General features: G+C 36.3%; 1 pseudogene; it reads right to left on the minus strand.

Annotated features, from left to right (window-relative positions):
• Positions 1-6927: 6927 nt before the first annotated feature.
• LOC116477409 (zinc finger protein 614-like) lies at positions 6928-42339 on the minus strand (annotated as a pseudogene).
• Between the last annotated feature and the right edge of the window lie 29750 nt (positions 42340-72089).

The following is a 72089-nucleotide window of genomic DNA, read 5'->3' on the forward strand; positions in this document are numbered from 1 at the left end:
TCACAGGGTACTCATGAGTTGTCTTGAGACTAACCAGGATTTTCTATAATACATTTTATTTCTCTTTTTAATAAATGTTACATTCCCCTGCAGAACAGAATGCAATTATATTTTAGTGTTTACTTTTTTTGTGTGTCGGTGCAACCATGGCTCTGGGACATTTTAGATTAGAAGTAGAAATGATAATTAACATTTTATAAATTATGGTTATCCTCAACATGGCATGATTGTCAAACACTGTGATAGAGGGTAGTGTGTAATGTGCAGATAGGTAGAAACTAGTCAAAAGTAATAGATCTCTGCAAGTTTAATGTAATACTCTGTAATAGCAAAGTTCAATACATACATAAAGGATAGTTAGGCATATACAAGAAGTATCAAGACATTTGATATAAGAAGTATCAAAAGTCTAGACATTTGTAGTTGTAAGGCAGGTGAACTGCAGAGATACACCAGCAGATTTTCCTTTTAAAATGCTAGCCAACATTTGTGCTTTTATTTTAAATCTAGATTTCATACAGGTTTAAACCAGATGTTAAGCATGATGAAAACTCACTACTCTCCTGCTTGTTATTATAAATGGAATAATGCACTAAGGTATTTTGTAGATATAATTGTTCTTATAAGGCTGTAATAATATCGGTCCAAATTATGTGCAGTACATAAAAATGACTGTTGTTTAACTTGCTTTAATTATTTGCATTCACTTCAATTTGTCACATATAAATTTATCACATGGAGATAAGTAAGAAATCAATACATAATGACCTAGAATAGATACTTTTCAATCTCACCTTTTCATAATAGGTTAGTTCATGTGGAATGTCTACCTAGAAAAACCAAGCACAGGCTTGGGATAGCTGTCTTCTTCTCTATTTCATCATGTTCTCTATTTCAATCTTTTGTCCCTTTAACCTTGGGTTGGCATGCCGCTGCTATTTTTCATTTTGTGTCAAACTCTTCTGTTCCTGGGAGGTGAATTGCTTTGGGTAACTGAACTCTTCAAGAACTGAACTGCTCCTGTCTTCATCAGTTTATCAGATACTGGGGCTGACAATTAGTAGTAACAAATACAATTATATGCTCATTTAACAAATTGTTAATCCTTCATATTTAAAATTAGATTTTCAAGCTTCTTTTTCTTTTTTGGCTTCTGTTTCTGTTCTTTTGAACAATCATCTGTGTGTAAGACTCAATGTATATGATTTGTGTGTGTGTATGTTTGCATGAGTGTGTGCATCTGTGTAAATCAGAGCACAAGGTGGAACTGCATTATTCACTTAGATTTATTCCTTGGAATGATCCCAGCAGGTCTCTTAAATGTGTAGGAAAAGTCACTACAGGTAAACTTTAATGTGATAAACCATGGGCACTCATCAGTAATGTATTCTTTCCTTTTTAAGGACTCAGCTATTTCGTTCCCGCTGTATGAGCTCAAAATTTGTTTGTTGAGTTGAAAACATACCCTGGAAACAATAGCACAATTTTTAGAAGCGTCTAAATACATTTTATTTTATCTAATTTTATTAACAGATGTTTTGATAGGTTAATTAACTAGTTGCTTTCTGAAAACTAGCAGCGTAAAAATTGAGAAATCAGATTGTTTATTTGGGCTGATAACTAACAGATTTTCTGGAAACTACTCTCAGGCAGTTTCTGAGAGCCTTTCTTCAAAGCCTTGAGAGAAGGCAACTGGCCTTTGAAAATGCACTATCTGAAGTATGCTGAAAACTCACAGGCACCTGTAGGCACAGATGATCCTCCTGTAATGTGAATTACTGGGGACAGACATTCTTGCATTTTTTAGTTCTGAGATTTACAAAAAAGGAAGGTCCCTTTGACCAGGAGCACACAAGGTCAGTATCTCCTTCAAGTCCCATATTTTAGGGACTATGCCACTGGTGCGAAAGTATTTAGGTGGGGAAAGTGCTTCTAAAAAGAGGAAGAGGTTTTGATAGCCTAACAGCCTTAGCTTTTGCTCTATATTTGTTTTTGTGTGATAGATTCTCACTAAAAAAATTACCATATTACTTAAAATTGCTGTATTTTATTCAGAGTTCACATATCTGTGATTTTTTATGTAACAGAACTCAGAGCTAGATGCTTGGGGAAATGTCTTCAGCAAATTCATATGAATAAGAAAAACTGGGTTTTGACAGATGACTGACAGAATATAAAAAGGGACCTGAAGGAGGCAACAATTTTGACAGATTTTGATGGGGGGTTGAGGGGGTCAAAATTTTGAAAGTTTTGTGAAAGTCAAATTTTCACCTCCTCATCATCACCGTAGCCACTGAGCTAGTATTAAATAACAGTGGGGTGTAATCCATGATACTGGTATATTTCAGGGCAATAGTAGAATGTATTTAAAAAACAAGGTTCCCATGCTGAGAGTATATAAAAAGCACAGACAAAGTTTCAAACATGCATCATAATATAAAACTGTTTTCATGAATATTTGATGTATTTATTTTTAAAGAAAATAATGGTACTTGATTGTTCAAAATATTAAAGCAATAAAATTTCAAGACATATACTTCCCACCTCCCAGTCAGCTAAATAAATAAATGTTCATTTGTACATGTAATAGTCCAGATTTTGATCTTAACCATATTAATATATTTCAGACAATATGATAGATTGGATCTTGTATTGCATTTTCACTGGATAAAATATTATTTGCTACAATGTTGTCACCTTTTTTGGTTTGCTACATTTTATCTTTTTCACTCCCAATCTCAGCCTTTTAAATTGATAGGTATTGAGTCAAGTATAATGTCACCCTCTACAACTTATATCATAAATATACAATTCTAGGCAGGGCGCGGTGGCTCACGCTTGTAATCCCAGCACTTTGGGAGGCCGAGGCGGGCGAATCACGAGGTCAGGAGATCGAGACCACGGTGAAACCCCGTCTCTACTAAAAATACAAAAAATTAGCCGGGCATGGTGGCGGGCGCCTGTAGTCCCAGCTACTCCGAGAGGCTGAGGCAGGAGAATGGCGTGAACCAGGGAGGCGGAGCTTGCAGTGAGCCGAGATTGCGCCATTGCACTCCAGCCTGGGCGACAGAGCGAGACTCCGTCTCAAAACAACAACAAAAAAAATAAAAATAATAAATAAATAAATAAACAATTCTAATCATGTGCATGCACAGATATATTTGTATCAGGTTACTTATAAAGTCTATTCTACTATTTAGGTTCCCAGCAACTCCCTTTTCATGTTTCACTATAAACTATTGACAGAGACAGGAGACAACCAAATGCTGCCCAGGTGATTGTGCACAGGAGGCTTGTCTAAACATGCCCATGGTGAAAAATTCTGCAGTTTAACACATGAGAGTAAGGGAAATAAATCAATGTGGAGTGGCTCAAACTAAGGACCTGCCTGCTCACTAGGATAATGGGGTGGAACCACCGGAAATTTGTGCCTTTTGCGGCAGGGAGGAGCCTGGCCTCTTCAGCTCCTGTGTGGCAGCCTGGTATTCAATCTTGAAGTGGGAGCCTGTTGGCAGGGCCCCCTCTTTTTTTGCCGAGAGCTTTCTTTTAATAAATTCCGCTTTCCTCACCTTTCAACGTGAAAGGTTGACTACGTGAAAAAATGACTAATTTTTCCTGTTCATGAGACAAGAACCCAGATTTTAGCTGAGCTAGGGAGCAAAACATCCTGCATCATAATGAATATCCTTCTGGAGCAAAAGAGAAAAGGAAAGTCTCTTTATTAGATGTATCCTATTCCACAGTATATGTGTAATGAAATTTATTGAGATGGTTATTAAAGTCAATTATTATTATTCTTTCATTGCCACTGCAAACCTAATACATACTGCCTTACATACTGATGCTTTTAATTCTATAGGATAGATTTTTTGAAGGGTAGGATTGCTATGATATAATTATATAATAATACATTTTCATACCACATTCCCCAAACTATATACAGTCATTAATCTCCTAGAAGAATATATTAATTCTGACTCACTCACATTCTTGCCAGACCTTGATGTGGTTATGTATAAATTTCACTCTCAAATGTGAAAATACATCTTATTCATCCTTATTCAGTGTCAATATATGTCCATTTAAGAAAAATCATTAGTAAGCATAAAAATATTGTTTGGTATTGGTTACATTAAACTATATAAGCTTGATTTAAAAATTAATTTGCTTCCTGTAGAAAACTTTATAGTATCTTTTGAAAAAGAAATGTACAAAGGTAAAGCTAAGGATAAACAGTTTTACTATGAAATACTGAGGCTGATTCATAAAATATATCATTTATGCTTATTGCAATAATGCCCATTTCTTCCTTGAAAATTGTTCTAAGAAATTATTAGTACCAGAAATATTTTCAGATTAATACTTCTGTTAATTTGATCATTTCAGGCTTTTCATTAGTCCTCATATAAACATCTTCACATCACTTTAATTATTCTAAAAATTACTTATAAATGCTTTTACTAAATGATTCTTATAGCAAGAGACTCCTAAATGGAGTGATTAAACTCTATGTGAAGGATCATACCAAAAAGAGTTTCTCTAGTGTTTAGGCTGCATTTTCCATTCCTCACCATGCTAGTCTCATTCTAAATGCACGTAATTCATCAACTTTATTAATAGCAACATTTAGACTTAATACGGTTTGGTGCAGACAATGCTTGGTGTTCACACCGCATCTTTTGGGGTTTAGAGAATACATTCCCAATCCTCTCTTGCAATAATACCTGGAGCAAGCGAAGTAATAGTGTGTTGACGACTGGAAGGTGGACAGAAGCTGTGAAACTAAGGCAAGCAACTTCTAGGCTTGGCTACTTAAACACTTCACAACAATCCAGCTTCCTTTCTCTTCAGTGGCTACCTTGAAGCCCTGTATTCCAGATGGAATAGGTATAAGAAGGAAGGGCATTCTGAGGTATGTGGGAGTCAGGTGTATGTGAGAGATACATTTTTAGTATGTTAATCTTTTAAGAATTGGGGTTTTATATGTTATTTTAGTACAGTCTATCTATCTATTTTGACTAAGACATATGGTTTGGAATACCTTTGACGGTCTGACTTATTTTTGTCTCAAAACTCATGTCTTTAACTCCTCAGGCTACATCACCAGGACTTGAAGGACAGCAGCACATCTTTGGTAAGTACCTACTGTGAGGTAATCACTACCTCACACTTTGCTTCATGATAAGTTGCTGTCATGTGTTACTACTTATAATGTTTTAAATATCCATTTTTGTTTTTTTCTGTACTGGTCTCTATCTAGAACATTCATATTGTCTTTCACTTCTATACCTTTTATTCTTTTGCTGCTATTACTTTTATTTATCATATACTGGGATGGGGTTGGGATAAAATAATAACCAAACATAATAAAAATAAAATATAACAAAACTGTTTTCCTGAGAATCTTATTGTAACACTATCGAATAAGTTCAGTACCTGTTTGGGGGCATTATGAAAAGCTCCATAGCAGTACTCTTTACATCTCATTTAATTATCTGGGTTTCCATGAGGGCAGTGACCATGTCAATCTTATGTATGCCCGTGGAAAATACTTGGCAAAAAATAGACTTTCCGTAAAAATGAGTTGATTAATAAATTAATTTTTATTTGCAAAGATATGAAAGCTCAGCGTGTAGTTTTTTTGAGTAGTTTGCTTCTGTAAAATGATTCCATTGATAGACCACTTCACAGAGAACAGTAGTAAGAAATAAACTGATGAACTGGAAACAATTTCTTTCTTTATAAACTAGCAGAGTTATGCTTTTATATTTCTCTTTAATACCTAAAATTATGTTTACAATGATAGATTAATATGTTTACTAACTGTAATAATTTTTCAAGAAATATGTATTCAAAAATCTGAAAATTCATTTTATACTCATAAATTCTGTCTCCACAATCTAAAATAACTAATTGGAAAGTGCTGGGTGAATCATTAATTCAACTTTTCTATACAGTGTCAAAAATGTTCTGATTTTCTTCATAATGCATGCCCTACATAAACCATATGTGTATTAAAATTTGGTAAAAATTTGTTTTTCTGAAAAAAAATTTGTCAAGGATATCTATAAAATGTTGTTTGATTAAAGTGAAAACCTCTAAATTCTTATAATCAAGACCCCTGTAGAAAATAAGGACAAAAGAAAACACACGATACACTCAACACATGGCCACACACAGTCTCATCTACCACTTAATGGCTTACAATATCCTTTAGCAAGATTCCAGAGGCTAGAGGACTAGCTCAGATTAGGGCTTCAAAGTCCTTATCTAGGTTTTTCAGACCATTCAGAGTAGATGTCCTGTCAGATAATTCTGTCTATGACAAACTAGTCAGAGACTGGGAAAGGGCTGCCTTTAACAACAACAACAACGAAAAAGCCAACTATGTATAGTACAGCTAAATGGAAAAGCCAACAACACTTTTCAAAGTGTGTATCTGTCACAAAACGTCTTTTCTGAGACTTCTCCTACATGCTAAGAACACAGTTGCCCTTTAACCTGACTGCTGTGCCCTGCCTGACAATTTATTGGACTACTAGCTTCATAAGGATGTTAACTGGGCCCTTGCTCTGTTATTTGGATTCATTAAGAACAACTGACACTTGAGTCTACAATTGACTTACTTCTTAGACTTTAATAGTTTATTTTTTTCCACATGGATATATTATAGTTTATTCAACATGTTTTCACTGACAGAAAATGTGAGATAAAAGACCACTAAAGGCACTACTTTATTTACTGTATTCATCAAGTTTATCTCTAGGGCAAATTATTTTACCTCCTGAGGGCACACATCTGACAACAGGCAGCACCATGTTTATGTTCTGATTTGCTAGAAACACACTGGTGTTTAATGATGTCTGAGGTGCCACAAAAGGCATTTCCATAATCACTGCACTAGCAGGGGTTTCATTCTGCATGAGTTCACTTGTAAGGAAGGAGCTGTGACTCTCCATTACAGGAATTTTCAAGTTGACTGATTCTACCCATTTCTCTTGTGTGCATCTTCTTACGTTTGACAAGGTTTGATGAATGGAAGAAGCCTTTCTCACAATCACTGCAGCCATAGGGCCTCTCTCCTGTATGCGTTCTTTGACGTACACTGAGTACTGACTTTGTGGTGAAGGGTTTTCCACATTCGTTGCACTTATAAGGTTTCTCTCCTGTGTGAGTTCTCTGATGGGTAATAAGACTCTATTTGTGTGAATAGGATTTTCCACACTCAGTACATACGAAGGGATTCTTTCCTGTATGACATCTCTCACGTTGTATGAGCCATATTTTCTGGCTGAAGGCTTTACCACAGTCATTGTATTCATAAGGTATTTCTCCTGTGTGAGTTCGGTGATGTATAATAAGAGTGCACTTTGTGGTGAAACCTTTACCACATTAATTGCAAATGTAAGATTTCTCTCCTGTATGAGTTCACTGATGTATAATGCGAGTGCGTTTGACAGTGAAGGCTTTTCCACATTAGCTGCATATATAAGATTTTTCTCCTGTACGGGAGCGCTGATGTACAATGAGATTGCTCTTCACGGTAAAGCCTTTTCTACATTCACTGCATATATGGGGTCTCTCTCCAGTATGAGTTTGCTGATGTACGACAAGGTAGTGCTCTGGGTGAAGCCTTTTCTACATTCACTGCATATATAGGGTTTCTCCCCTGTATGAATTCGCTGATGTACAATGAGATTCATCTTCACAGTGAAACCTTTTCCACATTCATTGCGCACGTAAGGTTTCTCTCCACTCACTACATGTTCGCTGATGAGCAATTAGATAGCGCTTCATTGTAAAGCCCTTTCCACACTCACTGTACATACAGGATTTTTCTTCTATTAAGTTTGTTGATGTGCAATGAGAATACTCTTCACGGTAGAGCCTTTTCTATATTCACTGGGCATACAGATTTTGTCTCCTGTATTAGTTTTCAGATGCTTAGTGAACAGGACACCTCTGGACAATTTCTCACATTGACCACTTCCAGGATTCTCTTCTATATGAATGTTCTCATGGTAAATGAGCTGAGACTTCAGAGGAAGGTTTTCTCACATTCCATGAATGTATGGGGTTTCTCAATTTTCTGAGTCCTCTGATGCTTAAAGACTTGGAATTTAGTATGGATCCATTTTGCATTTTCAGAAAATCTAGTTTTAGTATTCATATGTTCATGCTTATCATGTAGAAGTGTTTTCTCACCTCCAATAAACTCCACAAGGTTATTTATTCCATGTCTTCTCTTCTGGTTGATTAACTTAAAATTGATTTCAATTTTTTTCTGTACAAGTCAAATGTATTATGATTTTGCACTAGAGGAAAATGTGTCTTGCTGAGATGTACAATATTTCTAAATGCATTCTGTCCACTGCATTGCTGCATGCTCGTCAGAAATCACTGGTTTGGAGAGTGCTCTTGCAGACGACTGTCAACTTCCCTGATTTCTGGACAATTTTTATTCTGGACTTTAGTGTCTGTTATCCATGGTTCTCGTCCATGTGCCAACTTGGAGAGTGCATGTGGTTTGCTAGTTTGATACCCCAGTGATAGCAGGTGGATATAGTTCTCCACCATCACATCCTGGTACAGGTCCTTCTGAGCAGTGTTCCAGGAGCTGCCACTCCTCCTGGCTGAATTCAACAGCCACATCCTCCAGGGTCAGTGATTCTGGGTCTTGATCATTTTCTTCTGTGCTCAGAAAATAGTGGATAACATGGACTATACATCTTTATCTCTTCTGCATTTGCCATGAAGTTTTCCTAGTCGGAAGTATTAGTGTCCACGTAAAGTTGTCACCAGAAATGATGATATCCAAGGCCAGCAACCTCCTTCTTCTTCCTTCATTGCTTCACTTGAGTTCTTGCTTCTGGGAGCCAGGACCTGAGGGCTGCGCCCAAATCTCTCCAGACACTACTGGCAGCGACAACAGTCTGCATCCACGTCCGAAACCGCTTCCTATTCAGACGCGCTCCTGCGCGGCCTACCGGATGGTGAGCGGTGACGACGATGGATGGAGTGAGGCGCGGACCACGGAGCTCGCCTGGGATCGCGAGTTCTGACTGCGGGCGCCGCTCTACGAGGTCACACGGCTGCGCCCATCGCAGCGTTTCCGACAGGAGTGGCTATAATGGCTGTGGAAATCACTCTTGGCCACCTCAGTACCTTTCTCTCTTCATTGCGAGGGACACTCAACAGCTCTGGGCTAACCACGTAAGCTTTAAGAGTCAGGTGCCTAGCTAAGGCGAACACAGCGCAGTGGCATTCTATTCAGCCGGTTGGGGGGAAAAAAGATGGCGGTGCCCTTTGTTCCAATAGTATTCAAGCACATAATTTAATTTGTATCTGGGTGACCCACAGCCACCTATACTGTCAGTGACTTATATGCAACTGAAACATATCTGCAGTTTTATATATTGGCATGCTTAAAAATATATGTTGTTTTGCTTGAAAACAAGATAGTTCTTGTTAGAGTTATTGCACTTGGGTTGTTATCAATACCCTATAAAATTTGTGATATAAAACATAGGCACTTAGAGCTGGGTGCGGTGGCTCACGCTTGTAATCCCAGCACTTTGGGAGGCCGAGACGGGCGGATCACGAGGTCAGGAGATCGAGACCACGGTGAAACCCCGTCTCTACTAAAAATACAAAAAAAATTAGCCGGGCGTGGTGGCGGGCGCCTGTAGTCCCAGCTACTCCGAGAGGCTGAGGCAGGAGAATGGCGTGAACCGGGGAGGCGGAGCTTGCAGTGAGCCGAGATCGCGCCACTGCACTCCAGCCTGGGTGACAGAGCGAGACTCCGTCTCAAAAAAAAAAAAAAAATAGGCACTTAGATATTGCTTTAGAAATAGAGTTTTATATCACTGAGAACACATTTTGGAAACTTTGCTATGAGACTTTTTCAAGTAAAGATCCATATATTGAAGATTCCTTAATTTGACTCAGTGTGACAAAAAGCAATGGCAATATAATATTCTAAAATGACATGACTTCAGAATCAAGAAAAATTGAACTTGAGATAGAGTAATACCTCACAAAATAATCAAAAGAGAAATAAAAATATAGGATAACAGATAGTATCTGGAAGAAGATGCCATCAAATAAATCATCTTTGCTGTAATATTACAAATGTACTAGATAATAACATATAAAAACATATTACTTTTTTTTTGCTAAGGAGTAGGATTTTAACTGAAGTGCAGGAAATGAAAAAAAAACTGATAAAAGTCATGAAAGATTGATTGCCATAGAAAAGTAAGTATGGTTTTCTTGAACGTTACCAAATAAGAAGGGCATTATCAGTATGCTGTTGTAACATGATGTCCAGACTGCCTGCAAGACTCAGCCCTGTGCAAGAGAGCAGATGATCAGAAATAGGAGACAGCTGTTGGCATATTGAACCAGAAAGTGATGCCAAGACTGAAGCATTAGTAATACACTGCTGAAATCTGAGACTTTGAAATAATCAAGTAAAGGTGATTAAAACAAAGGAGTGTTAGCACAGAAAGAGAAGAAATTGAAGAGTGAAATAAGGAGTTGGAGGAAATGTGAGAGAGTGGTTATCCGCAGGTATATCTGTTGAAATATTGGGGGGGTTGTTTGCAGGTGTGTTTCTTTCTTTCTTTCTTTCTTTTTTTTTTTTGAGATGGAGTTTTTGCTCTTGTTTCCCAGGCTGGAGTACAATGGTGCAATCTCAGCTCGCTGCAACCTCCACCTCCTGGGTTCAAGCGATTCTCCTGCTTCAGCCTCCTGAGTAGCTGGGACTACAGGCATCCACCACCATGCCCGGTTAATTTTTGTATTTTTTTTAGTAGAGATGGGGTTTCACCATGTTGGTCAGACTGGTCTCGAACTCCTGACCTCAGGTAATCTGCCCATCTCGGCCTCCCAAAGTGCTAGGATTACAGGTGTGAGCCACCATGCCCAGCCAGAGGTGTGTTTCTAAAGCACCAATGTTAATGAAAAAGAGGTTACTAACTCTGATATGGATTAAATCAACAAATCAGTAGGACTTATTTTTCTCATTGTAAGGCAGAGGTTGTATTACATACCTTGCTGAGTTTTGTGAAAATTAGAATTTATTTATAGCTCCTCAATATTGATAGCCATTGTTAAGTGTATGACTTCATTGATCAAAATATTCACCAAAAATATTCATAAATATCTACCATCCATCAGATACTCCGTTAGTGCTAGGGGTTTGAAGATAAATAAGATGAAGGCCTACCTCTCACAGGGTCCTAGTCCAGCAGGGAGAGACAGATAAAAAGGGTGAATTGAAGAAATAATAATATGCAACAAAATATTATTACATAGGGTCAATACTAGAAGTCCATATTTGGTGCTATAAAGGTACAAAACAAGAAGTAGTCAACTTTACATTGGGCAATAGAGCTTTGAAATTAACCTTCAATGCAGTCTTACAAAGTTAATTGTAATGGAGAGGGGCTCTTTATAGTAGACTGTGTGCAAAAAAACCTATAAGCTTAGAGGCATGCAATGGCCTCATAAATTTGGGAACTATAATCAGCATGATGAAGATGAAGAATGCATGTGACTGGGTAAAGCAAAACATAAGAAAATAATGTAGAGCTAGGGGTCATTTTATTCAGGTTTTTGTGTGATATATTAAATAGGGCTGCATTTCAAACTAACTACGGTTAGCAGTATGAACTAAGTGAGGATAGAGAAGTAGATATGAATATATAGCAACTCCACTTTCCTAAGACTGCAAGAGTTGCTTTATTCCCCTCATTAGGGCACTTCCATCCAAATCACACAGAATTTGTTGTGGCAGAAGTGACATTATGTGACATTTGCTGTCCCTCCAGATAGTTTTAACTAAATTCACACCTGTCCTCTGACTTTGTATCACATGCACCATGAGGGCTTCCTTAAAATGACTCAATTAACTATGAACCTACATTTCCTGGGCAAAGATAGCTTTCAAAGGGACACATCAATGTAATTAACCATTATAAACCTAACTTTAAACATTTAGGTAGTAAATATATAATGCTTGACTATAGCAATATGCTTTGGCCCTATTTGGACATTTTCTTAAGTGTTAAGGATGTAGATAAAACTCAAAAGATAAAACTTGAAAATAAAGTGAGATCTAAAACTGAGAGTGAAAATTTGCTGAAAAATTATAGGATATATAAACTATGGAAATAATTTAGATACATTTTTAAACTGGAAATATAAGACATTTCTATGAGTAGGTATTTTGTTAATCTTAGGATTCTAATTACTCATCTCTTCAAAACTTATTCATTATGCACCTATCACTAAGTGCCAGATGTTGAGTGATGCTGATTTGACAAAACATGAGCCTGCTCCTGCCTTAGACCCTCTACTTAAAATGCACTTGTTTCACGTAGCTACATTTGTAAATCTCTTCAGATCTCTCTCTTAGGTCACCTTCTCAGAGAGACTTTTCCTGACTGCTTATAGTAACAATGACCACTGTACATACTCAGCCCCATCACTCTTCATTCCTCTTACCCTGCTTTGTTTTCCTTCATAGTAATCATCTGGCATTCTATATATTTACTCGTTTGTTTTTATTATGTCTTTCCTCCCTGGAGTTCACAGTGTGGATGTTGTTTTCACGCTGTTCTTTCTTTCCTTTCATATAGTTAAAAGGAAGACATTGGCTCTCTCCTTTCTGAGACTAGTCATTTCCTCTGGATCTTGGATCCCATTTTCTTTCAGACTGAGGTCCCTCCCAAGAACAGGTGGTCAAGTGGCAAAAGGAGAGGCAAGGAATTAAAGTAACTAGAGAGTGATTAAATATGTTGAGTCTAAAAAAAGATTAGGATCCACACAGTTATAATGGAGGGAGAATCAGATCTAAATAATTGAAGTAAAATATTTTTGTGAGATCTCCATGAATTAAAGTATGAGCAGAAATGTGACACTTTCTTACATTCTCATTGTAATTTTCCTATTTTTTCTAAAAGATAAAATATTTTTGTTTTTATTTTGAATAATGCTTTTCTTTACCATGTTGCTATCATGGAAGTGTGAGATGAAACTCTCTACCTACTCCAGACTGAACTTTCAGAGCATGTTCTTTTTTTTTTTTTTTGAGATGCAGTCTCACTCTGTCACCCAGGCTGGAGTGCAGTGGCACGACCTTGGCCCACTGAAGCCTCTGCCCCACCGGGTTCAAGCAATTCTCCTGCCTCGGCCTCCATCTTTTTCTATTACAAATTAAATCAACACTCAATTCCTTTATTGTTTCTGAAGATTTCAAGAGAAGCTTGATATGGGGCACAAAAGTGCAAGACATTTGGTTAGTGACTCCTAGATGATTGTTGTATTAGTTAAAAATAAAACAACTTATATGGAGGGTGGGCATGCTGGTGTTAACTGAGTTATCTCATGAGTGTCCTCAGCCAACTTCAACTCATCTCAAGATATATTTGATCGTGAGATGTGTTGGGAAATCATCCTAAATGCTTTATGTATAATGTGTTGATGCCTTAAAGTCTAAGGAGAATGGGAGAAATGTCAGTTGGATTTGAAAAAAAAACCAGGTTCCTGGACACCATTACTGCCTTAAGAGTTTTGTACTTAGCAAGCCTATGTCCTCTGTTCTGTTTTGTCACATTGTGATTATCAGTATATCAAGGAGTTATGTTGAATTCCAATGGAGCAACTACTGGAGTTGGCTCACTGCTTTTGCAAGTAGACTATTAAATTATTATCAGTCTAACTAGCTGCCTGGCTGTGGAAGGTCCTACAAATATTCCCTGCATGAGAAGGGTTGGATATAGTTTTCACCTCTGAAGATGAACCTAGTCTTACCTCTCTGTCAGTGTAGTAGACAATTTTTTAATCTCTGTAGGAGCAATTGTCTTTCTTCCAATTTCATTTAAAGGTGGGTTATTTTCCTTTACAACTAAATGGAACAAAATATTTCTGGAATACTGAAATCCTCTGCCAGATCAGTTCTGCCTTTTCTGTTCCTTGTTGGAAAAAAATGCATCTTCTCTTCAGTAGACAGCTTTCCTCCTCTAATTTCTCTCATAGGTAAGCATAAACTTTAGGATATTTTGTATCATTACCTTTTACTTCCCTTTTTTACTTAATGGAAATTTATTTGACTTACCTCACATACTGTTTTATCCCAGTAAAAGGATTTTGAGCATTTAACACATAATGTTGGCATCACTGAGCTCCTTAGGGCTCTATATGGTAGATTTCAGTTATTTATTGCTGTACAACAACTGTCCCAAGCTTACTGCTATAAACAAGAATAATCATTAAATTGCTAAGAAATATGCAGTTCAGGCAGAGCTCAGTGAATGCATCATACCTCCTGCTCAAAATAGTGTCATAAGAGGTAGTTTGGAGATTGGAGGTTGGAGTTGATCTCAAGCCTTGCTCAGGTTCTGGAGGTCAAGACTGATTATCAGCTGGGACCTGACCTGGGGCCATCAGCCAGAACATGTATATACAACCTCTCCTAACAGCATGGTGGCTAGGCTCAAAGGACACACATCTGAAGATACGGTAAATGGAAGCTGCCAGTTTCTTAAAGCCTAGACCCAGAAAACGGCAGTTGTATCACTGTGCTTCCCACTGGTCCAATAATTGTAGAGCCCAGCTTCCAGGGGAGAGGGAGGAGGAATGACAGAAAATATTGAGTCCATGTGTCATAACTGGTGAAGTACTTATTCTAGTAACATATTATTTATATTCCTCTTACATACTAAATACACTAATCCAATGACAATACACTAGTCCTCTTTATTCAGCCATGGTTTCACTTTCTAAGGTATCATTTATCCATGGTCCACTGTGGTTAGAATATAGGTGAGTATAGTATTATAAGATATTTTCAGAGAGAGAGAGACAGAGGGAGAGAGAGAAACCACATTCACATGACTTTGATTATGATTTATTATTATAATTGTTCTTCTTTATCATTAGTTATTGTTAATCTCATACTGTGCCTAATTTATAAATTATATTTTATTATAGGTATGCATATCTAGAAATAAACATAATATGCACAGTGTTTGGTAACATCTGTGGTTTCAAGTATCCACTAGGGGCTTGGAATGTATCTCCCATGGGTAAGGGAAGACTACTGTATTCCCCCAAAAGTCTCATTATTTTAAAGTACTTGTCTCAGGGTTGAGTTTCAGAATTTTGTCATTTTTATCAAGCCCAGGTATAAATAAGACTACTTCAGCGTGTTCTCTGGTATAACTGCTCAAAAACACTTCCTCTTGACACTATGACCCCAGGATTAGAGAGAGAAGTTATCTGCTCCCTACATACCCATTATACACTGACATTCAAAAGAACAGAAACCAGAGGCATCAAGCATTCTCTGACCCATTGAAGTTCTGAAGTGAATAATGCACACACATATTTCCAATTTCTTGACTCAGGACCTGTGAATGATTCTTTCTTACTTACGCTTTTTACATTATTGGTTCTACTCTTTGAATCATCCTATTATTTAATAAAACTACGAAGAAGTTGCCTTTTCAATTTACTCATAAGAAATTTGGCATCCAAAAGTCTCTTTTCACTTTGTACTGTCCTGTCTCTTTTAATCCAAACTGATCATGCTTCTATCAGTACAGTTTTCTTTAAAAAGAAAGCTTGTGGGTCCTTTTTGAATCTTCACTGCATTAGGAAAAAAGATAACAACCATAGATCTCTGCAAGACAGGACTTCCTCAACACCACACTCGCTGTGAAGCTGTAGCTGAAAACGCTTAAGATTCTAAGAAGCCCTATTGTTTAAGGAGAATATCTGTGAGGCATGCTCCTAAGCTTTTTAGAGGACCTTTTATGTGTAAGGTCTATGAGGCACAGCCTTCGATCTTTGTGAAGCCTTAACAAAGAGTTTCACAGTCATGCCCTTGGCTTCATCTTTAGATCCTGTTTTCCTAAAAGTGCATAGGCTTGATCTCTGCTCTGAGATCTTTTCTTATTTTGAGAATTTCCTGCTGGCTGTAGAGGCTGGGAATAACAATGAGTTTTATTTTCAAACTCAGCAAGCTTTGGCTCCTTTATACTTAACCATTCTGTTTTTAGCTTATATCTATCCTATAGTATTTTATCATAGGCAACTGGAAGACTAGAAGCAGCAAGATGGCACTTTTAATATTCTAACTGGAAATCTCCACTAGATCATCAGGTTCATTAATTCTTGTTCCTACTTTCCACATTAGTGGAGGTGACACTATTACCAAACTTTCTGCCACTACATTAAAAGTGTCCCTTTTACTCTAGTTTGCAACAATATTCCCCTAGTTTCTTTGACCACTTAATCACAACCTGCTTGAGGTTCTTTAAACCTCTGAGAAACCTTTAAATTTTTATTAAAAGTCTCCCAAATGCCCTTTCAGTTTCCATGTGTAACTTGATGTCAAACTCAGTGTCTCATGTTTTAGGTTTTTGTTATGGCAATATCCCAGTTCCAATTTCCAAAATCTGTTTGAGTTACCTAATACTACATAAAACCACCCCAGAATTAATGCCTCTAAAACAGCCATTATACTCATAGATTCTATAGGTTAGGAGTTGGAAAGGGCACATTAGAGGCAACTTTTCTCATCCCATGATATCTGCGACTCAGCTGGGAGTATTGAAGGTGTGAAGGGACTCCATGGCTGGGACTAGAACCATCTGAAGCAGTGCTTTCCAGTAAAACTTTCTATGATGACAGAAACATTCTATATCTACATGGCCCAATTTAGTATCCCTAGCTACATATGGCTATTGAACATGTGACTAGCACCATATTACTTTATTTTCAATTAAATTTAAATTTAAATAGTCATATGTGCCTAGTGGCTGCTATCTTGGCATCACACAACTGATGGCTTGTGTGCTAGTGCATTTGGAAGTTGATTCTGGCTGTCCTCCAGTTTCTAACCTATAGGTGACCTCACTTTGTGTTCTCTCTCCTTCATAGCACCTTGATAAGGTTCAAGAGCACGCATCTCAAAAGGATCACAGAAGGTTATATCACCTTTATCACTCAACCTCAGAAATAAGACAACACCATGTCTTACTTAATCACAGACCCACTGAAATTCACAAGTAGGAAACATAGATCTCACGTTAACACCATGTTTTACATAGAGCATTTGGCATGGGAGATCTTGTTGAGATCATCTTGGAAATACATCTGCCATACCACACATCCTAGTAAAAGGGGAGGGTGTGTGTGGCTTATCCTTACCATTCTACTTTCCTAGATTCTAATTTTTATTCCTTAAACCATGTAGCTAATTCATATAGGCTGGATTATTTTGTCAATTTGGGGATTCCTAGTAGACTTGAAAGTTATTAATTCAGCAGAGGTAAAATAAACCTCTTTTCATTAAAGTGAGCAGGTGTGTGTTTATCTTGGGCAAAAGAAATATTTCAACAATTTAGAGCAAACGGAAAAAATAGATCATAGAGCATACAGGCTTCCCTAGAGGCCTACATTCCTCTCATAACTGTGCTCCTGATCAATGTTCATCATCATGTGGGATAGAAATCAGGAGCGCACCCATATCTCTTCACAGGATACTTTCTCTCTTACCAACCAAGAGATCATGTTGTTAATATGTTACATTTTTAAAAAAATCATTTTTTCGGCCGGGCGCAGTGGCTCAAGCCTGTAATCCCAGCACTTTGGGAGGCCGAGGCGGGCGGATCACGAAGTCAGGAGATCGAGACCATCCTGGCTAACACGGTGAAACCCTGTCTCTACTAAAAATACAAAAAATTAGCCGGGTGTATTGGCAGGCGCCTGTAGTCCCAGCTACTTGGGAGGCTGAGGCAGGAGAATGGCGTGAACCCGGGAGGCGGAGCTTGCAGTGAGCCGAGATTGCACCACTGCACTCCAGTCTGGGGGACAGAGAAAGACTCCGTCTCAAAAAAAAAAAAAAAAAAAAAAAAATCATTTTTTCTTCATATCACTGGAAAAATAAACCAGGTCCTGGATATTGAAATGTTCACAGTACCCAAGGGTCTAATAAATCACAACATAAGGGTTTAGAAGCAATAGGAAATCTTCTGAGAGGATGCTCAGGCCATGGCCTACCACCATATTACATAAAAAATGCATTATATTGTAACCTGATGATACTTACCTGGCAAATAAGAATCAAAATAACTCCTTTCCTATGAATCCTTTTTAACAATGTAAGGCATATTTTTTACTCTTTCTTCTATGCTGTACAGTAATTACAGAGCACTTGGTTCATACTCAATATTTGGTTGTAACATACATATTCTACTATATGGCACATTTATAAATTTTTATCTGACTTCCTATTTGACAGTGAAATCATAAGAAAAAGGGATGTCATCATATTTCATGTAAATCCCCAGAATCCCCAAGGTGCCACATATAGAGTAGAGTCACAATAAATCTGAAATGATCTGGTTGTATTAATGAATAAGCAAGTATATTGCAAACTTACGTCTATAGCAGAATGAAAGATACTGTTAATAGTTGCTCTCAAATTATTTGTTCCTAATATATAGTAATACACATTTACTTAATTATCAGGCAATCCCTTTAGAAAGCTCCTTTAAAAGTTATGAAAACATCTTAAAACAATGACCAGGGCATTAGATCAAAATATTTATACGAGAGGCTTTTACCTGGGGCTATAAAAATCCTGCAAATAAGGATTTTTTTCACAGATAAAATTATCAAGCAGACCATGGTTAAATTAATTAGGCTTTACCTATCAGGGAGGCTTATAACATAATGTTTTATAAACTTGAGGAAATAGGCATGTATTTATTATATATATAACTATATAAATACAATTATATAAAATGGTGGTGGTATTTTTAGTAAAAAACTACTTGGTAGAGATAAATATAGCAAAATAAATTATTGATGATACACATTTTTAGTTATTTTTAAATTTTCTCTTAACTGAAATTGCCTATGCTAAAGAATCAACAATATTGTATTAATTGCAATATTGCAAAAATTTTCAGCTTTCAGAATTTGAATTCTTCTTTTCCTATTTTTTTAAAGCTCAAAGTAATGTAACATCCTAAAATCTATTTAAACTTCACAATGATAATTAACTCCAGATTCCCCTAATACTGCGAGTTCTCTATAGTTTTAAGTTAAATATTTTACTATGATGCATATTGATTTTAAGCCATTTCAATAACTTCTAAAATATCATACAGAAAATAAGCTAGTAAATGTGAAAATAAACCACAATTATTTTAAAAATACACCTTTATAAGTCATAGCATTGTATATTCAAATGTCTCTAGGGACTAAATACCAGTGAGTGGGAGAGTGTAATTAACAGAATGAGTGAAGTGAATATCTCAATTCAAATTTATTTAAAATGTTTTGAGAAAACAAAACATATTTGGTAGTAGATTTTTGTCCTGTAGGTTACCAGTTTATGTTTCCTTACTTGGCTTTAAAATTTTACATTTTTAAAGAAATGGTGTACCTTGGCCGGGCGCAGTGGCTCACGCCTGTAATCCTAGCACTTTGGGAGGCTGAGGCCAGTGGATCACCTGAGGTTAGAAGTTCGAGACCAGCCTGGCCAACATGGAGAAACCCTGTCTCTACTAAAATACAAAAATTAGCTGGGCGTGGGGGCACACACCTGTAATCCCAGCTACTCGAGACGCTGAGGAAGGAGAATTGCTTGAACCTGGGAGGTGGAGGTTGCAGTGAGGCGAGATCGTGCTACTGCACTACAGTCTGCACTACAGGAGCGAGACTCCATCTCAATAACAACAACAAAAATTTTAAAAAAAGAAATGGTGTACCTATGTGTATGCATTTGCACAAGTTTTCATTTACACAAGTTTTCATTTACACATATTTTCCATTATCTTTAACTAATTATTGAATTATGTGATAATTTCTGATTCTTACCTGTAGTGTCACAAATTAAATCTACTTAAAGAGACTTTGTATTTAAAATTGTCTTTACAATTAATGCATGTACACATTTAAGAAAAACAAATGGCACTAAAATATTTAAAATTAAAAAAAAATCAACTAAAGCCACAATCCTCCGTATCTTTAATTCTTGTTTTCACTTTTTTCTTCTGAAAAATTATTAATATGTATTTCTAAATGATATATCTATGTTATTATTGATTTCCCAAGTTTATATATTATATATATATCATTTTCGAATCAGGAAGATTATAATAAACAACAACTTGTCATCCCACACAAACTTTTTCTGCTTTATACCTGAAATATAAATTCATCACATATTTTCTAAATGAATACTAAACATTTATATCATGAAGATCATTCAGATTAGAAAATATTATTTATAGCTTATATATATCCTCTTTTTTAAGTAATTATTACATTTTTGGTTAGTTTTCTGTGTAGCACAACTTTGTTTCAGCATTTTGAAGCAGTGAAATCAACATTTCTGTTTCTCGTTTTTCCTCTTTTATTGATTTATATTTTTAAAGACATACCACCTGTAGATCTCTCTTCTTCTCCTCCAATTTCAAATAGTTTTGTTTTGTGATTGCTGAATTGCTATTTTCCTGAAATGTCTTCTACCAATATCTTTTCCCTTTTTTGGATCCCAAGTTTTCTAGATCTCAGTAATCTCCTGTATCTCATTTTACCTGTTGGATTTACAAGTTACATCTTTATCTCCCTGAGTAAGACAAAATGGGAGGTAGATTTTTTTTTTTTCTGAGAACATGTTGTTCTAATTTTATATTTCATACTTACTTTTGATTGACGTAAAACTGGTGTATAATTCTACTTGAAAGCCATCAACTTCAGCATTTTCTCTTCTTGGGAAGTTTGTTGATTTTTGTTTGCTGATGGGCTTTCATTGCTGTTTCTTCGGTTTCTATTTGTTGATTGCTTTGTGTCATGTGTTGTTATTCTGATGGGTGATTGTTGATAAGTTTTGAAATTTATTTTTATTTATTCATTTTTAGTTTGGAGACAGGGCCTCACTGTGTTGCCCAGGCTGGAGTGTGGTGGCTAATCATAAATATGATCAAGTGCACTGCAACCTCCAACTCCTAAGCTGAAGCCATCCTCCCTCCTCAGCCTTTCAAGTAGCTGGTACTACAGACATGCGCCACCACAATTGGCTTTCTTTCTTTTTAAAATTATCTTATGTCTTAATCTATTTTCTTCTTTGGTCATTTTAGTTATCATATTATTTCTTCCATTGTCTCCATCATTGTTACCTCTATTTTACTTTATTTTTTAAAGGCTTTTGTTCTGTTTTGTTCTTTAATTTTCCTATTGGCAGCTCTTTGGCATGAATGGAGCTTGTCAATTCATACACCACTCAAAGTGAACTGGTAGAAACTTAGCATTTTTACTTGGAATCTGTTATTTTTTTCACTATGAACCTAGAAATAAGTTATATGTATATTATATAAAATATATAGAGATTATATATATAGAATATATATAATTGTACCTGGAGGCCATAATCCTGGTACCAGTGTTCTCACTGGTTGATAGAGGAAGAATCTTAAAGATAATTAGAAGTGTCTGAATAGTTAATATACAATCCATCACTTGAGCCTGTTTTCGGAACAGCATCACTACTGCTTTCAGATGTATCTGGTATCTCAAAGTACAGAGATCTCTGTATCAACCTCACAAGAACACAACGTTCTGTTTTTCTTGGGATAGGGAATGAGCAATCACTTCACCAGAAACTTTGGAAGAGGGAATCTGAATGTCAAATTGCTTCTTAAAATTGATTTTCAAAAGATCTTCCTGTTGAAGGCGGTACCTCGAGTCCCATCTTCTCAGTTTCTTAACTATTCTAGAGTTCTGTGGCAAAACTTGATTTGTTTCTGATGAGCTGTATAAGTTATAAAAACTCCATTTGCTCTACAACATCCATTTTTTGTTGTTGAAATTTTACACTTTTAGTTATTTGTTTTGCTTAATTTTTTGTTCTTGGCAGTTGAAAAATCATAACATTAGTTCTCAATCTACCATATGGCTCAAACCGATCTGGCAAAAATAATCAATAAATTATGGCCATTCATTAATGTTTTCTTTCTAAAAGTCTGGCTAAAAAACTAGCTAGTATTTTTAAACTAAGAAAATACATTTCTCTGACTATACTAATTAACTGAGAAAACAGTTACCAACTCCCTCTTCCCAGTCCCCAAACATAAGAAAATTTACAACAGAGAATGATGAAAAGATAGCGATAATGCAGTGATTATTACTGCAGTGAAAAAAAATATTTGGAGGGAAACTAAAGTAGGAATAACTATTGCAACATACAAACATCAATTGTACTCAATGAATTATCTCTAATCAAGAGGAAAAGTGAGGATGTATTTTGTTTGCTCACTTATATGACATCACTTTCTTATAGTATTTCAGTTAAGAATAAGCATTATTATTCTTCATAACATCTTCCTGGTCAACAAGGCAGCAAAACCTTAAACAGGACCTGGTATGCCTCCTTTCAACTTTCTGCTAAGGTATCCATAAATATACAGAAAATTGAAAAAGTACTACTACTTGTCCAATAGAAAAGCAACAAACAAGTCTCATCTCACTGCCACTAAATATATAAAATTCAATGAATAATTAACAAACTTCTTTTGAAGGGAGAAGTTGGAGAGGACTTAGAACGCAGAAAAACTGAGAAAAAAATTAATATGGGAAAAAATAGAAGAACCGAAAATAACAGTGATATTATATATAATTAATTTGTAATGGGAGCTGATTTTACTTGATTAAGAATATGGTTCAGTCTACAAACCCACAGAGCTTACCAAACTTCAAATAATTTTTTAAATATCAAAGTGAAAGCAAAAACTCTGACCAACATCCAGGCAGAGATTCCTCAAAAATTTAAAAACAGTACTACAGTATGATCCAATAATCCCACTTCTGTGTGTACAACCAAAGGAAATGAAATCAGTATCTCAAAGAGATGTCTTTACTACAGGTTCATTGCATCATTATTAACAAAAGCCAAGATAAGAAAAAATCTGTGTCCATCAACCGATGAATGGATAGAAAAAGTTGGTATATATAAGCTGGCTCGGGTGACACATGCTTGTAGTCCCAGCTGCTCAGGAGAGTGTGATGGGGAAGATTTCTTGAGCCCAGGAGTTTGAGACCAGCCTGAGCAACATAGTGAGGCTCTATATGTTAAGAATAAGAGAGAGAGAGAGAGAGAAAGAAAGAAATAAAGAGAAGAAAGAAAGAGAGAAGAAGAAAGAGAAGAAAGTGAAAGAAAAAGAAAAAAGAAAAAGAAAGAAAGAGAAAGAAAAACGGAAGAAAAGAAAGAAAGAGGGAGGGGAGAGAGAGAGGGAGGGAGGGATTAAAGGCGGGTTGATATAATGTGATCGTGTAATTCCACACACAATGGAATATCATCCAACCTTAAAACAGGAGGAGATATTGGCATTTATTACAACATGATAACATAAGCCTAAAACACCATGATACCTAAGCCTAAAAACCATTATGTTAACTGAAATCAACCAGACACAGTGACAAATACTGTATGATTTCACTTTTCAATGGAATCTAAAAATGTTGAACTATAGAATTAGGAGAGTACCATGGGCTGAGCAGGAGGAGCAAATGGAAAGGTGCTGGTTAAAGGATACACATTTTCAGTTATAAGATGAATAAAGGCCAGGCGTGGTGGCTCATGCCTGTAATCCCATCACTTTGGGAGACCAAGGCAGGCAGATCACATGAGGTCACGAGTTCAAGACCAGCCTGGCTAACATGGTAAAAACTGGTCTCTACTAAAAAATACAAAAATTAGCTGGGCATGGTGGCAGGCGCCTGTAATACCAGCTACTCGGGAGGCTGAGGCAGGGAGAATTGTTTGAACCTGGGAGGCGGAGGTTGCAGTGAGCCAAGATCATGCCACTGCACTCCAACCTGAGTGACAGAGTGAGACTCCATCTCAAAACAAACAAAAAAAGATGAATACATTCTGGCGATCTAATATACAGCATTATGACTATAGTTAATAGTATTGTATTGTTTACTTGAAACTGGTAAGATAGCATATGTTAAGAGTCTTCCCCACAGACACTGACACACATACACAATGGTAAGTATAAGCAGTGCGGATGTGTTAATTTGACTGTGGTAATCATTACACAATGCATGCGTATATTGAATCATTACATTTTACACCTTGAATATATACAAATTTTATTAGTCAAATAAAGCTAAAAACCAAGACCTTTACCTGAGAGAGAAATACACTGACATCTTTTTAAAGGTATTTTATTTGGGATTGTCTTTATTATGGGAGCTTAGCCTGTAAACTAAATATGTGACAACCATTTTAAAATATTAGTTATTAAAAGTGGGTCTGATAGTATTGAGAACCACTGTTTTAAATGACTAAATATGCTTACTGAAATAAGAACCATTTGTATTTTATTATACATGGTAACATTAAATGAGATAAGCCAAGAAACCATAAAGACAATACAGTTAACTCTATTATCAATTCCTGTCGCAAAAAAAGATAATATTTTTGTGTAATCTGGACTCTGTCTTTCCAGATTGCTAGTGTCTTTGTTTCAATTGAACTGTTTTTATTTTTATCTTTTTTATTAATTAAATTTTATTTATAGTTGACACAAAATCATTGTACATGTTTATGTACAGTGTGACATTTTTGTATAGCGGACAGTGCGATGTTTCAATGCATGTATACATTGCATAATAATCAAGTCAGGGTAACTAATACATCCATCACTTTAAACATTTATCATTTCTTTGTGATAATAACAATATCTTTTCTACCTCTCTTGAAATATATGCTATATTGTTATTAGCCATAGCCACCCTACTGTGCAATAGAACACCAGAACTTATTTTTTCTGTCTAACTATGACTTTGTTCTCATTGACTAACCTTTTCTGATTCCTCCCTCTTCATTACCCTCCTAGCCTCTGGTAACCCACTATTGTACTCTCTTCTTCTACTAAATCAAATTTTTTAGTTTACACCTATGAGTGAGATGATGAGGTATTTGTATTTCTGTGCCTGGCTTATTTCACTTAACATAATGTCCCCCGGATTCATTCATGATGCCATAAATGACATCATTTCATGCTGTTTTATGGCTGAATAGTATCCCATTGTGTGTTTGTGTATATATATGTGAATGTATGAGTGTGTATACACACACACACACACACACACACACATAAAACAGGAGATATTGCCATTTATTACAACATGATAACATATTTATGTACAGGAGACAGTGTGATTTTTCAATGCATGTATATACTGTATAATACTGCATTTGTTATCCATTCATTTGTAGAAGGGCATTTGGGCAGATTCCAACTTTGGCTTTGATTAGTGCTGCAACAAATGTAGGCATGCAGATATCTCAACATAACTGATTTTATTTCCTTTGAATGTATACCCAGTAATGGGATTGCTGGATCATATGATAGTTCTATTTTTAATTTTGTAGGGATCTTAGATTCTCTTAGATTCTGTTTTCTATAATGGCTGTACTAATTTACATTCCCACCAACAGTGCATATGAGTTCCCCTTTCTCCACATCCTCACCAGTACTTGTTATTTCTTGTCCTTTTGATGATAGCCATTCTAACATGGGTAAGATGATATCTCATTATGCTTTTGATTTGCATTTCCCTGATGATTAGCGATGGGGAACATTTTTTACATGTATCTGTGGTGACTTTTCTGTCTTCTTGAGAAAAATGCCTATTCACATCTTTTGCCCATTTGTTAATTCAGTTATTTGCTTGTTTTTACTATTGAGTTGTTTGAGTTCTTTATGTATTTCGGATATTTATTTATTTATTTATATTTTTTGAGACCGAATCTGCTCTGTTGCCCAGGCTGGAATCCAGTGGTGCCATCATGGCTCACTGCAACCTCCACCTCCCGGGTTCAGGTGATTCTCTTGCCTCAGCCTCCCAAGTAGCTGAGATTACAGGCACACACCACCATACCTGGCTAATTTTTTTGTATGTTTAGTAGAGACGGGGTTTCACCATGTTGGCCAGGCTGGTCTGGAACTCCTACTTGCAGGTGATCCATCCAAATCAGCCTCCCAAAGTGCTGGGATTACAGGTATGAGCCACTGTGCCTGGTCTGTATTTTGAATATTAACACCTTGTCAGATGCATAGTTTGCAAATACTTTCTCCCATTCTATATGCTGTCTCATCACTGAAAACAAAGGATGTTTCCTTTGCTATGCTGAAGAGTTTTTTTTTTTTTTTTCTTTTTTTTGAGTTGCAGTCTCACTCTGTTGCCATGCTGGAGTGTAGTCCGCAGTCTCGGCTCACTGCAACCTCTGCCTCCTGGGTTCAAGTGATTCTCCTGCCTCAGCCGCCTGAGTAGCTGGGATTACAGGAGCCCGCCACCACACCGGGCCGATTTTTGTATTTTCAGTAGAGACGGGGTTTCACCATGTTGGCCAGGATGGTCTCGATCTCTTGACTTCGTGATCTGCCCGCCTTGACGTCCCAAAGTGCTGGGATTACAGGCACGAGCCAACGTGCTCGGCCTGAAGATTTTTAATTTGATATAATCTGATTTGTCTATATTTGCTTTTGTTGCCAGTGCTTTTGAAGTCTTACTCAAAAAACTTTGTCCAGTCCAATTTCATGAAGCATTTCCACCATATGTTCTTGTAGCAGTTTTATGTTTTGAGGCCTACATTTAAATCTTAATCCACTTAGAGTTGCTTTTTATATATGCTGAGAGATAGGTGTCTAGTTTCATTCTTCCACATGTGGATATTGCTTTCCTAGTTTCATTTATTGAAAATACTTTCCTTTTCCCAATGTGTGTTCTTGATAGTTTTGTCAAAAACAAGTTAGGTGCAAATGTGTGGATTTATTTCAGAGTTCTCAATTCTGTTCCATCAGCCTGTGTATCTGTTTTTATGCTGCTACCATGCTGTTTTCATTAATATAGCATTGTAGTAGATGTTGAAGTCAGATAGTGTGATGTCTCCAGCTTTGTTCTTTTTGCTTAGGATTGCTTTGTCTATCTGGAGTCTTTTCCATTTCCATTCACAATCTTCCAGGATTCCATATGTTTTCAGGGTCCTTATTTTTATTTATTTATTTATTTATTTATTTTTGAGATGGAGTCTCACTCCGTCACCCAGGCTGGAGTGCAGTGGCGCGATCTTGGCTCACTGCAAGCTCTGCCTCCTGGATTCATGCCATTCTTCTGCCTCAGCTTCCCGAGTAGCTGGGACTGCAGGCGCCCGCCACCACGCCCGGCTTCCATTCAGTAGCATGATGAGAAACACCTTTATATATACTCAAAGAGCAGAAGACAAGGAACATTCATTGTAAAATTCTCACACATAATTACCAAGTAAGGTAAAGAATAGTGAATGTTTTGGATCTAAAGAAGTTCTTAAATTACCATAAAAATAATTATTGGCTAAGAATAATTAGCCTTGGAAGCAATACTGAAATTTCCACCAAAAGTTTGTGATTTTTAAGTGTCTGTAGTCTACCTTCAGCAGGTGAAAAAAGTCTGAATTGCTTTGGCCCTTTTAAAATACATTTTATATTATAGTTATAAATAGTTAATTATTGTATTTTCATTACTAAACTTTGACTAAATAGAATATCCCTCAATACCTCATCAACCATGTTTAGTAGCATTAGGAATTTTAATCATAGGATAGACACACCTAACTTAGAGTAAATATGAATAATGAAGTTCTTAGTATGGTAAAAAAATACAAAAATATGGAAAGAAAATGATCAGTTTACAAAATATCAAGAATTTGTTTTGAAGAAACTGTCTGTCACCCCAAGCAGATCTACTTGTGTGTTTGCTTGCTACAGAAGCCTTCTTATTCAGTAGCTTGCTTTGAAAGCAATAAGCTTAAACTAAGAAGATTAATAATAAAGTCTAAAAATCTGAGTTTTACTGGAACAGTTCGTATGATTTTAGAATTTCTTTGCAGTACTAGAAAAACAGCTTTTTTAAAGAAAACAAATGGCAGGTATTTGCTTAATGGGTACAAAAGCAAATGGAAATTTAAAAATTCAAGAACAAATCTACACTTTCTTATGAGATTTGAACCAAAGTCAACAGAATTTGAAAATTCTATCTAAATAAATGAAAATTACTTCAGTGAAAGCCTACTCCATGATTAGGCAATTCATTGCATGCTTAATTATAGAATTCATATTCCAATGACATCTATAAAGTGGTAAAAAAATTCAACAACAAGAATGCCAGTGTTATTTAGGTTTCATTGTGTAACAAAAATAATGCTGCCACTCTCCACATGCATTTGAAGTGAATAAGAGGACTTACATTAATGCAATGTGTGTTGCTTTGGAAATCAACCTTCCAAATATAACTCATAATAATCAGCCTCACCTACTGCTTTCTCACCATGGTGGTGTTTCTAACCAAAGTGTTTAAAGCCTTAGCAGTTATTGAATGCACATCATAAGAGATGGAAGTCAGTTTAACACTTAAAAAAAAAGCCTCTGGATGAAAGACCAATGTAAACTGAATTTATTTTTGTTCCTTAAAAAATGAACAAAATTTCCTTGCTCATTTCTACTAATACACATACAGCAATAGGCTGTGTCAACACCACAGAAAGAGAAGAGACTATTGTACATTTTATCCTGAATACTATACTATTACATATTTTATCCCACCTTATCTAATTTGGAAATTTTAAAAGCTATCATTTATTATATCTATACTTAATTTCTGCTTGTTGTTGAGAAGAACAAACTCTGTGAAATATTTAAAGAGGTTAATTCTGAGACAATAAGAAAAATCATAGCCCAGGGATGAGTCTCAAAGGCTTCTGGGAAAGTGTGCCCTAGGTGGTGGGGTTACAGGTTGGTTTTATACATTTTAGGGAGATAGAAATTACAAGCAAAGACATAACTCAATACGTGCAAGACACACATTGGTTCAGCCTAAAGAGGAAGTATATCTTGAAGTGGGGGCTTATAGGTCATAGGTAGATTCAAAGATTTTCTAATTGTCAATTGATTGAAAGAGTTAAGCTTTGTCTAAAGTCCGAAAGTCAGTAGAAAGAAATTATTCAGTTAATATATGGGAGTTTGTGGAAGCCAAAATTCTTTTTGTGTAGCTGAAACTTCCAGGTATTGGCCTTCAGAAAGAATACATAGTAAATATTTCTTTTTAGGCCTGAAAGGGTGTTAGACTCTTAATCTCTCTGAGATCTGTGAAAACCTTAGCTGCATTAATGGAGATTCTCTACAGATGCAAATGTCCCCCATGAAAGACGATTTTGCTGTGAATCCATCAGGTCCTGGACTCTTTTTGGTTGGTAAGCTATTGATTATTGCCACAGTTTCAGAGCCTGTTATTGGTCTATTCAGAGATTCAACTTCTTCCTGGTTTAGTCTTGGGAGGGTGTATTTGTCGAGAAATTTTTCCATTTCTTCTAGATTTTCTAATTTATTTGCGTAGAGGTGTTTGTAGTATTCTCTGATGGTAGATTGTATTTCTGTGGGATCGGTGGTGATATACCCTTTATCATTTTTTATTGCGTCTATTTCATTCTTCTCTCTTTTCTTCTTTATTAGTCATGCAAGTGGTCTATCAATTTTGTTGATCTTTTCAAAAAACCAGTTCCTGGATTCATTAATTTTTTGAAGGATTTTTTGTGTCTCTATTTCCTTCAGTTCTGCTCTGATTTTAGTTATTTCTAGCCTTCTGCTAGCTTTTGAATGTGTTTGCTCTTGCTTTTCTAGTTCTTTTAAATTGCGATGTTAGGGTGTCAATTTTGGATCTTTCATGCTTTCTCTTGTGGGCATTTAGTGCTATAAATTTCCCTCTATACACTGCTTTAAATGTGTTCCAGAGATTCTGGTCTGTTGTGTCTTTGTTCTCATTGGTTTCAAAGAACATCTTTATTTCTGCCTTCATTTCGTTATCTACCCAGTAGTCATTCAGGAGCAGGTTGTTCAGTTTCCATGTAGTTGAACAGTTTTGAGTGAGTTTCTTAATCCTGAGTTCTAGTTTGATTGCATTGTGGTCTGAGAGACAGTTTGTTATAATTTCTGTTCTTTTACATTTGCTGAGGAGAGCTTTACTTCCAACTATGTGGTCAATTTTGGAATAGGTGTGGTGTGGTGCTGAAAAAAATGTATATTCTGTTGATTTGGGGTGGAGAGTTCTGTAGCTGTCTATTAGGTCTACTTGGTGCAGAGCTGAGTTCAATTCCTGGGTATCCTTGTTAACTTTCTGTCGCGTTGAACTGTCTAATGTTGACAGTGGGGTGTTAAAATCTCCCATTATAATTGTGTGGGAGTCTAAGTCTCTTTGTAGGTCACTGAGGACTTGCTTTATGAATCTGGGTGCTCCTGTGTTGGGTGCACATATATTTAGGATAGTTAGCTCTTCTTGTTGAATTGATCCCTTTACCATTATGTAATGGCCTTCTTTGTCTCTTTTGATCTTTGTTGGTTTAAACTCTATTTTATCAGAGACTAGGATTGCAACCCCTGCCTTTTTTTGTTTTCCATTTGCTTGGTAGATCTTCCTCCATCCCTTTATTTTGAGTCTATGTGTGTCTCTGCACGTGAGATGGGTTTCCTGAATACAGCACACTGATAGGTCTTGAATCCTTATCCAGTTTGCCAGTCTGTCTTTTAATTGGAGCATTTAGCCCATTTACATTTAAAGTTAATATTGTAATGTGTGAATTTGATCCTGTCATTATGATGTTAGCTGGTTATTTTGCTCGTTAGTTGATGCAGTTTCTTCCTAGCCTTGATGGTCTTTACAATTTGGCATGTTTTTGCAGTGACTGGTACCGGTTGTTCCTTTCCATGTTTAGTGCTTCCTTCAGGAGCTCTTTTAAGGCAGGCCTGGTGGTGACAAAATCTCTCAGCATTTGCTTGTGTGTAAAGAATTTTATTTCTCCTTGACTTATGAAGCTTAGTTTGGCTGGATATGAAATTCTGAGTTGAAAATTCTTTTCTTTAAGAATGTTGAATATTGGCCCCCACTCTCTTCTGGCCAGGACCTGATGGATTCACAGCCGAATTCTACCAGAGGTACAAGGAGGAACTGGTACCATTCCTTCTGAAACTATTCCAATTAATAGAAAAAGAGGGAATCCTCCCTAACACATCTTATGAGGCCAGCATCATCCTGATACCAAAGCCTGGCAGAGACACAACTGAACAAGAGAATTTCAGACCAATATCCTTGATGAACATTGATGCAAATATCCTCAATAAAATACTGGCAAACCGAATCCAGCAGCACATGAAAAAGCTTATCCACCATGATCAAGTGGGCTTCATCCCTGGGATGCAAGTCTGGTTCAACATACACAAATCAATAGATGTAATCCAGCATATAAACAGAACCAAAGACAAAAACCACTTGATTATCTCAATAGATGCAGAAAAGCCTTTGACAAAATTCAACAACTCTTCATGCTAAAAACTCTCAATAAATTAGGTATTGATGTGACGTATCTCGAAATAATAAAAGCTATCTATGACAAACCTACAGCCAATATCATACTGAATGGGCAAAAGCTGGAAGCATTCCCTTTGAAAACTGGCACAAGACAGGGATGCCCTCTCTCACCACTCCTATTCAACATAGTGTTGGAAGTTCTGGCCAGGGCAATCAGGCAGGAGAAGGAAATAAAGGGTATTCAATTAGGAAAAGAGGAAGTCAAAGTGTCCCTGTTTGCAGATGACATGATTGTATATCTAGAAAACCCCATTGTCTCAGCCCAAAATCTCCTTAAGCTGATAAGCAACTTCAGCAAAGTCTCAGGATACAAAATCAATGTACAAAAATCACAAGCATTCTTGTACACTAATCACAGACAAACAGAGAGCCAAATCATGAGTGAACTCGCATTCACAATTGCTTCAAAGAGAATAAAACACCTAGGAATCCAACTTACAAGGGATGTGAAGGACTTCTTCAAGGAGACCTACAAACCACTGCTCAATGAAATAAAAGAGGATACAAACAAATAGAAGAACATTCCATGCTCATGGGTTGGAAGAATCAATATCATGAAAATGGCCATACTGCCCAAGGTAATTTATAGATTCAATGCCATCCCCATCAAGCTACCAATGACTTTCTTCACAGAATTGGAAAAACTACTTTCAAGTTCATATGGAACCAAAAATAGCCCACATCGCCAAGTCAATCCTAAGCCAAAAGAACAAAACTGGAGGCGTCATGCTACCTGACTTCAAACTATACTACAAGGCTACAGTAACCAAAACAGCATGGTACTGGTACCAAAACAGAGACATAGATCAATGGAACAGAACAGAGCCCTCAGAAATAATGCTGCATATCTACAACTATCTGATCTTTGACAAACCTGACAAAAACAAGAAATGGAATAAGGATTCCCTGTTTAATAAGTGGTGCTGGGAAAACTGGCTAGCCATATGTAGAAAGCTGAAACTTGATCCCTTCCTTACACCTTATACAAAAATTAATTCAAGATGGATTAAAGACTTAAATGTTAGACCTAAAACCATAAAAACCCCAGAAGGAAACCTAGGCAATACCATCCAGCACATGGGTATGGGCAAGGACTTCACATCTAAAACACCAAAAGCAATGGCAACAAAAGCCAAAATTGACAAATGGGATCTAATTAAACTAAAGAGCTTCTGCACAGCAAAAGAAACTACCATCAGAGTGAACAAGCAACCTACAAAATGGGAGAAAATTTTCACAACCTACTTATCTGACAAAGTGCTAATATCCAGAATCTACTATTAACTCAAACAAATTTACAAGAAAAAAACAAACAACCCATCAAAAAGTGGGCAAAGGACATGAACAGACACTTCTCAAAAGAAGACATTTATGCAGCCAAAAAACACATGAAGAAATGCTCATCATCACTGGCCATCAGAGAAATGCAAATCAAAACCACAGTGAGATACCATCTCACACCAGTTAGAATGGCCATCATTAAAAAGTCAGGAAACAACAGGTGCTGGAGAGGATGTGGAGAAATAGGAACACTTTTCCACTGTCAGTGGGACTGTAAACTAGTTCAACCATTGTGGAAGTCAGTGTGGCGATTCCTCAGTCATCTAGAACTAGAAATACCATTTGACCCAGCCATCCCATTACTGGGTATATACCCAGAGGACTATAAATCATGCTGCTATAAAGACACATGCACATGTATGTTTATTGCGGCACTATTCACAATAGCAAAGACTTGGAACCAACCCAAATGTCCAACAACGATAGACTGGATTAAGAAAATGTGGCACTTATACACCATGGAATACTGTGCAGCCATAAAAAATGATGAGTTCATGTCCTTTTTAGGGACATGGATGAAGCTGGAAACCAGCATTCTCAATAAACTATTGCAAGGACAAAAAACCAAACACCACATATTCTCACTCATAGGTGGGAATTGAACAATGAGAACACATGGACACAGGAAGGGGAACATCACACTCCAGGGACTGTTGTGGGGTGGGGGGAGGCGGGAAGGACAGCATTAGGAGATATACCTCATGCTAAATGATGAGTTAATGGGTGCAGCACGCCAACATGACACATGGATACATATGTAACAAACCTGCACATTGTGCACATGTACCCTAAAACTTAAAGTATAATAATAGTAAAAAAAATCACATTTTCAAACAATATGTAAAGATTTGGGGAAATTATACTAGGATATTAAATAAAAATGCAGAAAGAAAAGAGAGACGATTTTGCAAGGCCATTTCAAAGAGGTACATTTTGGTATAAAATATTTTTATTTCCTTCACGGTCTTAGACTATCTGTCATGTGAGGATATACCAGGGTCAGGTTGAAATTTGTTATCTTAATGACACAAAGAGTCTGTTTTGTCAGTCTTATGGTCTCTATTTTAACATTAATGCTGGTCAGTTTTTCCTAAACTCCAAAAGGAGGAAGTATAACAAGGTGTGATTAACCTCCTGTATTAGTCCATTCTCATCCTGCTAATAAAGACATACCCAAGACTAGGTGATTTATAAAGGAAATAGTTTTAATTGACTCACAGTTCAGCATGGCTGGGGAGGCCTCAGGAGGAAGGAGAGGCAAACATGTCCTTCATCACATGGAGGCAGCAAGGAGAAGAATGAGAGCTCAGCGAAGGGGAAAGTCCCTTATAAAGCCATCAGGTCTCGTGAGAACTTCTTCACTATTATGAGAACAGCGTGGGGGAAACCACCTCCATGATTCAATTACCACCCACCAGGTCCCTCCCATAACACATGGGGATTATGGGAACTACAATTCAAGGAGATTTGAATGAGAACACAGCCAAACCACATCACCTCCCTTCTTGTCATGGTTGGGAATTCAGTTTTTCAAGATTCTCTAGGGTGTCCTTGGTCAAGAAGGAGTCTGTTCAATCAGTTGGGGACCTTAGGATTATATTGTTGGTTTATATGCATAAGAATATATTTCTCCAGGCCATTTATTTGAATAACAAAAAAAAATTAAGTCCAATAGCCCCTTGGCTTTAATGAATATAGTGAGCCACCATGATAGGAAAATGTTTCCATTAGCATTTATTTTATAGCATATATTACACTTTGGAGACATAAGTTTTATATTAAAAGTAAACATGTTTCATAATTCTTTAAAAAATTGAATATTTTATTTAAAATTTTGTAGATGTATTGAGAAAACAAATGAAACTAAACTATTGGACTAATTTGTAGATAAGGAAATGATTACAGAAAAAATATACATACTATAAGTGTTTACATTTCTATAGTTGTGTAAATTGTAAAGGAAAGCATCACCTAAGATAAACATCTTCAGAGATATGAATATTATACCTGTTTCTTTGGAATGTTTTGTCATATATGTACCTATAAATAAATAAATAAATACACCTTTCCTAACTGTAGAAACAACATAAAAACTGAAAAAGAAAAAAAAAATAAAAGTAAACTTAGAACCCGAGAAATCCTGTTGTAACTGTAGAAAGGAAAAAATGAAAAATAGAACAATGAAACATTTTAGAACTTAGAAAATTCCTGTATGCCTTTCAATAAATGTGAGTGATTAATACATTAGCCAGTCACTGGACAGTTTTCTGGGGAATAAAAAAAAAATCAAGTAAGACATGGTTCCTATTCTCAGTGCTGGAATGGAAAATACATTTTGTTGGTTGGGCTTCCAGGGTTTCAAAAGGTTCCATATTGAAATTGTTATTATTTTTAGTATACAATAAGTATAAGTTGTAGTTTTAATTGAAACAGACAGACAAAGCCATGTAGACTTCTTTGGGGGCAAACTCACCTCCCTTATAAAAGTAAGGTAATGGTAGCTGCCATTTATTGAACGCCTATTGCTTGCCCTACTAGAGATACGTATTTTCTTTTTTGATAATTACACAGTCATGAGGTTATTACACAGTAATGACGTTATTACTTTTACCATTTAACAGGTGAGAAAAGTAATACTTAGAAAAATTTAGTAACTCGCTGAAATTTGCTGAAATAGCAAATGTCCAAATCAGGACTTAAACCTAATGTTCTTTGATAGTAATATTTATTAGCTTACCATCAATTTGACCAGATATATCTATTAGAGGAATAGATGATCATTTTTAATAAAGTTATTAAGTACTCCCACAGTATCCAGAATTGGTTTATATGAACATGTGTGGGATGCTACACGTTAATAGACACAATTTTTATATGTTAGGAAGAATAGAAAAATTGTATATATATTTTCAATTTACTGATACTGAAAATGGTTTATTTGGAGGAAATTTTCACCCATGCAAATACCTGCAAAGTGAACAGAAGTTATCTGTCTTGATTTCAAATTAGAAGTCAATAACTGTAACTAATGAGGACTGATGGTAAAGACAAGGTCACTAACTGACAAATAAACACATTAGTGTATTTAAAATAAATAATATGGCAAAATTTTGGTATAATGTAAGTTGCTATATTTTAGCTAATTTTTCTATATCTAGATGAAATTTTAGTTTTTTATTTGTTTGTGAATGTAATTATTACTATTACTGTCTGGATTGTCAGGCAAAGCAAATGACAAGCAAAGAAGATTTTTAAGATGTGAAAAATTTAAATTAAAGTTATATATGAAATCAACAAACATATTACATTTGCCATAGTCTTCCTATGTGAATTAATGCAGAAACAGAAAATCAAATACTTTATGTTCTCACTAACAAGTGGGAGCTAGACTATGTGTATACAATGTGTACACATAGTCATAATGACGGAAATAGTAGACACTGGTGACTTCAAAAAGAGGAAGGAAGGACAATAGACAAGGGTTGAAAAGCAACCTATTTTGTTGACAATTTGAGTGATGGGTTCACTAGAAGCTCAAACCACAACAAGACCCAATATACCCTTGTAACAAGCCTGCACATTTACCCATGAATCTAAAATAAAATTTTTAAAAAGAAAAGAAAGTGGACTTTCTGTTTAATTTAGAAAAATGAATGAATCACATAGGTAGTAGTACTTCCAACATATTTTAAAATAGATATTTGTGTATTGTTAAGTTCCCATACCAACTGACTTTTTGGATAAAATGATTTACCTTCCTCTGTTGTAAACAAAAATTGCTATCCTTGTTTTTTTGGTTTTGTTTTTAATTTTGTCAGTGTTATTTTTTTCTTACAGTTATTTTGATATCTGAAAAAGTGATGAGTAAGAATTGCTCATTATTGAACTTTAATGTACTAATGAAAATAATTTTCAATAACTTTTAAAATGCATGTCACCTTAGGCATCCTGTTTGATTCAGTATGATACTATCTGATAGAGAATAAATATGTTCAAAATATGGCAAGATAAAGCCATTTTAGTAGGTAGCATACATAACAATTATGAAAGCACAATAACAAAATATTACAGAGGAAGTAGATTGAGTTCTGCTTCTGGAAAGGTAAACATGCTAAGAAATAACTAGAAAAATTAGGCTAAATACAAAAATTGTCTTTGAAGTCATTATAGAACTACCATTAGAGAGTCATGAGATTATGTGGTACTGAAATCTGGACAGAAGAAAAGGCAGAGAATAGAGAACAGATTTAGCAGTGCTTTTGTCCCCAAGGGAATTCTCAATTCTGAAAGTTGCATCGAAAAGTTGAAAAGCTAAATAGAGCTTTTGTCAGTCTTAGAAGGCTGAGGGGACATTGAAGTTCAGAACCCATAAAAAAGGAAAGGCCATTCTACAGCCTCCAGGACGTTGGATGATATCTTTGGGAGGCTGCACCCCCAAATTAAGAATAAATCAGAAATAAATCCTCACGTAAACTGACGCCCAGGTTCAGATCATGTCAACCCCTGGTAGATTAAGCTAACTTGCCCCCACTGTAGTTGCCTTCCAGAGAAAAAGAAAATACTCTCTGGAGGACAATAACATCACAAAAACTCTCCAGATATGGATGTAATTTTTTTGTCTGACTGCCACTCGGTAAAAAATAACCAGGAAGCAAGCACACAAAGAAGCAAAAAAAAAAAAGATAAAAATAAAAAGTTTTTTTTTTTTTTTAAAAAAAACAAATAATCTGCAGAGAGTCAATTTAGCTCTAGATGATAGAGTTATAAGACCTGGATGTTAAAATATCTATGACCAATTTATTCAATTAAGTTTAAAAATGGAGAATTTCTGTAAAAAACTGAAAATTAACAGAAAGATTCTTAGAAGAATCCCACACTACATAATATAGTAACTGAATTTAAGAAGTCAGAAGCATATTGGCTGGGTGCAGTGGCTCACGCCTGTAATCCCAGCACTTTGGGAGGCCGAGGCAGGAGGATCATGAGATCAGGAGATCAAGACCACTCTGGCTAACACGGTGAAACCCATCTCTACTAAAAATACAAAAAAAAAAATTAGCCAGGTGTAGTGGTGGGCCTGTAGTCCCAGCTACTCAGAAGGCTAAGGCAGGAGAATGGTGTGAACCCAGGAGGTGGAGCTTGCAGTGAGCTGAGATCATGCCACTGCACTCCAGCCTGGGCCACAGAGCGAGACTCTGTCTCAAAAAAAAAAAAAAAAGAAGTCAGAAGCATATTAAAGATAGATTTTTTTTTTTTTAAAAAGAGTATTATTGTACTGGAATTCAGAGCAAAAGAAAATGTCCAGATATACATAAAAATGGATGAAAATATAGAAACATAAAACGTGGTAAAAATGTTTAAGATATTAAATTGGAGTGTCAAAAATGGAGTAGAGATAGACTGGTAACTAACCAATATTTGAAGAGACATGAAAGACAAAAAAAACATAGATCCCAGGAAAATTGCAATCCAGAACTACTCTCAGACGCCTTATATTACAGTACTGTAAATCAGACACCAGTGACAATCTCAAAAGTAGCAGAAAAACCTAAACAAAACAAAAACACACACTCACACGAAACACATTACCTTTAATGAAGCAGCAACAGGACTGTTAAATGATTTTCTCACTAAATGTAGATGGATCATTTTCAAGGTGCTACAAGAAAATATTTGCCAATGTAAAAGTCCAGTAAATATAAAGTTTAGTAAATACAGCATGAATTAAATAAAATAATGAAATAAAATAGTAATTTAAATAAAACAATTAAATAAAATAAGCAGTAAATTAAATATAATGCCTTACTTTCAGATTTATGTTTGATAGATCTACTAAATCATCCAGTAAATATAAATGTCTAGTAAAATATCTAGTAAACTGAAAGTAAGGCATTTTCAAAATAAAAGCAAAAAAACATTAGGGAAATTTGTTATCAAACACATGTTAATTGAGACACTGAAGAGTTGATTCTGTCATAAGAAATATTTTTTTCTTATCAGAAGAAAGCTTGTTTATTCAGAAAGGAAGAAAGAGCAAGGAAATTAGTATGTGGTTAAAGATAAATGAATTTGACCCAATAATAATAGTGTGTAGTTGATATGTGTGTGTATATTTTACATATATATAGAGAGAGACAACAACACAAATTAATTTACAAATAAAATCTATTAATGGGAAAAAAATAAAACAATAAATTTAAAATAGAAAATTCAAAAATAGTTAAAAGCACAAAATCAAGAAAAACAAGGGAAGAAAAAAAATCCCTGGAGACATATGGGGCCAAATAAAGATTAGACAGTAAAATGACAAACTTAAACCATTAAGTGCACTAAATGTAAACTAAAATTAAATGTGGATTGACTACATTTTAAATGATGTCAGGCCACGTGCTGTGGCTCATGCCTGTAATCCCAGCACTTTGGAAGGCCGAGGAGGGTGGATCACCTGAGGTCAGGAGTTCGAGACAAGCCCGGCCAACATGATGAAACCCTGTCTCTACTAAAAATACAAAAATTAGCTGGGCGTGATGGTGCATGCCTGTAATCCCAGCTACTCGGGAGAGTGAGGCAGGAGAATCGCTTGGACTTGGGAACTGGAAGTTGCAGTAAGCGGAGACAGCCGCCACTACACTCCAGCCTGGGTGACAGAGTGAGACTCTGCTTCAAAAATAAATAAAATAAAATAAAATAAAATAAATAAAATAAAATAAAATAAAATAAAATAAAATAAAATAAAATAAAATAATAAAATAATAAAAAAATAAATAAAATAAAATAAATAAAATAAAAAATGATATCAGCCATAACCTGCATACAGGGTTTTATTTAAGTTTTCTCTCTTTTACTTGGTAAATCTAGCTAAAGTTTTGTGAATGTTATTGATCCTTTCAATGAATCAACTCTAGTTTCATTGATTTTTCTCTGTAATTTTTCTATTTTTATTTCATTTGCTTCTATTTTAATCACTTTTTTCTTTCCTCTGCTTGCTTTGAGTTAAATTTGCTCTTTCCTGTTAAGATTCTTAAGATAATGAGTTAGTTTATCAAGTCTAGGTCATTTTTTTTTGTTATTGAGGCATTTACAGCTATATCACAGTTATAAATGTAACTGTAGACTTTTTTATTCAAAGTTTGAATATGTTTTCTCTCTCCTTCTTACCTCCATAACAGCTATATCACAGTTATAAATTCGACTGTTTACTTTTGTTTTCAAATTTTGAATATATGTTTTCTCCCTGCCTCTTACCTCCATGGGTCCTGATGAGAAATGAACTGCTCATCTAGTTGAGGACCACTTGTACATAACAGCTTACTTTTCTCTTGCTTCATTCAATATTCTTTTTCTTTAATATTTGTCTTTTGAATGTTTGACTCTAATGTGTCTAGGTGCAGATTTCATTTAGTTTGTCATAGTTGGAGAATGCTAAGCTCCTTGGATGCACAGATTAATACTTTTCATCAAAGTTGGGAAGTTTTCAATTAGTTTTTATACAATATCATTTCCATCCCTTTCTCTTTTTCGTCTCCTTTTGAGATTGCCATTACATACATACGTGATGATATGCTTGATGGTGCCCCCAGAGATCTCTGAGATTCTAATTTCTTCATTTAAAAAAATTCTTTCTGTTACTCAGGTGAATAATTTCAAATGACCTATATTAAAATTTGCTGATTTATTTTCCTCCCAGTTCATATCTGCTGTTGAATCTCTTTAATATATTTTTCATTAAACTTGTACTTTTCAACTTCAAAATTTTTACTTGGCTCCTTATTAAAATCTCTATCTCATTGTTTTCATTTGGTGGGAATTTGTATGCATTCCCTTAATTCCTTTAATGGTTTCCTTTGGTCCTTCGAATATAATTATAAGAGCCAATATGAAGTCTTTGTCTAGTGAGTCCGATTAATACCTGAGCTTCTCAGTAACAGTTTCTATTGACTGTTTTTGGTTGTTGTTGTTGTTGTTTTTCTTATGTATGAAATACACATTCTTCATTCTTTGTGTGTCTCAAATTTTTTTAACCTTCAATATTGTAAATAATATGATGTGTAAATTTTGGAAATACTATCTCCCCTCCAATCTCAGAGTTTTTTGATCATGAAGATATTTGTTTATTTAATGACTTTTCTGGACCAATTAGTAATATCGGTCTTCTTTGTAGTGTGAGGTCATCGAAGTCTTTATTTGATTTCTTTGTAGTAAGCTAATAATTGAATAGAAATCTCCCTAAATTGATAAACTAATAAATGTTTTTGCCTTTGCTGAAATGTTCAATGTATGTGTTTGAATTCACCTTCAATTATCCACAAGTATGTGATTATGCCAAATATAATTTTTTAAATGCTTATACATTTATATTAAAAAGACCTACAAAAATTCCTTTAAAAAAATGGTACAGACTTAACTAGAAATTTTATAAAATTGTAATATGGGAAATGCAAGCAAAACCCCATTATAATATTCTAGTATACCCATATGACATTGACTAAGTTAATTAGACTGATGATTTATTTTCCAATACCTACATATTTCTCTATTTCTACTTGGTTCCACTTTTCACCTGGAATTGCTTACTTTTCCTTGATTTCCATCTGTGTTTGCCTTAGCAAAGCTCACTCTGATATTGTGACATAAATCCATGATGATTCCATGATTGTTTTATTAAAGATCTCCCAAAGTAAATACTGGGTCTTGGAATAACTTCTATTATGACTGCTGTGGTTGAAGCTACAGAAGTTTCAGTACCAGTATAGGCATTAGTAGGATTCATGGAAGCCCTTACTGTAGAAATGTTGTGGTTGGTAGTAACAACCACTGACACACAGCAGCATCATAATCACAATAAATTTCAGCTTTAATTGGCTTACAGGAGATGCAGTTGGATAGAAAGCATTGGGCAATCAAGTGGCTACTGCACCAAATTAGTATGAAAACAATGACTGTTATGAGAATTTTGCTACTAGATAGGCACTTTTAATGGCTTTAAAGACAAAATTCTGGGGGGAAAAACGGATGTGAGGCTCAGACCTGGACTTAGGCATGGAGAAGCTAACCTGATAATCTTGGAATTCAAATTTTTGTGAGGCATTCTGACTGTGAGAGATAGCCCTTTTTTCTTTGCCAGAAGGGAAGAACAAACCTCACTTTGTCAGTAGACCATAGAATACTGCATTGAATTAGGTAAAGAATATTCCTAACCCTATTCAAAGACCTCTGTGAGATAACGGTATTCTAAGCTGACAGTAATTACATTACGTTTGATATGGTTTGGCTCTGTGTCCCCACCCAAATCTCATCTTGAATTTTATTACCAATAATCCGCATGCGTCTAGGGAGAGAACTGGTGGGAGGTGATTGGATCATGAGAGCAGTTTCCCCCATGCTATTCTTGTGGTAGTGAGTGAGTTCTCATGAGATCTGATGGTTTTATAATGGGCTGTTACCCCTTCACTCCTCACCTTTCTCTCTCACCTGCTGCCCTGCAAGATGTGCCTCTTCTCCTTCCGCCATGGTTGTAAGTTTCCTGAGGCTTCCTCAGCCATGTGGAACTGTGAGCCAATTAAACCTTTTTTCCTTAAAAATTACTCAGTCTCAGGTATGTCTTTATAGCAGTGTGAAAACAGACTAATACAATAATCTTCAGAGTGAGACTTACAGATATTGGGTTAAAAAAAATGGTTTGGATTTAAGCCCAGTGAGTCGTGGGTAATTCTGGTTATGTTCTTGGCCTTTAATTTTAGAATTGGGATAGATATAAGTGGACATTGATAGACCCTCATATTGGTTCTCTATTTTTGGAGTAACAGGCAAATGAATGTTTTTGAGTGGTCTCTACTGTCTTGTTCAACATTTTAACTCAAAAGGAATATTACATGTAAGGAGAATTGCAACATCAGAATCATCATCAAACATAGAGGTGTAGTAGTCTTATAATATCCATGTTTAGTTCACCTGTCTGTTATCCCCAGAAATCCAATGGATTTTGGTTGCTGAACTGTTGGAGAGAATAAAGGTAATATAATTTTTTAAATCTTAAAATCCCTTTTAGTGGACTTCGATAAACTTATCCGGTATGTGGTCACCATGGCAGTTGCTATGGTATAATAATGAAGAAGCTAAAGATTCACTCAGCAAAACTGAATCTGCTATCTCAAAACATAATATTGATCAAGATAAACAAAACATTATAGACATGTAAGATTCAATTTACACAAAGTTCTAAAATAGGCAAAATTATTTAGTGATGTTAGCACGATAATCGTTACTGATGAGAATCAAGGAAGTTGAAATTGAGAGTACACAGAGGTGCTTCTAAGTTTCTATTAATATGTTTTTGCCTGGATGGTAGATTAATGGGTATGCTTATCTTTTTAAAATTAATACATTGCCATAATACACTCTTATAATATGCATGAATTTATTAATGAATGTTTTACTGCTACTAGAAACATGTTTATTAAAATATACCTTAAGGATAAAAAATTAGATTAATTCTGTTACAGTCCAGAATTAAAAGATAAACCATTACTAATTTTCTTATTTCATTTACTGATAACAAATCAAATTTAAGAATTTTACTACACTTACAATTTTTTGCCTTTTGTAAATTTATTTATAAAGTAATTTTAAATTTAATGCTAAACATGAAACAAAAGTTTCAAAATACCGAGCAGCCTTTCAGAAGAAAAACGGAAAGCCAGTAAGGAGGCTAGGGGCTTGGTAACAAATGAGAGTTTTTGTTTTCCCATTTTAGTTGGAAATATATCTGAGGTGAAAATAATTAATTTGCCTTAAGGATGAATTAAATTTCTTTTAGTCAAAATATAATTTTTTTTTGGTTAATTCATGGGCCTCCTGCATATAAAACTATTTTGTAGATGGACTTGACCTTGCAAATTACTATTTACACTCAGGAATTGAAATCCCACACAATTTATTTTTTCCCTAGAGAGATTGATTTTTAGACAATAAAGAGTACAGCAAGTCTGTCACATAGGAAGATATTGTATATGATATAAGTTATTGCTCAATGGCAGATTTTTAAGGGATGAGAAGCAAATTAAGGGTGCTGGTGGAAGCATTTGTATTTACACAAAAGTATAACATGCAAGGCAGCTTTCATATGTGCTTTTCTGTGATCTTCACAATAACTTCGTGAGATGGGTATAATCATTTACAGTTTACAAAAGTAGAATTCGACTTAGAAATTCTACTGCTTGATGTGATAGATTGAAACAAAATTTGAATCTAAATGGGTCCCTTGGTAAAACATATATTCCTTCTATTATATACAGCAACAATTCCTTCAAACAAAAACATGGAAATTATATTCTGTAGCCAGTGCATGAAATGTTCTGTAAACATATATTCCTTCTATTATACATAGCAAAAACTCCTTCAAACAAAAACATGGAAATCAAGAGAGTTTCTTTTTAATAGACTTTTATTTATTAGAGCAGTTTTAGATTCACATCAAAATTGAGTGGAAGGTACAGAGATGTCCTATATAACCTCTTCCCTGAAACATGCTTAGCCTCCCCCATTATCAATGTCCCTTACCAGATGAGTGCATTTGCTACCATTGAGGAACCTACACTGACCCATCATTATCACCCAAAGTCCATAATTTGCATTAGGATTTTCACTTTTGGTGTTAATTAGTCTGGCTAAAGGTTTGTCATTTTGTTTATATTTTTAAAATACCAAATTTTCATCTTGTTGATATTTTATATTGTTTTTCTCATTTCAATTTCATTTATTTCTGCTCTGATCTTTAATATTTCTTTCTTCTACTAATTTTGGATTTGGTTTGCTCTCTTTTCTAGTTCTTTAAGTTCAATCATTTAAGGCTGTTTAGTTGAAGGTTTTCTACTGTTTTGATGTAGGCACTTACTGAAATAAACTTTCCCCTTAGTACTGCTTTTGTGTATTTCATAGGTTTTGGAATGTTTTGTTTCCATTTTCATTTGTTTCAAGAAATCTCTTAATTTTCTTCTTAATTTCTTCATTGACCCTCTGGTCACTCAGGAGTGTTTTAATTCATTTTAATCTGTCTGTATGGTTACCTAAATTTATCTTGTTACTGATTTCTAGATTTATTCCATTGCATTCTCAGTAAACTATTGCAAGGACAAAAAACCAAACACCGGATGTTCTCACTCATAGGTGGGAATTGAACAATGAGAACGCATGGACACAGGAAGGGGAACATCACACTCCAGGGACTGTTGTCGGGTGGGGGGAGGGGGGAGGGACAGCATTAGGAGATATACCTAATGCTAAATGACGAGTTAATGGGTGCAGCACACCAACATGGCACATGGATACATATGTAACAAACCTGCACATTGTGCACATGTACCCTAAAACTTAAAGTATAATAATAATAAAATAAAAGAAGATAGTTGATTTTATTTCAATTTTTGAAATATTAAAGACTTGTTTTGTGGCATAACATATACTCAATCCTTGGGAATGACCCATGGGCTGAGAAGAATGTATATTCTATAGCCAGTGCATGAAATTTTCTGTAAATATCTATTAGGTTTATTTGTTCTTTAGTGCAGGTTAAGTACAATATGTCTTTTTGATAGTGTCTAGATGATCTGTCCAATGCTGAAAGTGTGGTGTTGAATTCTCCAGCTATTTTTATATTGACTTTTGTCTTTCTCTTTTGCTCTAATAATATTTGCTTTATATATCTAGGTGCTCCAGTGTTGGGTGCATATATAGTTATACTTTTTATATCCTCTTGCTGAACTGACTGCTTTTTCCTTATATAATGACATTCTTTCTGTCTTTTTAATAGTTTTTGTCTTGAAATCTATATTGTCTGAAATGTTTAGCTATTCTGGCTCCTTTTTGGTTTCCATTGGCATGAAATATCTTTTTCTGTTGCTTTATTTTCACTCTATATGTATCTTTATAGAGAAAGTGTGTTTCCTGTAGGCAACAGGACATTGGGGCTTGTTTTATTTTTTTAATCTATTTAGCAACTCTATGTCTTTTCATTGGAGAGTGTAGTCAACTAACATTCAATGCCATTACTGATAAGCAAGGACTTAGTCTACTCCAGACATATTGGAATGCCTTTGCAAGTTATTTGTTTATTTTCCCTTGCCGCTTTTAGGATATTATATTTATTCTTGACCTTTGGCAGTATGATTATTAAATACCTGGAAGTAGTCTTATTTGGGTTAAGTCTGCTTGGTGTTCTGTAACCTCTTTGTACTTGAATATTGATATGTTTCTCTAGGTTTGGGAAGTTCTCCATTGTTACCCCTTTGAATAAATTTTCTACCCCAATCTCTCTATGTCCTTTTTATGGCCAAAACTCTTAGATTTCCCCTTTTGAGGTATTTCCTAGATCTTCTAGGCATGCTTTATTATTCTTTATCATTTTTTCTTTTATCTTCTCTGACTGTGTATTTTCAGATAGCATGTCTTCAAACTAAATATTTCTTCTGCTTAGTTAATTCTGCAGTTAAGAGAGTCATGCATTCTTCAGTATGTCCTTTGCATTGCTCTACTCAATAAGTTCTGCTTGATTATTTTGAATTATTTCAATCTCTTTGCTAAATGTATTTGATAGGATTCTGAATTCCTTCTCTGCATTATCTTGAATTTCATTTCACTTCCTCAGAAAAGCTATGTTGAATTATCTGTCTGAAAGGTCACATGTCACTGTAGCCATATCAGCTTCGGGGAATACCCAAAGCCCAGTGATGCCGTGGCTCTTGCAGACTCAGAAATATTACCTTGGTGGTCTTGTGTATAATCTGGAAGAATTATCTGAATTACCAGGCAAAGACTCGTGTTCTGCTCCTTTACTTTTCTGCAAACAGAGTATCTCTGTCTTTGCTGAGCTGCCTAGAGCTGGGGGAAGGGTGATAAAAGCACCCGGGTGGCCACCACCACTAAAACTATGCTGAGTCAGACCCAAAGCCAGTACAGCACTGGGTCTTGCCAAAGGTCTGCAGTGACCACTACCTTGCTATTACCTGTTTACTCAAGGCCCCTACAATCAGTAGGTGACAAATGGAGCCATGCTCGTGTCCTTTCCTTCAGGATGGCAAGTTTCTTCAGCCCCGGGTAGGTCCAGAGTTGCCTCCCAGGAGCCAGGGCCTTAAGTTGAAAAGCTATGAAATCTAACTGGTGCTGTCTTCTACTGCAGCTGAGCTGGCACCCAAGCCATGAAACAAAGTCTTTCCTATTCTCTCCCCTTTCCTCAAGAAGATGATTCTCTTTATATGGCCACTATTACCCCAGGTCCACATCTACCTCTCTGCTGCTCAATATCCAGGGCCCCTTCAGTCAGCTTATGGTGAATGCTGTCCATCCTGAGTCTCTCCCTTCAGGGAAGTAGGCTCCCTTCTGGCTTAGGGAAGGTCCAGTAATGCCATCCAGGAGCCAAGTCCTGGTATGAGGGACCCTGGGAACCCACTTGATATTCTACCCCACTGTGGCCAAGCTAGTACCCAAGCTGGAGACAATGCCCCTTTACTTTTCCCTCTCCTTTCGTCAAACGGAAGAGGAGGTCTCTCTCTTTAACCATCTCAGGTGGGAATGTGCTGAGTCACATCTGAAGCCAGCATAGCTCTGAGTCTTGCCCAAGGCCTGTAGTGAGTACTGCTTAGCTACTACTACTGATTATTCAAGGCCTAAGGGCTCCTAAGTCAGCAGGTGATAACTTCTGCCAAGACTGGGTGCTTCCCTTCAAGACAGTGGCTTCCCTTCTGGCCCACAGTGTCTCTAGAAATGTGGTCTGGGTGCTAGGGCCTGTAATGGGGGCCTCAGAGCTCTACCTGCTACTCTCTTCTACTGTGGCTGAACTGGTATCAAAGCTGCAAGACAAAGTCCTCCTTACTTGCCCCTCTCCTCTCCTCAAGCAGAAGAAATGAGTGTCTCCTCGTACTGGGAGCTGTGGTGCTGGGGTTAAGGGAGGGGTGATGCAATCACTCAAATTGGCTGCTCCAGCTGGTACCTTACTAGGTCACATGCACCCCAAGTCCACTGGCTTCGAGCCCAGCACAGAGCCTGGGAATTGCAGTCCTTGCGGTATATACTGCCTTTTGTTTATTCAGTACTCCCAAGTACGTTAGCCCACAGTTGTGGGGCTTGCCAGAACTCAAGTTTTGACTGCCAGGATGGGCAATTCCTTTATGGCTAGGGCTGATCCAAGTGCTCCTTCCATAGTCCCTGGCTGAGCTCCTCTCTGTTTTACTTTCTGTTTTGACAGGGCAGCACTGAGTTCCAGTGCAATATCCTACAATCACTGTGCATTCCTTCTCCCAAGCTCGCAAATTTTCTTTCAGTGCCACAGTGAAAGGAATAGAGAATGGGTGGTGCAGATGATTCAAGACTGTCTTTCCTATCCTCTTCAGTGCCTCTTTTTTGAATATGATGTTAAAACCAGGTACTGTGATCGCTTACCTGATTTTTGGTTCTTATAAAGGTCATTTTTTTGTGAAAAGTTGTTCAATTTGGTGTTCCTGCAGAGGGGGGTGATTACTGGTGGTTTCTATTTGGTCATCTTGCTCTGCCTCCAAACAGAAATTTTAATTTTAATGATGTCCAGTTTATCGACGCTTTTCTTTCATGGATTGTGCCTTTGGTGTTGTATCTAAAGTATTATCACCAAACCCAAGGTAACCTAGATTTTCTCTTATGTTACCTTGCAGGAGTTTAATAGTGCTTTTGTTTTACACTTATGTCTGTAATCTATTCTGAGTTAGTTTTTGTGAAGGGTGTAACAATAGTGTCTAGATTCATTTTCTTTTTGTGTATGAATATCCATTGTTTCAGCACCATTTGTTGATCAGACATCCGTTATGTTGCCTTTCCTCCTTTGCCAAAGATTAGTTGACTATATTTATGCAAATCTATTTCTGTTCTATTAATCTATTTGTCTTTTTTTTTTTTTCAAAAAACACACTCTCTTTTATAATAAGTCTTGGAGTTGTGTAGTATCAATTATCTAACTTTGTTATTCTCCTTGAATATTTTTTGGTTATTCTGGGTTTTTTTCTGCTCCAAAGAGAATTTACAATTGGTTTGTTTATATCCAAAATAACTTGCTGAGAAAAAGTTGTTTTTGTTTTATTGTTGGATAGTATTCTCTTCCTATTGAGTTATAAACTATATGTAATTAATTTCTTTAATATAGTTTTAATTTTTTTTGCTTTGCTGATTTTATTTTTATATTCCATACACCATAATGCCAATACCAAGAAAATGTATGATTTACACATTTATGTGTAGATTGTATTCTATTGTTTAAAATAGTTTTGAATAATTTTGAATATGAGTCACGAAATAACAAGTGTTCAGGAAATTTTTCTGATAGAAAGAAGTTAAATGAGAAGCATAGAAATCCAACTGGACATATAGCAAACCTGGGGCATAGTAAAGACACTGTGAGTCAAGCAAGGAACTGAAAGTAGAAAGAAAATGAGGTAAGAAGAGCTCAGAGAGTTACTTCAGTTCTTTTGGCATTGTGAAAAAATAGATATTGTGAAAAGTGAGTCAAAACACCAAGAATCCATTGCTGTACCACCAATATAAATGTTCAGTTTTTTAAAAATAAATGTCTACAATGTAGATGCTTTTTCCTCATTGATAATTTAAGTCCTATGCTCATATCTGTACAACCTACCTCTGAGATGTTTTGCTGATCAAATATGTAAAAACACTATGTGAAATAGTTTATAAATATAAGATACCAGCGGCATTTTTCTTGATAGCCTGGAGTAGTCATTAACTGTATATGTTAAAGCCCAATGTAGGCCAGGCATGGTGTCTCAACGCCTGTAATCCCAGCACTTTGGGAGGCTGAGGCAGACAGATCACATGAGGTCAGAAGTTTGAGACCAGCCTGAGCAACATGGAGAAACCTGTCTCTACTAAAAATACAAACTTAGCTGGGCATGGTGGTGCATGCCTGTAATTCTAGCTACCCAGGAGGGAGGCTGAGGCAGGAGAATTGCTTGAACCCAGGAGGTGGAAGTTGTGGTGAGCTGAGATTGTGCCATTGCACTCCAGCCTGGGCAACAAGAACGAAACTCCATCTCAAAGAAAAAAAAAAAAAGCCCAATGTGACTATATTTGGAAGAAGGGCATTGATGGGAATGATTAAGGTAAAATGAGGCCATAGGAGTAAGGCCATGAATAGATAGAATTGTGTACTTATGAGAAGAGGAAGAAAGACCACAGTTTTCTCTCTCTCCATGTGCATACACTGAGGAAAGGCTGAGAGAGGTCACAGCGGGACATCAAAACTGAATCAGCAGCATCTTGATCTTGGATTTCACAATCTTCCATACTGTGAGAAATAAATTTCTGTTGTTTAAGCTAACCAGTCTATGGTATTTTGTTTTGGCACGGGAACAAAGACAGTAATTAAAAAATTCCCATTTGTCTCCTACCCAAGAGTATGTTACTACATAGACCTTATTAAGAAAAACAGACATTAAATCATTGCTACCTGGTACTCTAGACTGTGAAAACCTATCTCCCGTTACTCCCACTGGCCTGGAAGGTGAACTTGTAAATACCATGATGCTTAAATTAAAGGTCATATGATCTGAAACACACCCTCCATGTATAGCAAAAATCTATCCCCTGTTTTTATATGATGCAATATCAAAAAAATATGTTTGGGCCAGGCATGGTGGACTCATGCCTATAATCCCAGCACTTTGGGAGGCCAAGGCAGATGGTTCACCTGAGGTCAGGAGTTTGAGACCAGCCTGGCCAACGTGGTGAAACCCCATCTCTACTAAAAATAAAAAAATTAGCCAGGCGTGGTGGTGGGCACCTGTAATCCCAGCTACTTGGGAGGCCGAGACAGGAGAATTGTTTGAAACCGGAAGGCAGAGGTTGCAGTAACCCAAGAGATTGTGCCATTGCACTCCAGCCTGGGCGACAAGAGTGAAACTCTGTCTCAAAAAACAAATATATATATATATACACATATATTTATGTATAGACTTGTAGTAATAAGATTCTCAATATCATATACTCTTTCTTTTGCTGAATTTCCTAGTGTTAGAAGAACAATGAAGGATTTTAGGCGTCTATTTTTGTCCCTTGTAAGAAATAGAAATTTATTCTGGTACACTTAAGTAAACAGAAATTCATGGAAAGATAACTGAGGAAGTTGATAAACTAATAAAAATCAAGGCATTTGGGAGACCAAGAAACAGGAAGTTCCAACATAATCTTGTAGCATTAAGACTTAACAGGATGCTTTTATCTTTACCAATGTCATTACCTATTATTTATTCATGTATTAACAAATATCTTTTGGGGAAATACTACGTACTGGTGACTTTTCTTGATACTGGGGATACATCAGTGAAGAAGGAACTTTTATACTAGTAAGGGAGTCCACAATAAATAAATACATGTGTGGTTTATACAATTTCAGCTTATGGAGAAACAGAGGGTAGATAAGGGAGTTTTAAATAAAATAGTCAGAAATGACATACCCAAACTCCTACATGTAGAGTATTTCTAACTAATCAGCATCAAGTCATGGGACTGTTCCATAAAAGGACAGCAGTGAGTAAAGGAAGAACTGGCCTCTTCAGTTTATGCACTTGGAGATTTTAATCTTTCACCAACATTAACCACCAAATGAAACAAATATGTAGAAAATAAGAAAGAATATTCTCAACCAAATATATGTCAAATGTACATTATGCCTGGACAATCTGTTGCATTTCCTAAATAATAAATTGAGAGTAATATAAGCAACTTTTAGAATCCATACGCTTTCTCAAAACCAGCTATAGAGACTGAAGGCACCTCAGTAGCAAGATACCCATGAGTATATTGCAATACTCTTTGTCAGATACTTTTAGCAAGTCCATTTAAAAAGAACTTATGGAATACTTCGTGCAAAGCATTGGACATTTTATACCACTCTGTTCAACAACTTCCAGAGAGGCAGGATATTTAGGTATATTTAATATAATGAACATTGATGCTCAATTTGTCTGAATAAGTCAATTCTAATGAAAATTTAGAAATCTGGATTATATCACCTTATAGATAAAAATAACCAGTAAATACAAAACAAGGCTTATTATGCATGCTGAATGAGTTTTCCTTTAGTTTTTAAAATGGTACCGATATGCAACAGAGTTAGGCATTTATCCCAATAATCTTGTACTTTTTTTCAAATAAATGTTTGCATATAAATTGCTTTGAAGACTATCTTACCAACTAAGAAGGTAAGAAGACTGAATTAATTTTAATCCTACTTGAGCTTTGCAGGTCTAAAGTTTACTACTAAAGCAGGATCTTTTGAAAACTTGCAATTTTGTGAATACAATTATTCTCAGTTCTTAGGCTTTAAAACTTTTACCAGCGTTAGTGCCACAGAATAATATGCACTCTAAATATCTTCCTATGTATGTACTGCTCTCTTTCCCTGGAAAACATATTGCCATAAATTCTGATGTTTTGAGAGACATAATACTCTTGTTAATGGTTTCATGTTCTGCGAAACTAAATAAGGGCCTCCAATATTACTTGTGTTAAATGTAAAAAATTAGCATTTTAAGATTGACTATTTGAAAATGAGTGATATTGCTAATAGTAATGAAAGTTTTAAAATAGCTTGTTTACTTTGTTTTAAAAAACTCAAATTTTCTTGTCTTCATACTCTTCTATATTACATTGTAAAGTTAAAAATAAGAGTATGTTTCCTCTGCAAATATTGCTTGAATTTTGTTTAAAATACTTACATACTTCCTTTATAATGAAAAGAATGAATTTTATATCTCTGAGGTAAAAGTTACATAAGTAATAGTAAGAATTAATATCTGCACAGTACCCATACTTCCTAAAGCATTTCACACATTTTATCTTATTTGATCCTCACAGTAATCCTGGGAGGGAACTATTAAAGTGAGTCTCTATAAATCCCAGTAATACAGATTATAATATTAAGGATCATAAATAATTTGTCAAGGCTCTCAAAGCTAGTAACTGATATTATTCGTTTCTCATTTTTATTTTTTTCTTTCTGTTTAAAAATAATCCTGAAAGGTATTGCTTAGTCTATGTGTTTTAAATTAAGATAATATTAACCTTGTTTATAGGTGAAGGAAATATTGAATTCTCCCTTCAGAATCTGTGCCCTTAACAATTTACTCTTTTATTATGTATGTATAGTGAGACACAAAGACAAATTTTTGAAGACAAAATTCTATATAAAATATCAGGTGGTTTTCCTCAAGGTTCAAGCTGGTTGTGATTAAATCACCACAGCCAAGTAATGCACATATACCCAGTGATCAAAATACAAACTGTTCCTGATAATTTATAGAATCTGCCACTACAGTAACATGAAATTAGTTATCAAGTATAGCATCATTTGTATTTCTGAATTCTAACATATTATTACTCAAAAATAAACTTTATAATTTTAAACAACAGTATCTTTAACTTTACCTCATGCGTTCAATTACTACAGTGAATAAAAATATAAGAGCTATATTACCTTTGTGAATGTTTAGTCCAAATTTAGGCTTACTTTACTAATCAAAGATTTAAAAGTTTGATAAACTTGAAAGGAGCTGGAACCATGAGTAAGAACATGAATTGTTATAGAAAAAAATAATTAAATAATAGAAGAAAGATTAAATGCACTGTGAGGTGAAAGTAAACTTTGAGAGTAATAGAATGAACAATCTTAAAAAATAATAATGACAAACTGAAAAGAGAAAAAAATACCCTAAAAGTATCAAATACAAGTATCGGTACCAGTACTAATCAGCAAACTCTGGTGACGAAAGAAGAGCCTGGCATAAGACATGCATTTTACAAATGGTAGAACTCTAATGCATGGGAGAGTGAATAAGACATGTGTGTCAAATATATACAGAAATAGTATTGCTAAGGTTTCACTCAACCCATGAAATGAGATTTCTGCTCCAATGCAAGAACCACTACAGGTTATTTTCATGGTAGAGAAAAAAAAAATGACAGGCGATGTGAATAAAAAAACTGTTTAGATCAACAGACACCAAAATTATTTTAATTTTTTCTGATTTATCACAAAAATCCACTTTTTTCATTTTTAAAATTATTAGATATGTTAAAATGTTTCTGAAAATAAAAAGTTGGCCGTTGTTTTTATAATACAATTTATAAGTGAATGAAATTGATCAATATTTCAGTAATAAAGAATCTCTAGATTTACATATTACACAATTACAGCCACCATTAAATAATAAAACTTACGTAGAATCAGCCAAAATATCTACTAGATAAGTTCTTAGACCATTTTATTATAGCTTATATATTTTAGAAATCTCTTAATTTTTTTTTTTTTACTTACCTAAAAAATGTTTTGGAAAAAAAATAGAAGAAATAAAATACAAATGTCCCCAAATCCAATCATACATAAATAACCTCATTGACAACATGACAACTTTCTTTGTAGTTCTCACTTTCCATCTATACACACACACACACACTCACACTCATACAGAGACACATGCAGAAATTGTGTCTGTAAAATTTTCCAATAATTTAATTCTCTAATACTTATCTGTGCTGCTTTCTACAGATTCTGAGTGGTTTTGCCACTCCTTACATTTGGCCTAAATGATTACATACTTGTGGTCTAGGTTTATTTGTATTCATTTTTCTTTTAATAGGAGGAAGTTTTGTTATAATATTTTAATTGTAATAAAATATATTAAGTTTACAGTTTGAGTGCTTCTCCTACTTTGAAAGCTTTCCCCAAACCAAAATTATCTTATTTTCTCTAAACATTCATGCAAAGAAATGTTGCTTAAAATTTAATCTATATGAAAATTATTTTTGTATATAGCATGAGAACAGAGATCAATTTTATTGTTTTCATTATTTATGAAATAAACCATTATTTCTCAGTACATTGAAATAATACTATTTTCACATCTCAATTTCAATTATATACTATCATCTATTTTGACATATTGTTTTGCACTGAACTCTGTGGAATTTTTTTAAAAAATCAGGCCGGGAGCAGTGGCTCACGCCTGTAATCCCAGCACTTTGGGAGGCCGAGGCGGGCAGATCACGAGGTCAGGAGATCGAGACCATCCTGGTTAACACGGTGAAACCCCGTCTCCACTAAAAATACAAAAAATTAGCTGGGCATGGTGGCAGGCGCCTGTAGTCCTAGCTACTCGGGGGGCTGAGGCAGGAGAATGGCGTGTACCTGGGAGGCGGAGCTTGCAGTGAGCCAAGATGGCACCACTGTACTCCAGCCTGGGCGACAGAGCGAGACACCATCCCACCCCCCAAAAAAACAAATCATACCCTTGATTACCTTATAATTTTAGAATATTTATTATAATCTCACACAAGTCCATTTTTATAGTAGTTGCAAAAGTTTTTTATTTTTTTATTTTTTTAATTTTTATTATTTTTTTTTGAGAAGGAGTCTCGCCCTGTCACCAGGCTGGAGTGCTGTGGCGTGATCTCGGCTCCATGCAACCTCCGACTCCCTGGTTCAAGCGATTCTCCTGCATCAGCCTCCTGAGTAGCTGGGATTACAGGCACGTGCCACCACACCTGGCTAATTTTTGTATTTTTAGTAGAGATGGAGTTTCACCATGTTGGCCAAAATGGTCTCTATTTCCTCACCTGGTGATTCGCTCGCCTCGGCCTCCCAAAGTGCTGGGATTACAGGCATGAGCCACCGCGCCTGGCCATAAGATTTTAATAATTCTCAAATATTAACTATTTTTCGTATAAAGCTAAAGTACATTCTATTTTAAATGTAGGACATATTGCATATTTTCTTAATTTCATATCACATACATGTGATAAGTGAGAAAATATTAATATTTTATCATGTTTAATTTCCCTTCCATTACTGGATTATGATTTGCCATTTGTGTAGATGGTATTTAATGTTCTTTAATATGAGTTAAAGTATTAATATACTTCAAATGTGTTTAGAATATTTTTAAAATTTAATTTTATGTGGATTTTCTTTTATTAAATTGAGTACATTGTCTTCCATTTATATGCATGACTTCCTATCAGAGGCATACAGAAATAAAACATTTTCTTTTATTTTGGAGGAATCTAAATATTTAATATAATTTCACATTTACAGAAAATTTGAAACAGTGGTACATAGTACACTATGATTTTCCAGAGACAATTATCTTTGTATTCATCAGAACATTGTGTATTTCTAAGTTTATTTTTTTCATAAAGTTTAAACAATTTGTCTACATTGTTCAGTTAAAATTTTTTTTTCTCTCTTTTCAGCTTCTGTGTCTGTGTCTTCAATTACATATTTGTTAGACTATATGACTTTATTTCACAGGTCGTTGGTACACTCTACATTTTTTAGTCTTCTTTTCTTTGTTTTTCAATTGTACAATTAATATTTATGCATTTTTCAAATTCACCAGCCATTTTTTCCATTTTCAATCTGTTGTTAAGCCGAACTGTTGAATTTTGTATTTTATTTTTATATAAAGGATCTATATTTGTTCATTTTTATAGTTTTCATTTCTTTGCCATCTTTTCATTTATTTTGAATACATTTTCTTTTAATTCCTTGAAGATGTTAGTATAAATATATAATATATATTCATATTATATATAATATTTATATTATGTATTTAGATTTGAATATATATTTATATTACATATTTATATGATATATTTATTATATAATTATTAGTTATTTATATATAATATATAATATGTATTAATTATATAATTATATAGTTATTTACAGAAAAAGAACTTTAAATAATATATTTATCCTATATATTTATATATTATTTATTATTATTTTCCATTTCATATATAATATAAATATATATTATCATATATAATATAAATATATATTATAAATATATTATTTAAAGTTCTTTTTCTGTAAATGCATCTGAGTCACCTTGGTGTAGATTTGTATTAACTGCTAAGTAGATATATTTTTCCATTTCTTCACAAGTCTAGTATTTTTTATCACATACTGGACATTGTCCATACCATGCTGTCAAGAGTCTTGTTTCTTTTATCTTTTTATGAAAAATATTGATTTTTGTTTCAGCTCAAAGTTAACTTCCCTGGACTTAAAGTTTAAACTCTGACATCCCTATAATGGGCAGTGAATACAACTTTTTATTCTTTTAGCATTTCAATTTTTGGTTTTTGGTAGGAAATTTGACATTTTTCTCACATATACAAAATTAATGTGTCAACCAATAAACCAATATATTGAGCACAGTTCACATTCAAATTAGGGCTATCCTTTCTTTCTTTCTTTTTTTTTTTTTTTTTTTTGAGACAGAGTCTCACTCTGTTGTCCAGGCTAGAGCACAGTGGCGTGATCTTGGCTTACTGCAACCTCTGTCTCCCAGGTTCAAGTGATTCTCCTGCCTTAGCCTCCCACGTAGCTGGGATTACAGGTGCCCACCACCACGCCCTGCTAATTTTTGTATTTTTAGTAGAGGCAGAGTTTCACCATGTTGGCTAGGCTGGTCTCGAACGCCTGACCTCAGATGATCCATCCACCTTGGCCTCCCAAAGTGCTAGGATTACTGGTGGGAGCCACCATGCCCAGGCAGGGCCATCCTTTCTATAGCTTCATTTTCCATGATTTTATTCTTTCTGTCCAAGCTGCTTCTGAATGCCTATACTCTGTACCATAACTTCCCAAGCAAGTTATACTGTGACTTTCTGCTTAAGTCCGATCCACACTGTTTCAAATGAAGAATGTCTCCAGGTAAAAAGCTATAACCACAGGAATTTTATTTAGTAAAGTTTAATACCTTCAGAAGATATAGAAACCTAAACAAGGTAATTTAACATAGATATTACTAATATGTATCAAACTTTACATGTCAAAAATTGAAAATATACCTGTTTCTCAAGAAAACATGGGATATTTCAACAAATGGTCAAATATTTGATCACAACATAAACATCAATAAAGATAGCATTATTGCAAATAAATTGTTAAAAACATTACAAGCAGCACTCATCACAATGCATAAAATAGAAATTAGTAACAAAATCTAAACCAAAATCTTTTCTAACTAGAAATTAAAAATAAAAATATTTTTGTAGAAAATCTTGTAGTATAAAATACTGGATACAAAGAAAAATGGAATCCAATATTACAGAAGTTGTAAAATATAATTATCAGTAATTATATGCTGCTCTTTATTATTATTTTCCATTTCATCATTAATGTTTTTCTTTTCAGTTAAATTATAAATAAGGTTAGAAAAAATATATGTAATTATTTTGAAATTCCCTTCTCTACCTTACATTCATTCTGTCTCAGGCTAGCCTATAATAAGTATTAGAATGTATCTGTTAAATTTAAAGAAATATCTACAAGTGGAATCCCTGGGTCATGTGGTTGTTCTGTTTTTAAATTTTAAAGTAACTTCTATAATTTCATTGTGATAATCATTTCACAATTATATTTATATCAAATCCTCACATCGTACACCTTAAATATATATAATCTTTGTCAATTATATTTCAATAGAACTGTAAAAAAAGGAAATATCTCCAGTGAACAACTGACAACTACTGACCAGTCTGTTCTTAATTATTAGCTCTTAGCTAAGAGCATGGCTTTATCTCAAAGATAGAATTACATTTATTTTAAGAACTTTTTTTTTTCATTTTTTCATTCCCCAGTATGAATCTGCACAATTACATAACCTTCCAAACTCTTTTTTTTTCTTTTTCATTTTTCAGAAACAAGTTCTCACTCTTGCCCAGGCTGGAGTGCGGTGGTGTGATTTTGTCTCACTGCAGCCTCAAACTGGACTTAAGCAATCCTCCTGCCTCAGGCTCCTAAGTAGCTGACTACAGGCATAAGTCACCACACCCACCTAATTTTTAAAATTACTTTTGGTATAGATGGGGGTGTCTCTATGTTACTCAGGCTGATCTTGAACCCTTCAAGCTATCTTCCCACTCCTCCTCTCCCAAATGCTTACAAGTTCTTATTATCTTTTCCTGTTTTACTTTGTATTTTACTAATCTGAGTAACACTCTATTCTTAGGATTATCTATGTAACCTCTATATTAACTCAAATTCTAGTCTAACTTTTATTTTCTATCCTTTGTTTTTTCATCTGGAAAGTATATATGACAATAATTTCTTGTCTGAATAATTACTAATCTGCATATTGTTCTTCATAATTTACAAATCACGAAAATCCTCAAAGTATTTTTATCTATATTTTACAAAAAGTGAAAGATATTGAAATGTAATAACCCTTTAAGTGAATTGACTACTTCGCAATGACAGTTTGTTGCTGATCTGAAACCTTAAGCAAGGTTTTGCTTGTCAGATTTTTTTTTTCTTTTTTCTTTTTCTTTTTCTTTTTTTGAGACAGAGTCTCGCTCTGTCACCCAGGCTGGAGTTCAGTGGCACGATCTCGGCTAACTGCAATCTCTGTCTCCCGGGTTCAAGTGATTCTCCTGCCTTGGTCTCCCAAGTAGCTGGAACTACAGGTGCATGCCACCATGCCCAGCTAATTTTTGTGTTTTTAGTAGTAACGGGTTTCACTGCGTTAGCCAGGATGGTCTCGATCTCCTGACCTCATGATCTGCCCACTTCAGCCTTCCAAAGTGCTGGGATTACAGGTGTGAGCCACTGCGCCTGGCCGCCTGTCAGATTTAATGCTGTTTTTCACACAATGCAGGATTACTTGTGAATTAATCTATAAAGTTTGAACATATTTGTTCCCCAATATCATAATGGCAAATAAAAAATATTTCAGTACCAATAATCGTGATTTATTTCACTAGATAGTCATGCACAATAACAATAATTCATAAGGAAGCTGATCAGAATTGGGGAAACAATTGTGACCCTAAACTTTGCAAGACCCTAACAGAGTACTAGTCCTTATATCCCAGTTTCGAAAGAAGTCATTTCTAACTTACAGAGATCATCTACTGTAAACCTGTTAAAGCTTTAAAATCAAACCAGTACTCATTTATTTTACCTCACATGTCTTCACAGCTCCTTCTACTTGATATATTTCTTTTATACTAAGTTAATTAATTCTAATATTCTTAATATTTATAATTATTTTCTCATAGTGATATTATTGCTTCCATGTGAATTATTTTAAATGTGATTCCTGAAAGAATACTTCCAATTACATATGTATTTCCAGTGATTACCTTTATGTAAGATAAGCAAGAATAGTTATGTCAAACATTTTTATTTATGCTGCCACAAGCAGAATTAATAAATTTGCTTTTAATTAGATTTATTATCGCTAAGGTTATATATGTTTCAATCACTCAAACCTTACTTTGCAATTAAAATAAGAATAATATCTGTGGACAGTTGTCATTTGAAAAAAAGAGGTCAGCTAGATAGAAAGGCAGAGAGCTATGAAAATCCTCAAGGGCTTCTGAGCCGACTTTTTTTCTTTAGTGGGTGGCTGGTTATAATTTATACTTTAGAACTCTTCAAATTAAACAACAAAAGGTAACTTGTTTCATATTTGCACTGCTTTTATACTTGTAATAAGTATTTTCTTTTTTTAATGCTCTGGCTGGATATATCAATTATAATCAGTTCCACTATACGTAACTGGAAATGATATGGAATGACAGTCATTTGCAATTACAGGTTTGCTAAATACTATTAATATTCACTTCACAAAAATCATCTTCAATTGTCGAAAGGTTTCCCTAAGAGAAGGCCCTGTTCCTTTTTTAGAACATGCATATCTACTCCTTTCATGTGAGACTAAAGAAGTGCAGATAGGTGAGAGAAACTGTCCTGAGTCTCAACAACCCAGTGACTGGAAAACGTGGACACTAAATTTTATTTCATTATTGTTACAGACTGTCTTTGAAAGTTTTATTACAGAAGAGTGACTCTCACCCCCATGTGAGGTAGAGGGAGCTTGCAATGATAAGATAACTAACGAATTTTGGGGGATTTTTTTTGAGACGGAGTCTTGCTCTGTCTCCAGGCTGGAGTGCAGTTGCGCGATCTTGGCTCACTGAAACCTCCAGCTCCTGGGTTCAAGTGATTCTCGTGCCTCAGCCACCCCAGTAGCTGGGATTACAGGCACGTGCCACGACGCCCAGCTAATTTTGTATTTTTAGTAAAGACAGGGTTTCACCATGTTGGCCAGGATGGTCTTGATCTCTTGACCTTGTGATCCACCTGCCTCAGCCTCCCAAAGTGCTGGGATTACAGGAGTGAGCCACCGCACCCGGCCGATAACTAATGATTTCTAGCAGGCAAATTATAACAAGGAGAACAACAGAACAAACACAGAGCACTAGGAATAAATAAATATACTTTAACCAATACCAAAGGAAAGGTATACTTCGGAATTGAGGGGAAAAGAGCCTCATGGTTTGCACAAACTGAATGTGCTGGACATTCAGAAGAGGCATAAAATCAGAGAGAAGCAAACAAACAAAAAAGAGGACTAATGAAATAAAATTCAAAGAAGAAAGAAGAACACCAGATGGCAGAGCAAAAGAAAGACAGCCAACACTATTTCAAGGAAAACAAACAGATCCCAAAAGCAAAATGAATTCAAGTAAATGTGCACAGCAGGGAAGAAAGAACAAAGTACTATATGAGGGGAACTTAGGTTAAAACATAGTGGAATTGCAGCTTTCTGTACTTGGCTTTCTGAGCTGATTGTGCAACAAACAGAATACTATGTTAGATTAGTTTAATGAGTAAGCTCCTTGGAATTTATGAGTAAATGTGTCAACAGGAGTGAAAATATAATTAACCTGCTTAAATATGTTAGCATAAACCCAAGGATATCTGTGACTGACAGCAAGTGCCTAAATCTAAGATGATTTCCCCTCTAATGAGAGTTCAATTATAGATGGAAAGAAACTTGCTTTCTTTGTCTCACATGAGCAACACAAGTCTCTTTAAAGAGTGATGCAATTGGAGTAGTAGCAAACCTGGGACCTGTCAAACATGGTATATTCATTTTAGGTGAAGTTGATTTAAACTTTAAAAAAGTAATACAATTACTACTAATTTAGTGATTTTAGGAATGGTAGTACAAGCTTGTAATAAGCATTCCATGGGAAAGCACTGTAAAGTAGTGTTTGAAAAGGAGCAGATGTAATCAAATAGGATCATTTTTATAATGTAATATTTGAAAACCCATCATCATAAAAATATACAGTATATAATCGCATATTAGTCTGTTCTTACAATATTATAAAGAACCACCTGAAACTGGGTGATTTATAAAGAAAATAGGTTTAACTGACTCACAGTTCCAATGGCTGTACAGGAGGCATGGCTGGAGAGGCCTCAGTAAGCTTACAATCATGGTGAAAGGGAGAAGTATAAGCAAGCAGGTATTCAAATGGCAGCAGATGAGGGAGAGAAAGAAAAGGAGGAAGGACCACGCATATTTAAACGAACAGATCTCCTGAGAACTTAATAAACCTCACAAGAACAGTAAAGGGTAAATCCTCCCCCATTATCCAATCACCTCCCAACAGGTCCCTGCCCCAGCATTGGGAATTACATTTCAACATGAGATTTGGGTGGGGACATGGAGCCAAACCATATCATTCTGCCTGTGGCTCCTCCCAAATCTCATGTTATTCTCATGTTTCAAAAGACAAATTATGCCTTCCCAACAGTCCCCCAAAATCATAACTCATTCCAGCATTCTCTCAAAAGTCCAAGTCCAAAGTCTCATCTGAGACAAGTCCCCTCTGCCTATGAGCCTGTAAAATCAAAAACAAGTTAATTCCAAGAAACAATGCATGTACAGTCATTGGGTAAGTGGTCCTATTTCAAATGAGAGAAATTGGCCAAAACAAAGGGGCTATAGGCCCCATGCATGTCCAAAACCCAGAAGGGCAGTAACTAAATATTAAAGCTCCAAAATAATCTCCTTTGACTCAATTTCTCACACTCAGGGCACACTGATGCAAGGGGTGGACTTCCAAGGCTTTGGGCAGCTCCTACCCCATGGTTCTGCAGGGTACAGCCCTCACAACTGCTTTCATGGGCTGGTATTGAGTGCCTGCAGCTTTTCCAGGTGCATGCCACAGGTTGTGGGTCAGTCTACAGTTCTCGGATCTAGAGGACAGTGGCCCTCTTCTCACAGCTCCACTAGGGAGTGCCCCAGTGGGGATGCTGTTGGGGGGCCTCCAAACCCCACTGTTCCCCTCTGCATTGTCCTAGTAGAGGTTCTTCATGAGGGCTTCACCCCTGCAGCAGACTTGTGCTGGACATTCAGATGTTTCCATACATCCTCTGAAATCTAGGCGAGGCTCCAAATATCAATTATTGTCTTTTGTGCACCTGCAGGACCAATACCACATGGAAGTTGCCAAAGCTTGAAGGTTGCCCCTCTGAAGCAATGGCCCAAGTTGTATGTTGGCCCCTTTTAGCCACAGCTGGAGCTGGAGTGTCTGGAATGCGGGGTACCATGTCCTGACACACAGAGCAGTGGGGCCCTGGGCCTGGCCCACGAAACCATTTTTCCCTCCTAAGCCTCTGGGCCTGTGGTGAGAGGGGTGGCAATGAAGGTCTCTGAAATACCTTGGAGGCATTTTCCCCATTGTCTTGGCTATTAACATTTGGCTCTTCTTTACTTATGCAAATTTCTGCAGCCTTGAATTCCTTCCCCCAAAATGGGTGTTTCTTTTCTAGATCAGGCTGCAAATTTTCCAAACTTTTATGCTCTGCTTCCCTTTTAAAGATAAATTCTCTTTGCTTATGCAGATGATTGTAGGCTTTTAGAAGTAACAAAACCACTTCTTGAACACTTTGCTCCTTAGAAATTTCTTCCACCAGATACCCTAAATCATTTCTCTCAAGTTTAAAGTTCCACAGATCCCTAGAGCAAAGGCACAATCCTGCCAGTCTCTTTGGTAAAGCTAAAGCAAGACTGACCTTTACTCAATTTCCTAGTAAGTTCCTCATCTTTATCTGAGACCACCTCAGCCTGGATGTCATTGTCCATGTCACTATCAGCATTTTGGTCCCAACCATTCAACAAGTCTCTAGGAAGTTCCAAACCTTCCCTCATCTTCCTATTTTCTTCTGACCCCTCCAAACTGTTCCAACCTCTGCCTGTTAATCAGTTTCAAAGTTGCATCCACATTTTTCAGCATCTTTTTAGCGGTGCCCCACTTACCTGATACTAGTTTTCTATATTACTCTGTTCTCAGAATGCTGTAAAGAACTACCAAAGACTGAGTAATGTATAAAGAAAAGTGGTTTAATTGACTCATAGTTCCACAGGCAGTACAGGAGGCATGTCTGGGAGGCCTCAGGAAACTTACAATTATGGTGGAAGGGTGAAGGGGAAGCAAGCACATCTTCACATGGTGGCAGGAGAGAAAGAGAACAAAGCAGGAAGTGCCACACACTTTTAAAGCACCAGAACTAATGAGAACTCACTCACTATCACAAGAACAGCAAGGGATAAATCTGCCCCCATGCTCCAGTCACCTCTGATACAGTTTGGCTCTGTGTCCCCACCCAGATCACATCTTGTAGCTCCCACAATTCTCACGTGTTGTGGGAGGGACCTGGTAGGAGACAACTGAATCATGAGGATGGGACTTTCCCGTGCTGTTCTCATGATAGTGAATAAGTCTCATGAAATGTGATGGTTTTAAAAACAGGAGTCTCCCTCCACAAGCTCTTTCTCTTTGCCTGCTGTCATCCATGTAAGACAAGACTTGCTTTTCCTTGCCTTGCACCATGATTCTGAGGCCTACCCAGCCTCATGGTACTGTAAGTCCATTAAACCTCTTTCTTTTGTAAATTGCCCAGTCTTGGGTATGTCTTTAACAGCGATGAAAATGGACTAATACGGTAAATTGGTACCAGTAGAGTGGGGTGCTGCTGAAAAGATACCTGAAAATGTGGAAGTGATTTTGGAACTGGGTAGCAGGCAGGGGTTGGAACAGTTTTGAGGGCTCAGAAGAAGACAGGAAAAGGTAAAAAAGGCCGGAACCCCCTACAGACTTGTTGAATGGCTTTGATGAAAGTGCTGATAATGATATAGACAATGAAATCCAGGCTGAGGTGGTCTCAGATGGAGATGAGGAACTTGGCAACTGGAGCAAAGGTGTCCCTTGTTATGTTTTAGCAAAGAGACTGGTGGCATTTTTCCCCTGCCCTAGAGGTTTGTGGAACTTTGAACTTGAGAGAGATTATTTAGGGTATCTGGCAGAAGAAATTTCTAAGCAGCAAAGCATTCAGGAGTTGACTTGGTGCTGTTAAAGGCATTCAGTTTTATAAAGGAAGCAGAGCAAAAATTTCAGAAAATTTGCATCTTGGCAATTTGATAGAAAAGAAAAACCCATTTTCTAGGAGAAATTCAAGCCTGCTGCAGAAATTTGCATAAGAAACAAGGAATGGAATGTTAATCCCCAAGACAATAGGCAAAATACCTCCAGGGTATGTTAGAGGTCTTCATGACAATCCCTCCTATCACAGGCCTGGAGGCCTACAAGGAAAAAATGGCTTCATGGGCTGGGCACAGAGTCTCTGTGCTGTGTGCAGCATAGGAACTTGGTGACCTGTGTCCCAGTCACTCCAGCCATGGCTGAAAGGGGCCAATGTAGAGCTTGGGCTGTGGCTCCAGAGGGTGCAAACTCCAAGCTTTGGCAGTTTCCATGTGCTGTTCAGCCTGTGAGTGCACAGGAGTCAAGAACTGGGGTTCGGGAACCTCTGTCTAGGTTTCAGAGGATGAATGGAAATGCCTAGATGCCCAGGCAGAAGTTGGCTGCAGGAGAAGGGCCCTTATGGAGAACTTCTGCTAGGGTCATGCAGAAGGAAAACGTAGGATTGGAGTCCCCACAAAGAGTCCTTATTGGGCACTGCCTACTGGAGCTGTGAGAAGGGGGCCACTATGCTCCAGAGCCCAGAATGGTAGATTCACTGACAGCTTGCACTGTGCACCTGGAAAAGCTGCAGACACTCAACGGTAGCCCACGAAAGCAGCAGAGAGGGCTGCTGTACCCTGCAAAGCTGCAGGGGCGGAGCTGCCCGAGACCATGGGAACCCACCTCTTGCATCAGCGTGACCTGGATGTAGGACATATAGTCAAAGGAATTTAGATTTTTATCCCATTTATGTATTATTTTATCCCATTTTATTTAGATAATTTATCCCATTCAGATCAGCTGTATATACCCAATTCCTATACTCCCATTGTATCTAGCAAGTAACTAACTTGCTTTTGATATTACAGGCTTATAGACAGAATGGACTCGCCTTGTCTCAGATGAGATTTTGGACTGTGGACTTTTGAGTTAATGTTGGAATGAGTTAAGACTTTGGGGGACTGTTGGATGGTATGATTGGTTTTGAAATGTGAAGACTTGAGATTTGTAAGGGGCAAGGCATGGAATTATATTGTTTGGCTCTGTGTCCCCACCCTAATCTCATCTCATAGGTTCCTTAATTCCTACATAATTCCCTTCCTGTTGTGGGAAGGGACCCTGTGGGAGATAATTGAATCATGGGGGCAGGTCATTCCCATACTGTTCTCATGATAGTGAATAAGTTTTATGAAATGTGATGGTTTTAAAATTGGGAGTTTCCTTGCACAAGCTCTCTCTCTTTGCCTGCTGCCATCCATATAAGACATGGCTTGCTCCTCCTTGCCTTCCACCATGATCGTGAGGCATCCCTAGCCACATGGAACTGTTAAGTCCATTAAACCTCTTTCTTTTGTAAATTGCCCAGTTGGCAAACTTAAAAGTTATTTACAACCAACCACTTAAATTAAAATGGAAGAGGAACTTATAATTTTCTAATATTTACTATAAATGCGATGATTCAATATACCAAATAAATTTTTGGATCTACCTTATTAGTGAATTAGATTAGAATGGATAACAATCACACAACAGAAAAAAATAGGCTGTCCAAATTCCTCTGTTTTCACTTAGTAGTTTTGGGCAAGTAATTGCTAAATAAACAGTAGTTGTTTTTTTTTAATAGTAATTTGTTTTATGTATATAAAGATGCTTGTATTCGTTTTCTATCACTGTATAACACATTAGTGGCTTAAAACAATACAGTTATGTACATCACAAATTCAGGCATGACTCAAATAATTTTTAGGCTCAGGATTTCAAAAGGTTAAATTTAAGGTGTCAGCTAGGCTGAATTCTCTTATGGAGGCTTAGTTAGGAAAGAATCCATTTCTAAGTGCACTTACATTGTTGGCAGAATTCCGTTCCTTAAGGTAACATTCAGGTCCATGATTTATTTGGGTTAATTTTTGTGAAGGGTATAAGGTCTATGTCTCCCTTCCCTTCTCTCCCCTCCCCTCCTCTCCCTCCCCTCCTCCTTCCCTTCCTTCCCTCCTTCCTTCTCCTCCCCCTTTCCTCCCTTCCCCCTTCCCTCCACTCCCCCTTTCCTCCCTACCCCCTTCCCTCCCCTCCCCATCCCCTTCTTCCTCTTCCCCTTCCCCCCTTCCCCTTCCCATTCCTTCCCTTTCCTTCCCTTCCCTTATCCCTTCCTTCGCTTCTTCTTTTCTTCTCTCCTTCCTTCCCTCCTCCCTCTCTTCCTCCCTCCCTTCTTTCTTTTTTTTTGGTCATGTGGATATCCTGTTGTTCCAGCACCATCTGTTGAAAAGACAATGTTTTTTTCCCAATTATTATTATTTTAAAGTTTTAAATTTCTATTTGGCTTTTTCTTATAACTTCAATTTCTTTGCAAAAACTTTATATTTTTACCTTTCATTCAAGGGAATTCATAATTACTTGTTGAAGCAGTTTGTAATGTCTTCTTTAAAATCTTTGTCAGCGAGTTTCAATATCTGATTCATCTCAGTACTGGCATCTGTTGAATAAGATTAAGTTGTAATCTTACTTATTCATGATATAATGAGTCATTTTTGTTGTATTCTCTGTCATTTTGAATATTATGTTGGGATACTCCTCATACTGTTTAATTCTATTTTAGAATCTAACCTTTTTGTTTAGATTTAGCTTGTAGGTTGTGACCTACTACTGTGGACTGCAGTTCCAATGAAAAATTAGTTTTCTGAGACCCTGAAATGCTATTCTTGTCTGCTTCATTCTTCCAACTCTGCTTGAATTCTTGCTAGATTCCTGCTGGTGCCATCTACAGAGACAGAAGACAATTATTAGCTACCCAGTGCCATTATATGCGTTTGGGGAATTTGGACCCTTGGACCCATAGATGAAAAGCATTCACTCTGGCCTGTTTTTTTCCCACTCTATGTCTGCTGATGCCAACATGGGAGAGAAGTGCCTACTCAGGCCACCTTTTGCCACTTGGTAAAGGGCTGAGATATGCTGACCCTGAGTTCCCTTCTACTATTTATCAAAGAGCTGGAAGACTCCTGGTGTTGATCTTTTGCAGCTTCTAAGTAGAGGACAATATGTTTTCAGGTCTGGCTGGTTCTATGCTATTGGCTGGAAGATTGTGAAACTCGCATCATAGATCTTCTGCTGCTGGGTAGAGGACAGGTACATGCAGGCTTGCTGGTGCCACCAGTGTAGGCAGATGGGCTCCTCTTGGTTACTAAGTTTATGGGACAAAAGTTGGGTAAGACTGTCTGGGTCCTGGTTGCCACTGCTGTGGGTGAATTGGGACTGCTATTGTGAGTGGTTGTGGGAAGGAAATGTGCTGGCTGCCCAGGTGACATTTATGCCATTGCTGTTGAAATGGAAAAGTTCCCTTGTCTCCCTCTCAGGGTATGTGATGGCAGTGATGGTGGTGTGGCTCACTTCTTCGATGCCCCACTGCTCAAAACCCCTAGCAGGAGCAGGCAGACAAACAGGTCATGGTGAGCGTGAGCTCTGACTCCACAGCAGCAGCTAGGGTTGAGTGTTTACAGCTCCTGAAGCCCCCTTAGGAAGGTGTTACAGCGCGCTCTTTCAGTTTAGCCATCCGCAGGTGGCTTGTGTTAATCAGCTCAATTAGATGATCTGCCTCATTGCAAGGACAGAGGGCTTTCTGTATTTTGGGTTCTTCCTTAGTGTGCTGATAAAATCGGATCACGCATGGGCTTGGAGAATGAGTGTAAGGTTTTATTGAGTGGAGGTAGCTTTCAGCAAGGTGAATGGGGAGGCCAGAAAGGGGAAGGTGGTTTTTCCCTGGAGTCAGGCTGCCCAGTAGCCAGACTCTCTTCTGACCACCCCCAGCTGAATTCCACATTGTCTGCATCATTCTGCCGTCGACGGCTTGCTGGATTCTGTAGGTGTGTTCTGCTGATGTGTTCTTTTGCTCCTCTGCTTCTCTTGATGTCTAGCTGCTTGTGTCTGCCTGCTAGGGTCTCAGGGTTTTTATAGGTACAGTATGGGGGTGTGGCAGGCCAGAGTGGTCTTGGAAAATGCAACATTTGGGCATGAAAACAGGAGTGCCTGTCCTCACCTAGGTCTGTGGGAACAGGCCTGAGGGTGGACTCCTAGCCAGGTGCCCCACCTTTCTCTACCTAGCACTTCCCTGCCCCCTCCCGTATCACTGTGAAAGATTGGCCTGCTGCTGCCAATAGATGTGAAGGAGGGATGGGTTAGCACCCATTCCTCTGCTAGCACTGCTGTGGCTGGGCTTTCCCTTTCATAGGACTTTTAGTCAGAGAACATAGACATTTCTTCTCTCCCTCTCTCTGTCTCTCTTTCCCTCTCTCTTTCTTTAGGGGACTGTGTGTGTGTGGGGGGGGTGGCTATACCTACTAGTATTTCTGGATTGTCATTCCTCTTGTTGCCCTTACTGTCCAGCCTGGATATTTAGGAGATAAAGATGAAACCAAGATAACTCATCATATCTTTCTTCAGGTCCCAAGATCCTTAGACAATAGACCTTTAAAACTTTCAGATTCCATTTATGACTGTCTATTAAATTAAGTAAAATTTTTTCAGGGTATTCAGTTGTACTTAGAGGGGAAAAGCTGGTAAACATAAGTTTATGCCATTATTTCCCAAAAGATAAGCTGGTGTTTTTGTAAAATTGAAAAAATAATCTTTTAATACCTTTTATTACCTAATGCTTAAGATATTAGAAATTTCTACTATATGAGATGATAGTGACACACAGTATGTGGTGTAAAATATACAAAATTAGTGAGCTTTTTTCCTCCTTTTTAAACTAAAAATATGTTTTTAGCCAGATGGTCTTAAAACAAAAGGTACTTGAGATAACCTTACCTTTCTTCAAATTAATCTTCATATTTTCGATTTTTTTAATTCACAAAAGAAAAAAATAAGCGATTTATTTTAAATTTAGTCTTAGTCATTTAAAATTAAATAGATGTAAATTAGTAGTAATAATTTGTGATAATATAGAACACTGAAAATGCTAAAACAATAGATGCAATTTGAAGAAAAATACAGATTGAGATAAAATTTTGTACAAGAGTTTTAAAAACTTACTGAATATCAAGTTTAGTTACTAAGTAGCATGTCTATAACATTCGCAATTACAGACATAGAAGTTAAAATTGTTACACACATGTTGGTTTAAGGAGACTAAGGGAAATACAATGTTATATCTAGGAAGTGTAAAAAAGACATTAGTAGAAAAGTGGAGAAACCTAAATAATATCTAAGGTTTAATTAGTAGTATTTGACAAATGTGCTGTTGCTATGTAAGATGTGAACATTAGAAGGGGGTAGGTACAGAGCATATATGAAAACACTCTGGACTGTTTTCTAACTCTTTTTAATTTCTAAGATTATTTCAAAATAATGAGCTTAATAAACACTCTAAGAAGTCTTTAGTAGGATATTAGGTTCCTTCTTATATGATTGATTTTATTTTGTATTACAAATCTTATAAAGAATGAATGAATAAGTTCTGGTATAAAATTTATTTTTATTATGGATAAGAAGAAAACAGCTCACATACTAACAAATATTTAAAGACTGAGTGTGAGCTAGAGTGTCAGATTAGCATCCCTGGGAGTCCAAAGACAAGGGGAGAAGGCCCCGCTCATTAGCTTTTTGCCCACAGGCTTCCGTTGAGTGCTCAAACAAACAAACAAACAAAAAGACTGGAGGAAGGTCAGGGGACCTGAGGGAGCTGCCTGTGGAGGTTTTGTAAGGCTTGCTAAGACTTGAAGACAGAGCAGGGGTAACTGTAGAAGGCCAGATGTCTTCTGAGCTCTGCGTGATTGAAATATTGGCATAAAACCAACTGGTGCCCCAGACCCTTCTCAAGAAGAATTAAAGTACATGGGATGCAGGAGGAGAAGCAAACAACATTCTCATGCCCCAGATCAGAGCCTGCTCTCCTGAGAAGTGAAGATCAACTTGGAGGGAAGAAAAAAAATCCACCCACATCCCAGTTCCTGACCTAATCCCAGGCAAAGGTCAGCTGTCACTCCTTCATGCTCTGTGATGATATTATCTAAAATTCATCTGTCATATGGTAGGAGGATATGAGCAGACAATCTTTTCATGCTGAGATTCTTGCACTGATTCAAATTGAAGTATGCAGGCTCTAGAAAATGGACTAGAAACTGGCTGGCCACAAGCACCCATGGACACATGTGAGAGTTCAACTGCTACAGGAGGAGGGGAAGGGAATTTACCTGTACCTTAGATTCTGCCCTGGAATAGAGACAGAGGTTGGAGCAGCAGTATTAAGAAAACCTCACTCTTGAGGCAGAACTCATGGAACCTTTCTATAATATGCTGAACAAAGAGAATCAAGAAACTTCCAGGCTCTGTCATGAAAAAGTACCATTTTTAAATATCAAATAATCTAACATATATGCCATTATAACCCAGAAGATGAATTGAAAACAATGAGGTAGTAAAAAATTGTGTTTGAAAAGATAATTGAAACTGGCCCAATAGTCTCATAGACTGTTCTTTTGGATAAAAATAGAAACTTACCCTTCTGCTGTTAAAAGCTGTATTTGTTTTATCTGAGTTCCTTCCTCAGGAAAGGACCTTCATGCCTGTCAATAAAAGTATCAAAGAACTGAAACTCACCAGATGACAGCACCAGATGTGTTCTTCCCACACCCCCACCAAGTTCTTGTTTTCTTATACATTGTTACATTTCTTCCCTGCTATATAAACCCTTAGTTTTAGTCAGTCAGGGAGATGGATTTGAGTCTGAGCTCCCATTGCCTCACCTACAGCATCCAACTAAAGCCTTCTTTCTTGGGGATGCACTGTCTCAGTGATTGGCTTCCTGTGTGGTGAGCAGCAGGACCCAGAACATACTCCTGATGTTTTGGAAACAGAATGACTGAGGATTCCCAAAATTCATTAACGACCAGCCATAGATT

Source organism: Hylobates moloch, unplaced genomic scaffold (assembly GCF_009828535.3).
Source record: "Hylobates moloch isolate HMO894 unplaced genomic scaffold, HMol_V3 SCAFFOLD_11, whole genome shotgun sequence".
NCBI lineage: Eukaryota > Metazoa > Chordata > Mammalia > Primates > Hylobatidae > Hylobates > Hylobates moloch.